Here is a 70,327-nt window from a genome sequence, read left to right on the forward strand (position 1 = left end):
TGCAGCTGGATGTTACAGCTCCTTTGCACCAGCTCCCCCCTGCTTTCCTTAGAGACCTGGCTGCACACAAGTGCAGAAAAGTTTTTCCTGTTTCCAAACAAACAACAGGAAAACATGCAGGAATTTAAAATAAAAAAATAAAAATAAAAAAAAAACCAAGTTCCTCAATCTTGTATGCCTCCTGTGAGGTTTACCTTCCCAAAAAGATAACTGTTCAAGAAGTATTTTATACTGATACATAGGAAATTAAAAATAATAATGTAAGTATTGATCCATACCATATGAATTCCATGAGAAATTATGAGGTTCTTGCTAAGGAAAAAATTAGGCAGACTACTGACAGACGGGCAAGATGGGCTGCTTCTAACTCAAAGCTCAAAGCAGCAACTGGGTTGGGTGAGAGACATCTGAATGATCAAAGAATAAGGGGAGGGCAAACCAGGAGAACCATGGGAAGTGCGTAGGTCCAGACAGGCAGCTGGAAAAGGGAGATTCAGCATTTTCTGTTTAATCAAAACTCGTGGATGTACCTGGAAGATGAGGAAGCACATCACGATAGACAAAGCAATGAAAACTCAAGTACAGGTGAACACCAGTATTTCTTCTCCTGCACTGAATTTACATCCTGAAAATTCACATTTCTTCATGGTAGAAACTACACTGTCTGACATTTTATGGAAGGGATTGAATCTTTTGAAGTGATGAGTAGTTGCTCTATTAGTTAAGTACTCATGAAATTACTGGGTATTGAGGGAGAGCTTTGCTGTCTGACCATAAGCAATCAGGGACAACCACCAGAGACCCCGTTGTATTTGAGGTACTTCCCTGGATTTGCAGTTGTCAGAAAGGACCTGCAGGATTGTGGTGGTTTTACTCAGGTCGCCGACAGAGGTCCACCACAACCGCTCTCTCACTTCCCCTCCTCAAAGAGGAACGGGGAGAAAATACAATGAAAAGGGCTCAAGGGTTGAGATAAGGACAGGGAGATTGTGCAGTAATTATCGTGATGGGTAAAACAGACTCAGCATAGGGAGACAGTAAGATTTATTACCTATTACTAACAAGCTAGAGAAGCGGGAAACAAAGGAAAAACAAAAAACAAGAGCACCTTCCCCCCCATCCACCCTCTTCCACCTCCTCCCCCCGAGCAGCGCGGGGAAGGGGGGAATAGGGGTTATGGTCAGTCTATAGCGCTTCTTCTCCACCGCTCCTTCTCCGTCACTCTTGTTCCCTGTGCTGTGGGGTCCCTCCCATGGGATGCAGTCCTTGGTGAACTGATCCAGCGTGGGCTTCCCGCAGGCAGCAGCTCTTCAAGAACTGCTCCAGATATGGGTCCGTACCACGGGGCCCATCCCTCAGGAGCAAACTGCTCCAACCTGGGTCCCCCACAGGCAGCAGCTCCTGCCAGGTCACCTGCTCCTGCATGGGCTCCTCTCCACAGACAACAGGTCCGGCCCGGAATCTGCTCCAGCAGGGGTCTTCCACGGGCCGCAGCCTACGTCGGTGCAGGTCCACCTGCTCCACCATGGTCTTCTCCCTAGGGTGCAGTGTGGAACCCTGCTCCACCGTGGTACTCCATGGGCTGCAGGGGGACAGCCTGCTTCACCATGGTCCTTACCACAGGCCGCAGGGGACTTCTACTCCGGTGCCTGGAGCACCTCTCCCCTTCCTTCTTCACTGACCTTGGCGCCTGCAAAGCTGTTCCTCACTCCTCTTACTCACCCAGCTGCTGTGTGGTGCAGCGTTTATTTTTTTTTCCCTGTCTTTATGCTCTCACAGAAGCACAAAACATCACTTATTGGCTCGGCTCTGGTCAGCAGTGGGGCCCTTACATAACATGGGGCAGCTTCTAGATTCTTCTCAAAGAAGCCACCCCTATGGCCCGCTGCTACCAAAACCTTGCCATGTAAAGCCACTACAAGGAGACCAGAGCCCCTTGGGGGATTCAGGTGGAGATAGATGGAGTTCCCAGGGAAACTCCACTGCCAGCAGTGCTCTTTATCCCTGCAACTACAGTCCAGCCCAGCACACAAACCCCTTCAAAGACACACCTCTTCTTCAGTGAATTCCTGAGACTGACCCAAAGTTGAAATGGCCATTGGGAACCCAAGATACTCTCCTTTGTTCCTACTAGACAGCTGAACATCCATTTATCATCCTGGGTCATCTGTGGCAAATTCAGGCTGCAAGACTCAAGAACAGGACAGGTCAAATGGTTGAGACAGAACCCATCAGCTTGTCCCCACTTTGGGAAATCGTCCCCTTCCAACTATGGGTATGAATGTGAAAAATGTGAAGTGACCCATCAGGTCAATGCACAGAGTAAGGGAGAGTCATACATATTGTGCTGTAGTGGTAGAAGGCAAAAGGCATTGCATTGTGCCTCAGACTAATCAGGGAGACCTAATCCAGTTCATCCACAAGATACAGAAAAAAAACTTGAAGCTCAGTGAAGGATGTTGAGTTGTGGCCTAAAATGAAGAAGGATGTTGATTACTGGTGAAGGAACTGTCTTTTTGTGCCATCACCAATGCCAAGTACGCAATAACTATATCAAATAAAGGTAACACGTCCCACCCTGGCTCTGTCACCACATGAAGCAGAGGAGAGGGAGGTGACAGCCAAGGGACGCATTTGGGTATGGAAGGTGGGGCCCAGCAGAGACAAGGAGTCAAGGCAGTGGGGTGGGAGGGGCCAGGAGAAGCAGCCCAAGGGGTGGTGCTGCTTGTGAGGACATGTTTGTGCCAGCAGCCTGAGCGGGCAGCAGCTGTGCAGAGGTGAGGTGAGGCCAGGAAGCACATGCCAAGAGTGCTCCTGCCAGCAGAGACAAGACCAGGGCCGAGGGCAAGGGGAGAGGCAGGCCCAGGGCAGGGGTCTGCAAGGGCCATGCTGAGCTCCCTGCCCCTGCAGCAGCCGCACTGGCCCTCAGAAGATGTGCTGGCTGGTATGCATTGGGAGGTCGTGGTGTGCATCAGAGAGCAGCAAGGAGGGCGCTGGAGTGGGCCAGGGTGAGGCAGGTGGCAGAGCCTCATGCAAGGGCTGGCTGGAGTGTGTCTACATGCACAAAGGGCAGGCAAGTTCTGCACTAAGTGCAGGTTGTGGGATTTCAAAAAAGGTTGTCCTGAATCACAATAGACTCTTGTGTTTCCTTTGCGTGCTCTTTCCTCACAATCCCTCTGGGCACTGAAGAGCCCTTCTTAGCCCATGGGCTCCTCACATTCACTTTGTTCTTTAGATTACATTTTCAACGGTCATTCACTAGATGAGGAACCACTCACTGAAAAGCCTGACTCTCACACTGTCCCCAGAGTTCCCCTGACACCTCCTGTCAGCTCCTGATTCCTCTCTAGGATGCCATTTGCCATCAACCCCAGGACCAGTGGAACACTCCCAGGCAGAAAAAACAAAGTAAGTTACTGTTTGCTGGGCCATGTGTGCAAAAAAGAAGACAGCTCCCAGCCCAGCCCCTTGTCCTCTGCTGATCACCCTGGGACACTAATCCATGGTGAAGTACAGAAAAGTAAAAGACCTGTTCATGCAACAGCCCCTTGGTTGTATTCCTGACACCAGTTTTGGAAGAGGTGTGCAGAGACATGGCAGAGATGCCACTGTAGAGACAACAGGACTGTCACCAAGGTACACGAGATCTGAGAGCTAACACAAATACAAGTGCACAAGGGGAGAGCGTGGATATGAGCAGAGAGCAGCACAGAAAAGACCAGGTCCTGCTGCTGGCCATGGCCATGGCTCCAGGGAAACAGCAGCCCTGACCTGAAGGGAGCAGAGAGGCAGAGCCCTGCGGGCAGTGAGGGGCAGCCCCAAGGGCCACTGGGGCTGCTCCTCCATGTGGCAGCTGGGCTCTTGGCCCTGAGCCCCTCCCGTGTGCTGGGGCTGCTCCCCCAGCTGCAGAGGAGATGGGAAGAGATGGCAGCTGAGACCAGTGAATTTCTGATGGCTTTTTTATTGTCTTTTTCAATACAGGAAGCCTAGTTCTGTAGGTAGATTAGGTGACTTTGTGAAAGTAAATAAAATGATTAACATACAGGACACCACAAATAGAATGAAATCAAAATCACAGGTTTTAGGAAAGGAAGAAGAAGAGGAAGAAGAGGAAGAAGAGGAAGAAGAGGAAGAAGAGGAAGAAGAAGAAGAAGAAGAAGAAGAAGAAGAAGAAGAAGAAGAAGAAGAAGAAGAAGAAGAAGAAGAAGAAGAAGAAGAAGAAGAAGAAGAAGAAGAGGAAGAATTAAAATCTATTTTATTAAGAGTCTTTTCAGATAAACTGTGTATCACGTTAGTGTTAAAAGCACATTATGGATGCTGAAGAAGCAGGTGTCCAAAGAGTTTCCACAAGGCATCCTTAAGCTCCTTTTTTCTCATGCTGTAGATGAGGGGGTTCACTTTTGGAGGCAACACCGAGTATAAAAATGACACCATCAAGTCCAGGGAAAGGGAGAAGATGGAGGGGGGCTTCAGGTAGGCAACCATGGCAGTGCTGACAGTCAGAGAGATGACAGCCAGGTGAGGGAGGCACATGGAAAAAGCTTTGTGCTGGCCCTGCTCAGAGGGCATTCTCAGCACAGCCCTGAAGATCTGCACATAAGAAAATGCAATGAAAACAAAACACGCAAATGCTAAACAGAGACTAACTATAAGAAGAAAAACCACCCTTAGGTAGGCATGTGAGCAAGAGAGCTTGAGGATGTGGGGGATTTCACAGAAGAACTGGTCCACAGCATTGCCTTGGCAGAGGGGCACTGAAAATGTATTGGCCGTGTGCAGGACAGCAGTGAGAAAGCCACTGCCCCAGGCAGCTGCTGCCATCTTGGCACAAGCTCTGCTGCTCAGGAGGCTCCCGTAGTGCAGGGGTTTGCAGATGGCAACGTAGCGGTCGTAGGCCATGACGGTGAGAAGGCAATACTCCACTCCAACCAAGAAGACTAAAAAGAGGACTTGGGCAGCACACCCTTGATAGGAAATGGCCCTGGTGTCCCAGGGGGAATTGGCCATGGCTTTGGGCAGAGTGGTGGAGATGGAGCCCAGGTCGAGGAGAGCGAGGTTGAGGAGGAAGAAGTACATGGGGGTGTGGAGGCGGTGGTCACAGGCTACGGCGGTGAGGATGATGCCATTGCCCAGGAGGGCAGCCAGGTAGATGCCCAGGAAGAGCCCGAAGTGCAGGAGCTGCAGTTCCCGTGTCTCTGTGAATGCCAGCAGGAGGAACTCGCTCACAGAGCTGCTGTTGGGCATTTGCTGACTTTGGACACAGTTGTCTGTTGAAGAGGAGAAGGCAGAACAAAGTAAGAACAAACTTCTCCAAGGAAAACCTATTGCAAGACTTAGAGCACCTACCAACCTGAGAATCTCTCTTTGCAGGAGGACCTTTCTGCAGCTCTCTTGCTTAAGCTGTGGCTGCTGCTGGCTGAGAGTGGCACTGGGAGCAGTGGCTGCTGTGGGCTCCAGAGGAGTCTTTCCTGCTGTGCAGCAGTCAGGAAGCAGGAACTTGGGGGAAACTCAAGTTCAGTCCACTTGTCAGGTCAATGAGCTTTGCAGTGTTGTTTCAAAACACTCATCTGAATGCAGAGTTGCACAGGCCACTGCCCACCAGTCCTTTTCTAAGCTGCCCTGTATCTCCCGTCTTTGAGCTGCAGGACCATCCCATTCAGGTGTTTTCCTGAGAAGAAACTGGAGACAGCTGAGAGCAGAGAAGCCCCAGTCCAAGTGCAGCTGGACAGAAACCTCACCTTGTCTTCAGGTGCCTGATCAGGATCTCAGCTCTTCCTTCCTAGACAGGGCTGCAGAAGCCTCACTCCAGCTGCCCACAGACAGCCATCCAGCAGCACGAACATGGCATTAGCATGGAGCCGTCTTCTCCTTGGGGCACCTGGACAACACAAGGATTCCATGACACAGCTGCATTCTGCTGGAGAGCAGCCTGCAGTCCAGGAGGATGCCCCAAAAACTGAGCTGGATATCTGCAAGCTGGGGTGTCCCAGCATTCATCTGCACTCCCTGCAGTGTCTGGAGGAGGCTTGGCCACTCTGTTCTTGGCTAACCAGGGGTACCTGGGTTATGGCACTCCAAGGGGCTTCTGTCAGACTTCCTCACCTCACAGTGCAATCCAGCAGGAGCCTCAAAGCCTACTCCATTGCCCACTGCCCTCCCAGAAACAAGACCCAGGAGGAGACCCTTCCAGGACCTGCAGCTTCATGGCCCTGCAGCCAGAGACTTACCTTGTCAAGGGCTGTGCAGATTTCTCTTGCAGTTAGCCCTCAGCATCCTCCCACTCTCAACTGCCTCCAATCCCTCTCTCCTCTCCTCTCTGTGTGTCTCCTGTGGTCAGAGCCCCCAGCCCTGCTGTGCTTTGCAGAGGAGCTGCTCCTGGGCAGAGCTGTCTCTCTGCACCAGGGCCCTCTTGCCAGGAGCTCTCTCTGTCCCACGAGCCCGGCCCAGCTCAGCACCAGAGGCCCAACCCAAGGCATTGTAATCACCCCTCTGGTGGCTTTGGTGATGAGCTCACGAACCTCAGGCAATGAGGGGCAATTGAAGAAATCTCTCAAGAAGTCCAAGTGTGATGCAAGTTTCCTGCAGTGTCCTCCTGAGGGCCAGCACTGAAATAGCCTCCCTTGGAGCTCGCTAGAGCAGAACATTGGAGGCAGTGAGGAAAAGTAGACCAAGGCAGTGTGAAGGTGGCACTGGTATGTAGAATATCTGGATGTGTTCCACCAAGCCCAAGAACCAAGCCTTGACCCTTGGTCCCTGGGAAGGGAGATCCTTTCCTTTCACACCTTGCTCAGGGCTCTTCCTGGTGCAGTAGGAGATGGCGATGTGCATTGCCAAGTGCAGGAGAACAGTACGACCCCTGCCTAGTTCATGGGTGGGGGTGAGGAGGTCTTGGTACTTTAGCAATAAGCTGTCTCCTCGTAGGCCTCAGTGACAGAGACAACTGTCATAGGCATGGACCCAAAGATCTCAGTTTGCTGACTCAGATCTCAGTTTGTTGGGACTTGCAGCCTTGCCTATGTTCTTGCTCCTCTGAAGACCAGAGTATCCTAGCGTCTCCCAGACCTGCACCTCTTTCCCTGCTGGCTGTAGGCCCTTGTCCGTGTGGTGTCACACTGGGTCTTAGCTGAGTAGCTCATATGAGATCCCTCATGGTGCCCAGGCCCTCCTCCTCCTGGGCACTGCTCACTCAGCAGGGTCCCAGTCTGTCCTGATGTGTGGGGTTCCTCTTCCTCTGGTGTAGGACTAGGCTCTTTTCCTTGTAAATGTCAAGAGGTTTCTGTAGGCAAAATCCTGCAGTTTCTCAAGGTTCCCCCACACTGACACTGTCAGCTGTTAATGTCTGCAGGCAGACAATTCAACTTTTGTGTGATTGTGTTATCTCTGACAAGATAGCAGCATCAGGAGTTGCAGGAAAGTTTGGATAATACAGGAGTAGCCAGTTGAATGGAATTGCAGCACAGAGTCACAGAAGGGTAGGGGAGGGAAGGCTGCCAGGTTCCACCTCTTCTGTGCTTCCTTGTCATGCATGCTGTCAGTTTGTCTGGAGCTGTGTCCTAAATGTTATGGGGCTGTGCAGGTCAAAGTTAGAAGGGCCAGAGCCCAACTGGAGCTCTATCCATCCATTACTTGAAAGACAATAAAAACTGTTTATATAAATACTTTAATAAAGGAGGATTAAGAGAATCATCATCCTTTACTGGATGTGGGGGGAAACCTGTTGACAAGAGATGAGGTAAAGGCAGAGGCACTTAATGCGTTCTTTGCCTCAGTCTCTAGCAGCAAGACCAGATGTTCCCCTGGACATTTCTTCCTCCTCATGGCCAGTGCCACCCTTCCAAGGGTGCCTTTGTGGCAGTTTTTTCTCTCTTGCTCTTTTCTACAACAAAACAAAGCTCCATAAGGGTGGAAACCACCCCTAAAGTAGGCATCCCAAACCATCAGCCTTCTTGAGGCCTCTCAGCCAACCAGACACAAGTCACCTCACCAGCATCTTCCAAGTCATGGGCCTGCTGCTGGCCTTGCAGGTTCTTGGCTAGACACACCCAAGCCTTGTGCCTCCTGCCGTCCAGTCCTGGACTCAAGCAGAAGGGACAGGACAACCCATATGCGGGCCTTCTTTCTGTCTGGGTCCTCCTGGGTATCTACACAGAGGGGATCCCACAGTCGGCATGCCAACCAGGTGCCTTCTGCTGGCCTAGCAGGGCCACTGGCAGATGTCAGCCAGAAAGTACAGATCCCAGGTCTAAGTCAAGGATAACCTGCCAGCTACAGACAGAAGTGACCTCACAGTTCTTTTCTGTGACACTTTCCTGCTGCTGCCCTATCAACTGCAGAGACAGAAGTGACCTCACTGTCACTTCCACAGTCACTGGTGTCCTGCTGGGTCAGGACATCCTGAGGTAAGGCTGACCTCTCTCTAGTCCTTTAGGGACTAGGACTCACCATTCTAGGTTAGAGGATAAACATAGGTTTAATGGGAAGCTTTGGTGTTCTTCTGTGGGTATCAGGTCTGTCATAAGGATATGGGCAAGCTCTGTGGTTTAGGGTATTTTTAGGTCTGCCAAGAACTTCTCTAGAGCTAAATAGTTCATTTTAATGTTAGTGTTTAGGGAAGGGATTAGGGTAAGCAGGAGAGTAAAGGTAAGGGAAAGGGGCTATGGCCTGAGTTATGCTTCAAGGGATACTTTGTGTTCAAGCATTAGAGTAGTGGAGTCCTCTCAGAGTGGTGGAGTAGCATTTAGGTGTAAGGATTAAAATTACTGGTTCAAATAAGGTAAGGGCAATACATGACTGTTTTAAATCAGTGTTACTGTAGCATCTACCTTAAACGACCCCTCTTACCTCTACAGAATCATAAATTTCTGCTAGCCATGCTTCTCTTCCCACCCCAAAACCTCACATCTCTCTTGTCCAGGCTACTTCTGACCTCCCCGTATCTTATTGGGATCAGCCTTCTGATGACATTTAACATCTCAGTGTATCTGTCTCACCTCTGTTGGCTACTCCATTCCTGAGAAGGAAGTGGCATTTAGTCAGGAATGAAAAGGACCCAAAGGTCTTTAGGAACATCCTGCACAATGTGCCCATCAGCTCTGCACCTCCACAAAATCGCGCTTCCTACCTACAAGTTTTGTTTCCCAAATGGCTTCTGTAGATCCAGGGTTACATTTCCCAGGCCCTCACACGTGTTTCAGTTTTGGAAGTGCAGGGATGGGAGAAGGAAAGCAATGTAGGGATGGAACTGAGCTTGGCAAGGGATGCAAAGAATAACAGGAAGGGATTCTATAGATACATTGCTCAGAAAAGAAAGGCCAAGGACAGCGTACCCCTCTGATGGATGAGAAGGGTGAACTGGTAATGACAGATATGGAGAAGGATGAAGTACTCAGCAAGTTTTTTGCCTTCCCAAGTCTTTCATTTCCCTGAACCCATAGATGGAGGCTGGGGGGCAAAGTCCCACCAGCTGTAAGTAAAAAGCAGGTTTGAGACCTCCTGATGAAACTAAACGTGTACAAGTCTATGGGGCATAAAGACATGCATCCCAGGGTCCTGAGGGAACTGGCTGATGTAGTTGCCAAGCCTCTCTCCATCATATTTGAAGAGCCCTGGCTATGATGTGTAGTCCCTAGTGACTGGAAAAAGGAAAACATCACTCCCATTTTTAAAAAGGGTAGAAAGGAGGACCTGGGGAGCTACAGACCTGTGAGCCTCACCTCCGTGCCTGTCAAGATCATGGAAAAGATCCTCCTGGGATCAATGTCAAGGCACATGCAAGACAAAGAGGTGATTAGAGACAGCCAGCATGGCTTCACCAAAGGGTAAATTGTGCCGGCCCAAACTGATGGCTTTCTACAATGAAGTGACCACATCAGACAACAAGGGAAGACTGAACGATGTCATCCACTTGAACTTCTGTTTTACTTTGACATGGCCCCACAAGACATCCTGGTCTCCAAATTGGAGAGATATCCTTTTGATAGGTGGACCATTGAGAGGATAAGGAGTTCGCTTGAAGATCACACCCAGAGAGCAGTGGTCAATGGCTCTATGTCCAAGAGGAGGCCAGTGATGAGTGGTGTACCTCAGGGCTCTGTCCTGGGACCAGTGCTGTTTAATATCTTTATCAATGACATAGACAGTGGGATCAAATGCACCCTCAGGAAGACTGCAGATGACACCAAGCTGAGTGGTGTAGTTGATACAACAGAGGAAGGGATGCCATCCAAAGGGTCCTGGACAAGCTTGAAATTTGGGCCCCTGTGAACCTAAGGAGGTTCAACAAGTCCAAGTGCAAGGTGCTGCTCCTGTGCTGGGGAAATCCCAGACAGGAGGATCGGCTGGGAGAAGAACTCATTGAGAGCAGCCCTGCAGAGAAGGACTTGGGGGTTCTGCTGGACGAAAAGCTCGACATGAGCCAGCAGTGTGCACTTGTAGGCCAGAAGACCAACTGCATCCTGGATTGCATCAAAAGAGGAGTGGCCAGCAGGTGGAGGCAGGTAATTGTCCTCCTCTGCTCTGCCTTTGTGAGGCCCCACTTGGAGTCCTGCATCCAGGTCTGGAGCCCCCAGCACAAGAAGGATGTGGATCTGTTAAAACGGGTCCAGAGGAAGGCCAAGAAGATGATCAAGGGGCTGGAGCGCGTCCACTATGAAGAAAGGCTGAGAGAGATGGGACTGTTCAGCCTGGAGAAGAGAAAGCCCCTGGGTGATCTCTTTGCGGCCTTTCAGTACTTAAAGGGGGCTTCTAAAAAAGATAGAGAGTGACTCTTTGTTCAGTCAGATAATGACAGGACAAGGGAGAATGGTTTTAAGCTAAAAGAGGTGAGATTTAGATTAGAGGTTAGGAGAAAATTCTTCACTTAAAGGGAGGTGAGGCACCGGAACATGTTGCCAAGAGACCTTAGAGATTCCCCATCCCTGGAGTTGATCAAGAGCAGGTTAGATGAGGCCCTGGGCAACCTGATCTCATGGGGGGCATCCCTGTCTATGGCCGGGCGGTTGGAACTAGATGACCTTTAAGGTCCTTTCCTACATGAGCCATTCTATGATTCTATGGTCTCACAAACTATGCCTCAAGAGTGACTCCCCTCCCATCAGCCTTCCTGTGGTCTGTCACCTGACCAGAACAGAAGTTGCCTCGCCATCATCTTCAATGTCATGTGCATGCTTCTGCCCTTTACGGTCCCTCTCTGTGCCACATTCCTCCTGCTGCTCCATCAGCTCCAGAGACAGAAGTGGCCTCCCAGCCTCCTTCACAGCCATGTGCCTCCTGCAGGCCCAGCAGATCCTGAGGCACACCTGACCTCATCACAGCATTCCCAGCCAGCTCCTCCATGTGGCCTTTGATCAGATCACATACCTGTCACCTCACGTGCCTCTTCCAATGCCATGTGACTGCTCCAGGACCTCACAATCCCTGGCCTGCTCCAAGGGGACAAACAGCTGAAGTTAGGGGTAGGAGTGGGGTTGAAGATCAGATGTGCTGTGTGCATGATGGAGGTCTTTGGGGAGTGGATAATGAGGTTAATGTTTAGGAATTAGAGGTCACCCTCTGGGGTTAAGGGAATGGCAAGGGCTTCAAGGGAGGGATTGGTGTTCTGCTCAAGGTGCCTGCTCAAGGTTTAGGATAGGTTTTGAGGCTTGTAGTTTTGGTTTGGTTAGAGGGCTAGGTTTAAGGCTGGCATTTTAATCCTTGGTTAGGCTTAATCATCCTTCTGTTTACCCTTCTTGTAGAAGATGCCTTTCACATCTGTCTTTTCGAAATCCTGAGGAACGTCTCTCAGTTATCTGGCCTTTCCAAGATCTTTGAGAGAGGTCTTATGGTGACATCTGCAGCTCCACCAGCACCTCTCTCACCATTTCCACACCACCTCTAAGCAACCTGAGGACTGACTGGGAAGATGATGATGGTGTGGGAAAGGGCTTGGTTAAAATATCTGAGGAGGAAGACCAAAAGTTCTTCTCTCTACAAGAGAAACTTTGAAGCATGCTTATGAGTATGTCCTGTTCCTGACTGGAAAGACTAATGTTATGATTGCTGCAAACACAATGCTGTATCAAAAGCCTAAAGGGAATAAGATACTGATTTCTTTTTTTGACTCGATGATTGTATTAGTAGCTTCTGTTATGTGCTGTTATGCACTTCACAGGGAGAGTGATGATGGTGTCACAGAAAAGTGACGCTCATGAGGACAGAAGAGCAGGTGGGTAAGGCCTTGGGCAACAACACAGGACACATACACATGAATACTGCATGAGAAGGAAGAGGAAGATTGGATCCAAAATGTAGATTATGAAAGCAAAGACCATGAGTATCACTGTGCCACTGCAGGAGAGCTCCAGCAACGGGGCAAAACCACAGAAGAGGTTCATGACACTGGGGCCACAGCACTGTAACTGGGAGGAGAAGAAATAATTACTATACGTGAGAGAAATTCCTCTGATTCAGGTACAGCCGCCTTCTGGAGTCAGACCTTCCACTTCTCGAGCCTTGCAGAGAACAGGGATGGCATACAGCCCAGGACTGACCGTAGGATATGGCCCCCAGCAAGAAGCACTCCGGTCATGCAGAAGGTGCAGCTGATAGTGCTCCCACCTCTGTGAGCAAAGGGGGTGTTTTCCCCAGTCAGGAAGCTGGCCAGCATCTGGCGCAGTGTGGTGGAGCTGTACAAGGTGTGCAAGCGGGACAAATCCCCAAGGAAGAAGCCCATGGGCATCTGCAGGTGTTTGCTTGCAGCCACCATCACAATGATGAGGGTGTTCCACATCCCAGTCACCGTGCTGGTCATGTGAAAGGGAAGGAAGGGATTTGTCTATGGGTAGAGGACCTTCCAGATGGACAGCTGGGGAAACTCAGAGAATGGTGTCTTAGTGTCCCATTCCCTTCATGGAAACCATTTTAGAGCATCCTTGGTCCCCCCCCCCCCCCCCCCCCCCGCCCCCCCTTCCCATTTTGTTAGGACACCAATGAGCAAGATGTTTCTTTCTCAGTTCCTAAAAGAAATGGAGAAGGGTATTCAGTGGGGTGAAATGATCCCAAGCAGTCATGGCTGAGGTGTCCTGCCAGACAGTGGGAACACAATAGGGGTTAAGGGTGGGCATCATTTCTTCTCATGTTTGATAACCAAACTTTAATAGCACAAATCACACTTCTAAAATCAGTCTCTCCCACATTAAGCGAGGATTAGTTGGTGACGAATTCAGTCTGCTTCAAACACCACACCCAGGAGAAACCCTGGTGCCTTCAGGAGCTGTCAGCCCTGAGGCCTTGGGGACACCTCAAGGGAGCCCGGTGGCACAGAGCAAGTGATGCCATGGTCGGGTGCTGTGCTGCTGAGCTGGGCCAGGCTTCAGGGCCCAAGGGGAGCTCCTGGCAAGTGGGCAGCACTGCAGAGAGACAGCTCTGCCCAGGAGCAGCTCCTCTGCACAGCACATCAGGGCTGGGGGCTCTGACCGCAGGTGGCATGGGGAGAGGAGAGAAGGAGAGAGGACTTGGAGGCAGTGAGGAGTGCAACAAGAGAGGGCAGTGTGTGGCAGGACAGATCTGCAGACTGTTGACACCGTGAGTCTCTGGCAGCAGGGCAGTGCAGATGGGATTGCCAATGGGGTCTTTTACAGATGTCTCATCCGATGGCTGATAGCATCTGTCAGGATGTGTCTCTCTGTTTCTCCAGCAAAGTGTATAAGATACGTTAGAGAATGGCATTTATACAAGGGCATTTCCAGAGGAAGACTGAGGCTTGGTTTACCTGAAGAGGAAGGCTTTTTTTGGATTCTGTGCTTTCAGACTCTTGCAGTGGAGGGGAATCTCAGTGAGTCTGAGTACACAGCTTGTGGGATGGGGTCTGTGAGTATGGACAGGGAGGAGAGGTGGGGACAGAGAACCAGCTCCCAGCAGAGACATGGGCAGGCAGCAGGGACACGGACGAGCGGTGGGAGGGAGCTGCTGCCACAAATGCTGTGCGAGGGAGGGCTCAGCACCTCCCTGCCATCCCCTGCAGGGCAGGTGCCTTCCCTCTTCTCCCACCAGCAGAGCCTCTGCCCTCAAGCCCCCGGTGTCCCCAGCAGGAGCTGCCTCCTCTGCAGGCAGAGCAGCAGCAGAGGAGGGTCTGCTGAGTGTCCGTCTGTCCCTCCCTGGCCTTGCCTCCCCTGGCAGCAGCACGCTGCCATTCCTGCTGGCTTCTCCAGCTGGCCGTGCTGCTGCTGTTCTTGTTTCCAGGCTGGCTGGGGATGGGGGTTTCACATACACATGGAGTGAGCCCTCAGTGTGCTTGGATGGAAGTGGGGTACGGGGACAGGGCGAGCGGTCTGGAGATGTGCACTTTGAGACCAGATTCTTCTGCTCCCAGCGGTGTCCTGATTCTTTTCGGGTAAACCTCTTAGTGCAATTGACCTGCAGCTCAAATTGACACCAGCACAGGGCAGCTGAGACCCATATTGATGGACAGATTGGCTGTGCACTCTAAAGGGCATTCAGCGTTAAAAGGACCATCCCTTTGCCTCTGAGAATCATCAAGGTTTCACTTGGAATGCACCAGAAATGCCCAGGATTTATGCCTTTAAAAATTCCTCAGGAGAGTGATAGGCAGAAGACAAATATTACAGAAATTAATCCCCACAGTCCTGCTCTGCTGTTGGGTGAAGTGTGAGCAACACTATGGAAAAGCTCTTTATTATCAGGTGATTGAATCGGAGATTACCCCATGTTCTTCTTTACCTCTAGCTGTAGTGCAGGACTGACTCTTCCGTTGCTCATAGCAAAGTCCACTCGTCCCAGGGACACCCTCAGGCACTGTCAAGCAGAAGCATTAAAGGGACCTGCCAAGTCTCTGCTTGAAACGGGAGAATCATTTTGGGGGGTTAAGAGAGAAATGGAAGAGAGAAGTCTATTTTTAATTCTTTAGCAGATCGGTTTTTCTCAGATAAGTCGTCTGTAACTTATGAATGTTTTTTCATCCTTTGGCAGAACCCGTGCCCAAAAATTGCAAATGCCCAACAGCAGCTCTGTGAGCGTGTTCTTCCTGCTGGGATTTGCAGACACGCGGGAGCTGCAGCTCTTGCACTTCGGGCTCTTCCTAGGCATCTACCTGGCTGCCCTCCTGGGCAACGGCCTCATCCTCACCGCCGTAGCCTGCGACCACCGCCTCCACACCCCCATGTACTTCTTCCTCCTCAACCTCGCCCTCCTGGACCTTGGATCCATCTCCACCACTCTCCCCAAAGCCATGGCCAATTCCCTGTGGGACACAAGGGCCATCACTTATGAAGGGTGTGCTGCCCAGGTCTTTCTGTTTGTTTCCTTGTCTGGAGCAGAGTTTTCTCTTCTCACAGTCATGGCCTACGACCGCTACATTGCCATCTGCAAGCCTCTGCACTACGGGAGCCTCCTGGGCAGAAGAGCTTGTGCCAAGATGGCAGCAGCTGCCTGGGCCAGTGGGGTTCTTGATGCTGTCCTGCACACTGCCAATACATTTTCCCTGCCCCTCTGCCAAGGCAATGCTCTGGATCAGTTCTTCTGTGAAATCCCCCAGATCCTCAAGCTCTCCTGCTCAGATTCCTACCTCAGGGAAGTTGGGGCTCTTGTGTTTAGTATTTCTTTAGTGTTTTCTTGTTTTGTTTTCATTGTGGTGTCCTACATGCAGATCTTCAGGGTGGTCCTGAGGATGCCCTCTGAGCAGGGCCGGCACAAAGCCTTTGCAACTTGTCTCCCTCACCTGACCGTGGTCTCCCTTTTTGTCAGCACCGGTATGTTTGCCTACCTGAAGCCACCCTCCATCTCCTCCCTGTCCCTGGACCTGGTGGTGGCAGTTCTCTACTCGGTGGTGCCTCCAGCAGTTAACCCCCTCATCTACAGCATGAGGAACCAGGAGCTCAAGGATGCAGTGAAGAAGCTGTTTTTATTTTTGCCTCTTAAGCATGAATATTGATAACATTATTGTGATTCATATCATATTGTTTTTATCGTCATTATTATCATAATGAATTTATTAATAATAACCCTATCAAGACTACCAGGCTATTTCAGAAACTGACGTGACAATTTTTCCTATTATTTTTCTTTATTATTTTCATAAACTTTGATACTGATTTAAATAGTATTATTCTTTACAGGTATACTTCCTGTTCATTAATATACTTACTTTGACTAAATCTTCTAATCTACTTGTAGAATTAGGCTTCCAGTGTAGATATCGACCTTAAAGAAGCCATCAGAAATTCACTGGTCTCAGCTGACATCTCTTCCCATCTCCTCTGGTGCTGGGGGAGCAGCGCCAGTACGCAGGAGGGTCTTAAAGCTAGGAGCCCAGCTGCCACATGAAGGAGCAACCCTGGTGGCCTTTGGGGTTACCCCTCACTGCTGGCTGGTCTCTACCTCTCTTCTGTGTGGGACAGTGGGCTGGACTTGGAGCTGCCTTCTTGATTGCCTATGGCCCAGTAAACAATAACTGGCCTTTGACTTATCTGTCTGGCAGTGTCCCACTGGTGCTGGGGCTGATGGCAAATGGCATCCTGGAGCGGAATCTGGAGCTGCTCTGTGCCAGGCCTCTTGTGCTGGCCTGGGAAGCAAGGCTGGCCATGCGGGCACACACACTCTGTGTTGGGGATCTCCCAGACAAGAGACCAGGGCTCCTGCAGCTTCACGGAACTCCATTTCCTGAGCCGTGGCTGGCCCCAGCCCAGGGTCAGCTGGGGAGGCCCAGACCCACCTTTGTCCCAGCAGCTGCGGTGCCTTGCAAGGGGCTGGGGCGGCAGTGGCTGTGCCCACAGGCCTGCAGTAGCCTGCGGTGGGCACTGCCCTGGGGCCAGCCCAGCCTGGAGAGGGCAGGGAGACGGGGAGAGGTGGGCAGGGGCTGGGCTGGGCTGGGCAGTGCCCGGCAGAGGGCAACAGCAGCATCAGGGAGCGGTGGGAGCATGCAGGGGAGGGCTCCCAGCAGGGCTTGGTGCTGCAGGGCCAGGGCTGCGTGAAGGGAGCCCAGAGCTGCAGGGGCAGGGGAGAGGAGGCCTGGTCTCCTGCAGGTCCTTTCTGATAGCTGCAAATCCAGGGAAGTACCTCAGATACAACGGGGTCTCTGGTGGTTTTCCCTGATTGCTTATGGTCAGAGAGCAAAACTCTGCCACAATACCCAGTCATTTCATTAGTACTTAACTAATAAAGCAACTACTCATCATTTCAAATGATTCAATCCCTTCCATAAAATGTCACACAATGTAGTTTCTACCATGAAGAAGTATGAACTTTCAGGATGTATGTTCATTGCAGGAGAAGAAATACTGATCTTCACCTGTACTTGCATTGTCATCACTATTCTATCATGGTGTGCTCCCTCATCTTCCAGGCACAAAACCCATCTTGATTACACAGAACATGCTGAATCTCCCCTTTCCAGCTGCCTGTCTGGACCCATGCACTTCCCATGGTTCTCCTGGTTTGCCCTCCCCTTACTCCTTGATCATTCAGACCACTCTCACCGACCCAGTTGCTGCTTTGAGCTTCAGGTAGAAGCAGCCCAGCTTGCCCATCTATCAGCAGTCTGTCTAATTGTTTCCTTAGCAAGAACCTCATTATTTATTATTGAATTCATATGATGTGTATTAATACTTACACTATAATTTTGTAAGTGGAAACCTGTTGGTTTCCCTTCTGCTTAGGGTTTCAGGTCTCTAGTTAGGGTATGGGAAAGCTTCGTGGTTTAGGGTTGCATTTAGGTCTGCCAATAAGTCTAGGATTAAATATAGCATTTAAATGCTAGTGTTAAGGGCAGGGATTAGGGTGAGCAAGAGAGTAAAGGTAAGGGAAAGGGGCTATGGGCTGAGTTTTCCTTCAAGGGATACTTTGAGTTCTGCATTACCGTAGTGGATTCCTATCAGGGTGTTGGACTGTTTATGTTGAGGGATTAATGTTACTGTTGAAAATAGTGTAAAGGCCATACATAACTTTTTAAAGTCAGTGTTACAGCAGCATCAACATCACATGAACCCACTTACCTCTACAAATGTAAGTTTCCAAGCTCCTCTTCCCTTCCTCTTCCCTACCCCAAATCTCACATCTCTCCTGGCCAGGCTACTCCTGACCTCCCCATAGCAGTCATCTAACTGGCATCAGCTTTCTGATGGCTTTCGTTATATCAGAGTACCTGTCTCACCTCTGTTGGCTACTCTATTCCATAGTATTAGAGTATATACTCTGTTGGCTATTCTATTCTTTTACTATGAAAGCCTCCCACAGGAATTGTTAGGGCAGATAATTGGAGGCCATGATTACAGACAGGCAAAGGTACTGTGCTGAGAAAATCTCGTTTTGTTTTGGTGAAGCAGAAGGTCCAAGGCCTGATCCCAGCCACTGGAGGAGAGATCCTGCAGCCCCATGTCTCACTCAGAGATCTTCCTGGGGTCTGTGGAGTAGGGGGCGATGCCCACAATACCATGTGAAGGACAATGGTATGACACCTCCCAGCATTTGCACAGGTTGAAAGGAGAATACATGGTCCCAGTGCCATGAGTATAACATATCTCCTCATAAGCCATGGCTGTGGGGACATAGATGTTGGTGCTGCGGAAGCCTTCCATTCTTGTCAGAGCCCTCTGCCTTCTCCTCTGCAGGCTTTCCTATACTGTCCCACACTTCTCTGAAGGCTGCAGACAGCCACTTCTCTTCCCCACCTTGCTCTCACTCTGGTATTCCCATGATTTCACTGAAGCCTCTCCACTCTCACCAGCTGTTCCTTCAAACACAAGGGCATGGGCTGATCCAAACTCCCTCTGGGTGACCTCTGGACCCACAGCACCAGTTCCAGTGCCTCCCCTCGAAATCTAGAATTTCATCTGAATATCTAATCTAAATGTACCCTCTCTAAGTTTAAAACTATTCCCTTTGTCCTATCACTGCACACCCTGAGAAAAAGTCTCTCCCCAGCTTTCCTGTTGGCCCCCTTTAAGTAGCGGATGGACGCTATAAGGTCTCTTCAGAGCCTTCTCTTCTCCAGGCTGAACAACCCCAACTCCCTCAGCCTGTTTTAATAGGAGAGGTGCTCCAGCCCCTTGATCATCCTTGTAGTCCTTGTCTGGACTCGCTCTTACAGCTTCATGTCATTCTTATATTGGGAGCCCCAGAGCTAAATGCAGTACTCCAGGTGGGGACTCAGGAGAGCAGAGAAGAGGGGGAGAATCACCTCATCCATTCTCCACCCAGCCTGTATCTGTGCTTGGGATTGCCCTGACCCAGGTGCAGGACCAGATGGTGGTTGGACCAGATCTTGAAGGTCTTTCCCAGCCTTAATGATTCTCTGATTCTGTGACCTTGCGCTTGCCCATGTTGAACTTCATGAGATTCCCACAAGCAACCTCTCAAGTCTGTCTGGGTCCTTACCTCCAAGAAGGAACATAACAAACTGTATACAGGCCTTCTTCGTGTAAGGGTCTTACTGGGAATGTAGGCAGAGGGGAATCTCACAATCAGCATGCCAACCAGGTGTCTGCTTGTACTGGGTCTGTTTGGGATGGAGTTAACTTTCCCTGCAGTGGCCCACATTGTGTTGTGCTCTGCGCAAGGTGAAGTTGGTCAAGGACTCAACCTAGTTGGCATCAGCCACAAATGAGCTGAAAATGTGCTCCACGCCGTCATAAAGGGAGATAGTAAACAGGATCAAGAGTGTTGGCCCAAGTGCCCATCACTAAGGGATGCTGCTGGTAACTGGCTGCCAAGAGGACTTTCTACCATTAATGTCCAGCCACCTTCCCCTCCCCATCATCATCCCCTTCTTTGGTCCAAATATCACCAGTCTGGCTAAAGGGAGACTCCAGGAGACCATTTAAAGACTTTGATAATGTCCAGGTTCACCACATTCCTTTCTTTCCCCTCCCCAACTGCTTCAGCAATCCCTTGGTTTTCCTCCATGTACCTGAAGATGGCTGTGGCAAGACTTTCCCCATTATGTCCGCTAGGGCAGAGGTGACAATTGCAATTATCCTCACCTTTTTTTTTATTTTTTTATTTTTTGTCATTCCTTAAGATGCGTTTGATGCCTGCCTTTTCTAAGTCCCCAAAAATCTTGCTGATCCAAACGCCTGATGGACCAGTCCAGAAAGGCAGGGTAGTGTGACATAGCAGAGAGGGGCATCTGCAATGAACCTGTGCAAGGGGGGTGACAGGAATCTCACCAGGACAGTGTTTTTTTTGGTTTTTTTTTTTGTTTGTTTGTTTGTTTTTGTTTTTTTCTGGAGCCACAGAGGGCAATGCCAGGCTCTGTGAGGTGTCCACATCTCAGCTGGCCTCCTGTGCTCCTCAGACACACGGGACTGTTGAGAGACATGAGTCCCTGCCTTGCACACACAGAGGCAGTGCACTGAAGTGCCTGCAGTGTCCCTCTGGCTCCTTCAGCCACTGCCAGAGGCTGGGAGACACCTCAGACCTGCAGTGCCTCACCCTGCTCTGCCCTCCTCTGAGACACCCCAGGGCATGAGAAAGGGGCACAGGGATCTTGGTTCAAGGAAGCACATCCCAGAGCTGCCTTCAGGTGGCTTCCCAGGGGATGTTACTTGGCCTCGTGACACTGTCTGCTGTCTGGACTTCATGAGACTTGTAGGAATAGATGATGGCCTTTGTGCTCGTGTTCATCTCTCCATGTGCACATGATGTTGCTGCTGGCACCAGCAGCAAAGGGTTTCTCTTCCCATGTCTCCCCTGCACACACAGGGGGCTCTGCTCTTCTCCTGTAACATCCCATCTCCCATGGAGCATTTCCCAGGTAAGCACGTCTGCGCTGGCCTGGACAGCCACTGTGGAACCCCTTCTCCATGCAACCCACTTTCTACACAGCCTCAAGCTGCTGGCACTACCCTGCAGAGTATTTAAAATGACCACAAAACCAAAAGAATAACTCTTGTGTCTGTAACGTGTTCCATTATCAGTCATATGCAGAAGATGAAGGGCAATTTCTTGATTTTGAAAAACATCAAGGCATCAGTTTCCTTAAAGCATCCTTCAGCTCCTGATTCCTCATGCTGTAGATGAGGGGGTTAACTGCTGGAGGCACCACCGAGTAGAGAACTGCCACCACCAGGTCCAGGGATGGTGAAGAGACGGAGGGGGGCTTCAAGTGGGCAAACACGACAGTGCTGAGAAACAGGGAGACCACGACCAGGTGAGGGAGGCATGTGGAAAAGGCTTTGTGCCGGCCCTGCACTGAAGGCATCCTCAGAACCACCCTGAAAATCTGCACATAGGACATCACAATGAAAACAAAACATCCAAAGCCTAAATAAACACTAAACACAAGTGCCCCAACTTCCCTGAGGTAGGCATCTGAGCAGGAGAGCTTGAGGATGTGGGGGATTTCACAGAAGAACTGGTCCACAGCATTGCCTTGGCAGAGGGGCAGGGAAAATGTAGTGGCCGTGTGCAGGACAGCAGTGAGAAAGCCACTGCCCCAGGCAGCTGCTGCCATCTTGGCACAAGCTCTGCTGCCCAGGAGGCTCCCGTAGTGCAGGGGCTTGCAGATGGCAACGTAGCGGTCGTAGGCCATGACGGTGAGAAAAGAGTATTCTGCTCCAAACAAGAAGACAAAAAAGAAGACCTGGGCAGCACACCCTTGATAGGAGATGGCCCTTGTGTCCCACAGGGAATTGGCCATGGCTTTGGGGAGAGTGGTGGAGGTGCATCCCAGGTCAATGAGGGCAAGGTTGAGGAGGAAGAAGTACATGGGGGTGTGGAGGCGGTGGTCGCAGGCTACGGCGGTGAGGATGAGGCCGTTGCCCAGGAGGGCAGCCAGGTAGATGCCCAGGAAGAGTCCAAAGTGCAGGAGCTGCAGTTCCCGCGTGTCTGCAAATCCCAGGAGGAGGAACTCGCTCACAGAGCTGCTGTTGGACATTTCATAAAATTCATCAGGGAGACTGACCAATGAGAAAAAATATAGAATGTTAGGAGAAAATTCTCTGAGCAAGACTCAGTTAAGTCCCTATTACAGCCTTTACATTTCCTTTTTTCCAAGAGGATATTTTTGCACATCCCTGGCTGGAGCCACTGGAGCTTTGCACTGGCTAATTTCCTTCACACAGCAGCTGCCCCTGCCCAGCAGCTCCTGATGGGTCACCTCTGTTCCACAGCAGTGGTACACGGAGGGTCCACCAGGGCCATGGGCTCCCTTTGTGGAGTGAGGGGTGTTTGGTTGTGTGATTCCATGTGTGTCTTCCATGTTCACCACCCTGAGAGATGAAATGAGTACGTGGACCACTTGTGTCTGGCAGGAGAGAACAGGGAGTTTTATTTAAACATTCTGCTTTAACCTCCTTGCACAGCACTCCCTGTCAGAATCAGACACCACCAGCTGCCATGCTGGGCAAGGGAGAGAAGCAGGCATGTGCAGGCAGGGCGGACCCAAGCCAGTGCAGAGGCTGAGCTGTCGGTGAGGTAGAGCATGTCCTTACACCCCTGTGCCACCTGCCCTGCAGAGACAGCAGAGGGTAAAGAGCTCTGGAGGATGCCTTCTGCCACAGAGGAAGGTGGCAGGAGCGGGTGCAGCAAATGTGTCTCCTTACACAGAGTTTAAGGATTCAGACACCCCATCCCATTTGGAAGATGTTGGCAATGTTAATTGGCAATTGTCCTCTGCAGGAGCTCTGGCTGCACAAGATGTAGCTCCTGCCCTGGACAATACGGCCTTAAAGGAAGAGGAGAGGGAGATTCTCCATGCCATGACAGAAGTTGTGCTGGGTAGGGGAGGAGACCAGCAGCTGCTGCAAGGAAGGCGCCTGCAGTGCAGGAATGGAAGGGAGGGATCAACTCCCTCTCACTGCCTGCCCATGTCCCTGCTGCCTGCAGCTGTCCCTGCCAACAGCTGCTTCTCTGTCCCCACCTCTCCTCCTGTCCATGCTCACAGACCCCATCCCAGCCGCTGTGTGCCCAGCTCTGCCCTGCAGATAAATCCCGGGGACAGGGACAGGTATAGAGACCTCTCCCTGTCTACCGGTCCTGAAGAACAGCTCAGAAGAACCCTGGTGCGGTCTATAAGAAGAGAGAAGGGAAGGGATATTCTCAGGTTCATAACTAATTTGTTTACTTCTCAGTTCAGTGCAATAGGAAGCTCAGTCACCTGTGCAAATTCCGCCACTCTGTTAACATAGAGCCTGCCCAAAAATCAGAGCAGGAAAATGCAGGCAGAGACTGCAGAAAGTGCCTTCTCTTTGCAGGCAGCCCCTGCCATGCCCTTTCTCTGTCAAAACTTTCTGGGCAATGCCCCAGGAGTGCTGTGGGGCTGTGAGCAGCCTGCCCCAGGCAGCAGGCTCTGGGCAGCAGCAGGACCCTGCCCTGCCCTGCTGTGCCATGCCGTGCCATGTCGGGGGGGCTCCTTCCAGCCGCAGCTTCTCCCCGCAGCCCCTGGGCAGCTCCCCGGGCAGGCTGAGTGCTGAGCCTGGCAGGCGGCAGAGGCCCTGCCCCGCCACACAGCCCCTGGGGCACAGCAGGGACCCTGCTCTGCACCACAGCCCTGGGCACCCCTGCAGGTGCCCTGCAGCACCTTCTCCTCCACACTGCACAAGCCATGAGAGACATCCTGGAAGGTCGTGGCCAGGCAGAGACATCCTGGATCCAGGAGCCCTTTCCAGGAACCTCCCCTGCACTGTCCTTCAGCCGGAGACTTACCATGTGCAGAGCTGTGAAGATTTCTCCTGCACTGAGCTCTCCTCTGCCCGCACCCTCCACGCTGCCCGAAATCCCTTTCTGCCTGGGTCTGCTGTGGTCAGAGCCCCCAGCCCTACTGTGCTTTGCAGAGGAGCTGCTCCTGGGCAGAGCTGTCTCTCTGCACCAGGGCCCTCTTGCCAGGAGCTCTCTCTGTCCCACGAGCCCAGCCTAGCTCAGCAGCAGAGGCCCAGCCCAAGGCATTGTAATCACCCCTCTGGTGGCTTTGGTGATGAGCCCAAAAAATCTCAGGCACTGAGAGACAATTGAAGACATCTCTCAAGAAGTCCAAGTGTGATGCAAGTTTCCTGCAGTGTCCCCCCCAGGGCCAGCACTGGCACAGCCTCCCTTGGAGCTTGTTAGAGCAGAACACTGGAGGAAGTGAGGACAAGTAGACCAAGGCAGTGCGAACGTGACACTGATGTGTAGGAAAACTGGATGTTTTTCACCAAGCACAAGGGCCAGGCCTTGACCCCCCTGACCCTGGGAAGGGAGATCCTTTCCCTTCACACCTTGCTCAGGGCTCTTCCTGGGGCAGTAGGAGATGGGGATGTGCATTGCCAAATGCAAGAGAATGGTACGACCCCTGCCTGGTTCATGGGTGGTGGCAAGGAGGTAATGAACCCCTGGTGCTTTAACGATAAGCTGTCTCTTCATAGGCCTCAGTGGCAGAGACAACAGCCAGAGCCATGGACACAAAGCCCTCGGTCCTGTTATGACTTTGAGCCTTGCTATAGCCCTTGCTCCTCTCCAAACCAGGATATCCTAGGGATCGAGTGCACCCTCAGTAAGTTTGCAGACGACACCAAGTTAGGACTGAATGTTGATCTACTCAAGGGTAGGAGGACTCTGCAGAGGGACCCAGATAGGCTGCACCCATGGGCTCAGGCCAACTGTATGAAGTTCAGCAAAGCTAAGTGCAAGGTCCTGCACTTGGGGCACAACAGCCCCATGCAATGCTGGGGGAAGGATGTCTGGACAGCTGCCCATGGGAAAAGGAACTTGGGATATTGGTGGATAGTCTGCTGAATATGAGCCAGCAGTGTGCTCAGGTAGCCAAGAAGGCCAACAGCATCCTGGCTTGCACCAGGAATACTGTGGTCAGCAGGAGTAGGGAAGTGATTGTCTCTCTGTACTCAGCCCTGGTGAGGGCACACCTTGAATACTGCATTCAAGCTCATGGGCCCCCAGCACAAGAAGGACATGGATCTATTAGAACGAGTCCAGAGGAGGGCCATGAGGATGATCAATGGGCTGGAGCATCTGTCCTATGAAGACAGGCTGAGGGAGTTGGGGTTGTTCAGCCTGGAGATGAGCAGGCTCTGGGGAGAGCTTACAGTGGCCTTCTACTACGCTTTCCTGGGCACTCCCCAGGAAAGCTGGGGAGGGACTCTTCATCAAAGAGTGTAGTGATAGGACTAGGGGTAATGGTTTTAAACTGAAAGAAGGTAGATTGAAATTAGACCTTAGGAAGAAGTTCTCTACTCAGAGGGTGATTAGGCACTGGAACAGGCTGCCCAGAGAAGTTGTGGATGCCCCAGCCCTTAATGCATTCAAGGCCAGGTTGCATGGGGCTTTCAGCGACCTGGTCTAGTTGAAGGTGTCTCTGCGCATGTCAGGGGACTTGGAATTATGTGATCTTTAAGGTCCTTTCATACCCAAACTGTTATGTGATTCTGTAAATATGAAGCACAGCACCATACCAGCTACTAGGAAGAAAAAATTACTCTATTGCAGCCAAAACTAGGACAATATCCACCCCTCATTCCATACCATGTTTGTCATGCTCAGGTCTGACACTTTCCAATTAATCACCATCACCTTTTCTGTCTTTTGATAAGCACACAAAAATATCCTAAGTCTATTGGTGTATATAGTAATAATAATAATAATAGTAATAATAATAATAATAATAATAACAACAACAATAAAATCTTATTCCGTTTCTCTTTCACCTCCCCCTTCTCCTCCAGGCTAATTACAATAGCTCTTCAAAGCTTTGAATATCCTTGGGTTGGTCAAACCGGCATGCTCCTATTGTTACATCTCCTGAATGTGTTTCAGGTTTTGTATAAGTTTAAAACAACTACTTAAACATGCCCTCCAGGGATCTGCCCCAAGGCAGGAGAGTTAGGAGTGGCAGGGAGTGTGGGAGGATATGGGCAGGCACCTAGAGCAGTGGGCACCTCTAGTGCTTTGGAACTTCACCCCAGAGCAAGTGCAGAATCCTGAAAATCTGGTTAAATGCTTGACAAAGGTGTGTCATCACCCTGGCAATTCCAAAGAGACACAAATCACTGCAATGTGCTGGGCCTTGACCTATGCTTAACAAGCCACAATCAACTCCTCCCCAGTCCCTACGACTTTTCCTGCAGGCACACACCAGTCCCTCTGACAGGCCCAGGAGCCACTACCACCCTTGTGAAGGGCCCAGCAGCCACTCCAAACCCTGCAACAGGCCCTGCAGGTGCTCCAGCTCCTGAGATGGGCCTAAATTTAAACCGACCCCTGTGACAGAACCTATAGCCACTCCAAAAGCTGAGATAGGCCCTGCAGCCACTCCAACTCCTCTGAAAGGCCCTGCAACCAGAGCAACTCCTGTGTTGGGCCCTGCAGCCACTCCAGTCCCTATCATGGGCCCCATGGCTGGGCCAGAGAACCAACCTGTGTCAGTATCGGTTGCCTCTACATGCAAGAGAAAACAATGGGTCTGAAAGTCAGTTTTTCTTTAGAAATGAAAGAAACTTCTACCCGGACAAGAAAGGAGGAAGAAGATGAGGCAGGTTTCTCCAAAGCTGGGCCATCATGGAAGCAGGAGGACAAAGAAGAAGAGATCTTATAAACATCAGAAACCAAGTGATCCCTTTCCCAGTGTAAGCTATGAGATATGGGAAATTATTTCAGCCACCATCTTGGTGAGTATGTTGTCAGCTGGCTGCTCCATTGCTGGGAGAACAGTGCCAATAGCCTGGAATTAGAGGACAGGGGAGCCAAGCAGCCGGAATCACCCTCTACCGAAGGAGTAATTGGCAAAGCCATTGGAAAAGGACACAAGGAACTTAATCCTGTCATGCTTGAAGGAAAGGTATCCCTTCAAGAAAGATCTTGTATGTCAACCAGGGAAGTGGACCAACATGCAGAGGGGTGTCCGGTACCTGAGGGAATTAGCCATGCTGAAGGCGATTAGTAGAAACTTAGACAACAAACAGCTATCCAAAGATCTAGATGAAGTCAAATACACATGACCCATGTGGCAGAAGTTTGTACAGAGCACACCATCATCATATGCCAATTCATTGGCAGAAATGAGCTAGAAAGACCAAGAGGAACCCACAGTGGATGAATTGGCTAGGCTACTATGGCATCACAAAGAAAGTCTCTCTTCTTCCCTATGGGCCTGCATCTCATTCAGAGAGAAACTTTCTCACGAGATGCAAGAACTACAAGAGAATACATCTTCCTCCACACCTGCACGAACCAATACCTCAACTATCAGGTGTAAGCATCTCTCTGCTCAAGCAAGTTGATATAGTGGGGGCATACTATGTGCCACCCTGTGGTTTGAACTGTGTGACCATGGAAAGGCCATGAGAAAATGGGATGCAAAAATATACCTCGACCCTAGAGGCATGGATACATGAAACGCAAGGAAAAACATTGGCAAAAAGGAGTTCTGAGAAAATTGCTGCTCCAGTTTCTAGTGGGCAGTCCTCCAAACAGAGTAATGAATACTATGAGCAGGACTAGAGGGGCCCAGCCTCCATCCAGGGGGAGGAAGGGGACAATCGGGTGTCTTGGACTTTGAGGATTATTGGCCTGGCACATCAAACCCAAGAGTTAACTGTATTGGAGTCTGAAGTGAGTCTCACTGGGAAGGAGTGGCAAAAGCAACCCATTGAGACTGACCTGGAGGATCTGTGCAACCTTGACTTAGACTGCTTCAGGAGAGGGTACTTCAGAGATCCACAAGGATATTGGTGGGCTTTTGGCATAGCTGCCTTGGAGACGGAGGACAGGGAACAGTTGTCTACCTGGCCCACTCTTTCACAGGACCCTTCTGCTGTGGAGGTGCTGATGGCCAATGAACAGCAGGTGCCAATCGCTACCGCAACAGTGCACCTGAGGCAATATTGCATTAACAGAGACTCCCTGATTCCTATGCATGAGCTGGTTCATTGACTGGAGAGCCAAGGAATGATCAGCAACACTTGCTCAACCTTTAATAGTCCCATATGGATAGTGCAAAATTCTGATGGTGAGTGAAAAATATCGGTGGACTTCTGTGGCCTGAATGAAGTCACAACACCGCTGAGCGCTGCTGTGCCGGGCATGCTAGAACTTCATTCAGTACGAACTGGAGTCAAAGGCAGCCAAGTGTTATGCCACAATTAATATTGCTAATGCATTTTTCTACATCCCTTTGGCAGCAATGTGAAGGCCACACTTTGCTTTCACATGGAGGGCCGTCCTGTCCACCTGGAATTGACTGCCACAGGGCTGGATGCACAGCCCTACCATTTGCCGTGGGTTGATCCAGACTGCTCTAGAATAGGGGGAAGCTCCTGAACACCTGCAATACCTTGATGACATCACTACTTGGGGTAGCACAGCAGAAGAAGTATTTGAGAAAGGGAAGCAAATGTTCCAGATCCTTCTGAAAGCTTGTATTGTCCTAAACCAAAGTAAGCTCAAGGGACCTGCACAGGAGATCCTAATGCAGGCTGTCCAGATTCAGGGGGACCCCTGCTTGGGGAAAGGTTGGGCATGGGTCAGTGTGTGATGAGCAATTGCATTGTGCATCACTTGCTTTATACATATAATAATAATAAAAATAAAATTTATTATTTATTATTAGTATTGTTACTGTTATTACTATCTCTTCATTTTCTGTCCTTTTAAACTATCGTTATTTCAACCCATTGTCTTTTGGGACGTGGGTGTGAGCTAAAATCTATGTGGTGCTGAGGTGCCTGACAGGTTAAAGCACAACATGTTTGACAACCACAGTCCAACAGCACAAATCAAATTTTAAAAAATAAGTCTCTGACATCTACAGAGAGAAGCAGTCGGTGATGACTTGAGTCTGCTTGAAACACCACACCCCAGGAGAGACTTAAGGAGCTGTCAGCTCTGAGGTCTTGGGGACACCCCGAGGGAGCCTAATGGCACAGAGCAAGTGAGCAGGAGTTGGACTCGACGATCCTTATGGGTCCCATCCAACTGAGGATATTCTATGATTCTATGATGCCAGTGTCGGGTGCTGTGCTGCTGAGATGGCCGGGATCCTGGGCTCAAGGGGAGCTCCTGGCAAGAGGGCCCTGGTGCAGAGAGACAGCTCTGCCCAGGAGCAGCTCCTCTGCACAGCGCAGCAGGGCTGGGGGCTCTGACCGCAGGTGGCACGGGGAGAGGAGAAAAGGAGAGAGAGCTTGGAGGCAGTGAGGAGTGCAAAAAGAGAGGGCAGTGTGTGGCAGGACAGATCTGCAGACTCTAGACACTGTGAGTCTCTGGCAGCAGGGCAACGCAGGTGCAGTTGCGAAAGGGCTCTTCTACAGCTGGCACATCTGATGGCTGACAGCATCTGTCAGGATAGGTCTCTCTGTTTATGCTGTGCTTTAGAGAATGGCATTTATGAGGGGGCATTTGAAGAGGAAGATCGAGGCTTGATTTATCTGAAGGGTAAGGATTTTTCTGCAGTCTGTGCTTTCAGATTCCTGCAGTGGAGGGGAGGCAGGTTTCATGGTAATGTGTTGTCAGGATTGTACAGGAAACTGAGACTCCTGGAGCATTGCACTGAGAAATCAATATGTCAGTGATGAAATTTGTAAAGTACCTTCCCAAACCTCATCTCACAGACTGCACCAACATCATATTGTGGTCCTCTCAGGTTTGATCCAAGCTGATCTTTAGGAGCTACAAACCCCCTGTCTTTGGGAGGTGTCTGCAGGCCAAAGAAGAGCAAAAAGCATTTGCAGTGAGCATAAGCTGTGTTCTCTGCAGGCAGAGCTGCAGCAGAGGAGGGTCTGCTGAGTGTCCGTCTGTCCCTCCCTGGCCTTGCCTCCCCTGACAGCAGCACACTGGCATTCTTCTTGTCTTCTCCAGCTGGCCGTGCTGCTGCTATTCTTGTTTCCAGGCTGGCTGGGGATGGGGGTTTCACATGCAAATGGAGTGAGCCCTCGGTGTGCTTGGATGGAAGTGGGGTACGGGGACAGGGTGAGGGGTCTGGAGATGGGCACTTTGAGCCCTGATTCAGCAGTGTCCTGGTTCTTTTCAGGTGAACATGTAGTTATCCTGCAGCTCATACACATGCTAGCAGAAGAGACCAGCCTTTTTTGACAGACTGGCTGTCCCCTCTGAAGGGCACTCTGCACTAAAGGGACAGTCCCTTTGTATCTCAGGGTCCACAAGGTTTCACGTGGAGTGCAGAAGGAATGAAAATATACAAAGATGAATTTCTCACAGCCCTGCTCTGCAGTTGGGTGAATTCGGAACAGCAATGCGGATAATCACAACATATCAGGAGTGAATTTAATCAAGGATTCCCACATGTTCCCCTTTCCTTATTGTTCTAGATGAGGACTGACTACTACATTGACCACCGCAAAGTCCCCTTCTTCCAGGGACACCCTCAGTCAGTGTCTTATAACTCATGAAAGGGACCTGACCAATGTCTGCTTGTGAGGCCGAAAATGAGTTAGTTATAATCAGATAAATCTGTACTACCTTTTACGCCTTGAGCAGGACCCCATGCCCAGAACCAGGAAATGCCCAACAGCAGCTCTGTGAGTGAGTTCCTCTTGCTGGCATTTGCAGACGCGCGCGAGCTGCAGCTCCTGCACTTCGGGCTCTTCCTGGGCATCTACCTGGCTGCCCTCCTGGGCAACGGCCTCATCCTCACCGCCATAGCCTGCGACCACCGTCTCCACACCCCCATGTACTTCTTCCTGCTCAACCTTGCCCTCCTCGACCTTGGATCCATCTCCACCACTCTCCCCAAAGCCATGGCCAATTCCCTGTGGGACACAAGGGCCATCTCCTATCAAGGATGTGCTGCACAAGTCTTATTTTCTGTCTTCTTGGTTGGAGCAGAATACTCTTTTCTCACCGTCATGGCCTACGACCGCTACGTTGCCATCTGCAAGCCCCTGCACTACGGGAGCCTCCTGAGCAGCAGAGCTTGTGCCAAGATGGCAGCAGCTGCCTGGGGCAGTGGCTTTCTCACTGCTGTCCTGCACACGGCCAATACATTTTCAGTGCCCCTCTGCCAAGGCAATGCTGTGGACCAATTCTTCTGTGAAATCCCCCAGATCCTCAAGCTCTCCTGCTCAGATGCCTACCTCAGGGAAGTTGGGGCACTCGTGTGTAGCATTTCTTTAGTCCTTGGTTGTTTTGTTTTCATTGTGCTGTCCTATGTGCAGATCTTCAGGGCAGTGCTGACGATGCCCTCTGAGAAAGGCCGGCACAAAGCCTTTTCCACGTGCCTCCCTCACCTGGCCGTCGTCTCCATCTTTGTCAGCACTATCACGTTTGCCTCCCTGAAGCACCCTTCAAACTCACTCCCACCCCTGGACCTGGTGGTGTCATTTCTGTACTCGGTGGTGCCTCCAGCAGTGAACCCCCTCATCTACAGCATGAGGAACCAGGAACTGAAGGATGTTATAAACAAACAATTAACATGTTTCTTAAAGCATCAGTAAAGTTCTCGTCAATTTATCCATTCTGCTAGCATATCCAAAAAGAGTTCAGGGAATCTTTCATTATTAATATTCTTTACTATTATTTTAGCAAATATGTGATATTTTGAGTTAAATGTTAATCTTAGCAACCTGCCTGTTCATTTTTTTATTTACTATCGGGTCATCTAATCTACCTGTAGAACTAGGCTTCCTCTGTAGGTATAGACAATAAAAAATCCATGAGAACCTCAATGGTATCAGCTGCCATCTCTTCCCATCTCCTCTGGAGCTTGGAGAGCAGCCCCATGCACGACAGGCTCGGGGCCAAGAGCCCAGCTGCAACATGGGCGGGCAGCCCCGGTGGCCCTCGGGGCTGCCCCTCACTGCCTGCTGGTCTCTGCCTCTCTGCTGCCTTCGGGTCAGGGCTGCTGCATCCCTGAAGCCATGGCCATGGCCAGCAGCAGGACAAGACCTTTTCACTGCTGCTCTCTTTTGGCTTCTACATTGTTCTCTTGTGCTTCTTGTATTTGGGTTATCCCTGAGGTCTCGTGTACCTTGCTGACAGTCCTGTTGTCTCTGCAGTGGCATCCCTGTGGCTGCAGGCAGCAGCAGGCACTGTGCAGCCCTGTGTCACAGCTGGCCTTCCTGATACCACGGCAGTAACAAAAGGGGCTGCTCAGGGCAAACCTAGAACCCTGGATGCCTTTTCCAAAGCTGCTGCCAAGTATAGAGCCAAGGGGTTGCTCCCTGCTCTTCTGTTTTCTGGGATTCTTCATGAAGTGTAGGACACAGAATGAAAGTCCCAGGGTGGTGTGTGAGTAGCCAAGGACTGGACCAAGAGCTCTCTTTATGGCCTCACCTGTCTAATCTGACAACTGGTGTTGGACTCCTCTTCATGGGACTACGCACCCTGCAGTGGGGCGGATTGATGATGCCAGCCTGGAGGGGAATCTGGAGCTGCCAGGAGACATCAGGGAAACCCTAGGACAACGTGCTCATTAGGTAGTGATTAAAACCTCATAAAATTAGTGATCATCCAAAGAAGATTAGCAAAGGAAAAGGCGAATCAGAGGACTCTGTGGGCTAAGGAGGGCTCTGCAATGCCAGGGGAGGTGGTGAGGAGCCAGCAAGTGAAGGCACATAAGACTGCACTGTAATTGAGGAGACCCTCTTCGAAGCCTCGTGGGCCAGGTCTGGTGCAGCACTTGTCCAGCACCCTGAGCAGCACGGGCAGTGGGGAGTCCCCACAGTGTCCCAGGGCACCACAGCCCCCTGGCTCTGCACAGCAGCACTGCCAGCTCAGGGCCCTGCAGGGAGCACGGGGAGGGAAGCAGCAATGGCCAGCCAGGCCAGCACAGGCACACTGCCCTGGGCAAGGCTCTCTGGGAGCAGGGGTGGCCCTGGGAAAGAGCAGGGCAGCATTTCTGGGCCTGCACAGATGGGTAAAGGAGAAGAGAAAGCTCTTTGTGCAGGCACCTGCTCCGGGCAGGCTGCTCTGTGCCTGGGCCAGGCCTCTTGTGCTGGCCTGGGGAGTGGGGCTGGCCCTGCGGGGCACAGGCACTCTGTTCTGGGGATCTCCCAGGCAAGAGACCAGGGCTCCTGCGGCTTCACAGACCTCCATTTCTTTGCACCATAGCCAGCCTCCTCCTTGCTCACCCCAGACAGCAACATGCATTGGCTGCCTCCTTCCTCCTCCTCTAGAGGGCAGAGGGGACAGAACAGCATAAATAAGTAAAACCCACAAATTGAGAGAAAGACACATAAGGAAGGGAAAGGAAAAGAAAAAAGAAAGAAATCAAAATCAAACGCTAAACATGATGAACATTTTGTAACTCATCAGTTCCCACCAGCAGACCGTTGGGCAGGCAGTCTCTGAGAAACTGCCACCTTGTCTTGGAAAGATGACCCCAATATGTATTGCTGAGCACTATGTTATGTGCCATGGAATGTCCATTTGGTCAGGCTGGGTCAGCTGTCACAGCGGGTTCCCCTCCCAGCCTTTTGCCCACCCACAGCCGTGGGTGACCAACACTGCTCTGGTCATATATCAAAAACACAGCACCACAGGGGCTGATCTGCAGAGAGTAACTCTGTCCCATCCAGAGACAATAGAGGGCCCCACGCTGGACAAGAAGGATCCTTCTGAGATCTGGAAGGAGCCAGGAAGTCTTCATAAGGACCAGGACAATTGAGGAAGCCCAAAGGCCCTTCTGAAGGGTCACTGAGTGCCACCTGAGAGGCAGTGCTCTGCACTGGGGAGGGGAAGGAGAAAGACTTGAGTGGAGGCTGTGAGAAACGAGGAAATTCAGGGCTTTAGCAGATCCTTAAAGTACTGCCTGAGTCCCCAGATGGAAACCAGTGTATGTCTGTGGGTGGAGGAGGAGGAATTGGTGAGTCATGGGACTGGGGAAGAGCTGAAGGACCCTGCGTGAAGCTGGGCTGATGGAGAAGTGTCCACGTTGCATGTGTGCCTCAGCCTGGGACAAGGGGCCTGCCCGTGGTGCGGGATAGTTGGGCTGTGCTCGGCCATGCCCAAGGAGCTGACCTTGCTCTCTTCCTCCCCACCACTCCCCACACGGGGCAGGCCCTCAGGAAACACCCTTGAGCCTGGAGATGCACCAACATGCTGCGGTGAGGGCCCACTACTGCAGGGGAAGACGGGAGGGTTGGAGAGACATGTGGGACCTGCTGGCAAGAGTGGTGTGTGCAGAGCATGCGGGGACATCGTCAGGGGCAGCGTGAGCCTGAGAGAGTGCAGTGAATGGAGCCCGCAGAGTGTGAGCCTGTCCAAGGTGGACTGACCAGAGCTCAAGTGCTCAGTCTGGTGTGAGCAGGCAGAGGAGAGCTCTGCAGCCCCAGGCCACGCAGCAGCCCCACCAAAGGAGTCTGGCAAGTGATTTGTTGCAGCCCTGGGGCAATGGCAGTGACCCCATGAGCTGGGTCTGCCTCCCAGCCTGCCCAGCACAGCCCTGACGAGTGCCACCGTGCCCCAGGCACCACAGCCCCCTCTCTCTGCAGAGCAGCACCGCCAGCTGGGGCTGGGGATGGCGATGGGGATGGCGATGGGGATGGGGATGGGAGGGTGCTTCCCCTGTGTGTCTTCTAGGCCAGCTTCAGGCACATGGCTTCTGGACCTGAGCATGACCTTTGCTGTGCACAAGGAGTTTAGAGGCTACCAACAGGCACGGGGTTGGAACATTGCATGCAAGGTCCCTCCTGCCCTAGCACCTCACAAGACTGGTGCATAACTGGCTCCTGTGTGTCAGAGAGGCTGGGAGCCTAGCAGCAGTGCCATGGGCTGGAAGGATCACAACCAGCTCGCTTCTAGCTGGGCAGGTCCTGGGCCAAAAAGGGGGTATTTTGTAGGTGTGGTACTATAAGCTTAGTGATGCCTCAGAAATGCCTAATCCAGTCCTAAGTCAATGTCTATAAAGTGGATTGTGAGTTGAGCTCTTTCTGTAGTGGCTGACAGGTCATCCCTTGACTCCTGGCTGGGAACGGTGCATTTAGGCTCGCATCTGCCAGTGTCCGTGATAGGTCAGCGTATGAGCCTGCTTTGCACATAGTTTGTGAGATCCACTCTTCCTAAGTACGAGGTAGGCCCCATAGGGGAAGAGGTCTTGGACACAGGTTGTCATGTCAGAGGTATCAGCTTTTGCCTAAAGTCATCCTTCAGGACTGCTTTCTGTTTTCTACACAGAGGCAGCTACTGCCTGCAAGATGCCTGGGGGAAACTGAAGCATGCATGAGGACCTGGGAAAAGTTACTCTGGACCCATAGGAGCCATTGTGGAACCAAGACTTGTAGGCAGGACACACACGTTTGTGGTGGTGCAGAGCTGTTGGGCACATTATGCAGGGTGCTCCATGCTGGCTTAGGAGCTGCTTCTTTCTCAGGAACGCAGTGGCCAACAGCAGTGAGACACATACTCTGAGATCATGAGTGTCATGAGAATCCTGCTTCCAAAAAGATGACTGATATTGGAAGGTCAGGTGAAGGCTGGACAGGAGAGATGTGAGATTTGAGGTAGGGAAGAGGAGCTTGGCCAACAGAAATTAACGATTCCGAAAAGGTAAGAGGGTTCAGGTAATGCAGATCCTGCTATAAAACAGTCTTAAAACAGTCATGTGAAGCCTTTCCCCTATTTTAACATGTAATCTTTATCCCTAAACCTAAATGCTACTCCAAACCCTGACAGGAATCCACTACTGTAAAGCCTGACCTCAAAGTATCCCTTGAAGCAAAACTCAGCCCAAACCCCTCTCCCTTACCTTTACTCTCTTGCTCACCCTGATCCCTGCCCTTAACACTACCATTAAAATGCTCTATTTAACCCTAGACTTCATGGCAGAAAAACCCTAAACAAAACCCTAAAGCAAAGAGCTTTCACATAACCACAAAACCACAGACCTTACACCCCAAGCAGAACACCAAACCCTCCCATTACACACATGCTTAATCTCTAACCCAGAAAGGTGAGCCCTAATCCCATACATGAATAATGAACATCCTAAACCCCTGTTCGTGTGCATTAACCTCCTCACCTTCAGCCCCTCTCCTAACCCTCACCTTTATGCCCTTGACCCCTTGGGTCAGGGCAGGAACCGTGAGGTTGCCGTGCAGTCACATGGCATTCAAAGATGAATGTGGGGGGCCATGGATCTGATCAGCTTGTGGGCCACAAGGAGGAGATGGGTGGGAATGATCTGATGAGCTCAGCTCTGCCTCAAGATATCCTACACCAGCAGGAGGAATGTGACTGTGGCAGTGACTGTGAGGTCACTTCTGTCTCTGCAGTTGATAGGGCAGCAGCAGGAACATGCCACAGAAAGGGACTGTGAGGTCACTTCTCTCTGGACTAGCTGACGGGTCACCCTGGACTTAGACCTGGGATCTGTACTTTTTGGCCAGTGTGCCAGTAGCCCTGGTAGGTAAGCAGAAGGCACCTGGTTGGCATGCTGACTGTGGGATCCCCTCTGCGTAGATACCCAGGAACCCATACAGAAAGAAGGCCTGGATATGGATTGTCCTGTCCCTTCTGCTTGAGTACATGACCGGACAGCAGGAGGCACAAGGCTTGGGTGTGTCTACCTAAGAACCTGCAAGGCCAGCAGCAGGCCCATGGCTTGGAAGATGCTGGTTAGGTAACTTGTCTAGTCAGCTGACAGGCTGCAAGAAGGCTGATGGGTTGAAATGGCCTACTTTAGGAGTGGTTTCCACCCTGATGAGGCTTTCTTTGGTAGTAGGAAAGAGCAGGAAAGAAAGAACTGCCACAAAGTGCACCTTGGAAGGTTGGCACTGTCTACGAGGATGAAGAAATGTCCCTCAAGGTGTCATGCTGTGTTGCAAGAGGTCACCCACAGAGTATCTGTGATCAGACCATGGCTTTGTATTTTAAGGAACAGCTGGTGAGGGTTCATGAGACATTGGTGAAATGATGGAAATGCTGGGATGAGAGCAAGGTGGTGAACAGAGATGGGTGTCTGCAGACTTCAAGGAAATAGGGCAAAGTGTGGGACAGCATAGGAGAGCCTGCAGAGGAGAAGGCAGAGGGTGCTGGCAAGAATGGAAGGCCCCAACAGCCCTGAGGTTTTTGTCCCTTTGTCTAGAGCTTATGAGGAGATGAGATGTAGTTATTGCAATGGGGCCTCTTTGTTTCCTTGCAACCCTGTGCAGAGGCTGGGACGTGTCATACCAGTGTTCTTCTCTGGCATCACACTGCCCACCACATCCCACAGACCCTCAGGAAAAGGCCTGTGCCAGACATGGGGGTGCAGGGTCTCCCCTCCAGTAGCTGGTGATAGACTTTGGACCTCCTGCTTCATCAAAACAAACCAAGACCTTACTCAGCACACTGCCTTTGCCTGTCTGTAATCATGGCCTCCAATTAGCTGCTCTAACAAGTCCCTGGGGAGGCTGTCTTAGTAATAGCCATCAGTGGGGCCCATTAATACTCCAAGTCACTTCAGCTTTTCCTTCTGACTTTACCGGCTTACACAGTTGCATCACTCTCCTCTCAGTACCTGAGCTTCATAGACTCAGCACCAAAATACACCATGGAACTCATTAAAATGAAGAAACTCCTTACATCTCTTGCTTAGTTTTGTTCAAGACTTCAAGACTTGTAAAGCTAATTGGAGAGCTTTCATGGTATAGTTAAGGAGGAAGATTGCAAAAAACACCTAATAAAAATCCTTTCTCATCTTAAAGGATGCATTTAGTTGAATTTCGGTTTGAAGTACTATTCTTTAATTGATATTGATCCAAGGGACCTGCATAGGGAGGAAAAGCAGACTCTTGACATCTGACACTGCATGGAGAACCTTGCTCCTCACCATCCTAGCAGTGCCATTTGTCCCATTGCCCACTTGACACTTCCTTCTCCTTTCCTTACACCAGACTTCACTCAAGTCTGCAGCTGGATGTTACAGCTCCTTTGCACCAGCTCCCCCCTGATTTCCTTAGAGACCTGGCTGCACACAAGTGCAGATGGGTTTTTCCTGTTTCCAAACAAACAACAGGAAAACATGCTGCAATTTAAAAAAAAAAAAAAAAAAGCAATCTCCTCAATCTTCTCATCTTGTATGCCTCCTGTGAGGTTTACCTTCCCAAAAGGATGACCATACAAGAAGTATTTTATACTGATAGATAGGAAATTAAAAATAATAGTGTAAGTATTGATCCATGTCTTATGAATTCATTGAGAAATTATGAGGTTCTTGCTAAGGAAACAATTAGGCAGACTACTGACAGATGGGCAAGATGGGCTGCTTCTAACTCGAAGCTCAAAGCAGCAACTGGGTTGGGTGAGAGACATCTAAATGATCAAAGAGTAAGGGGAGGGCAAACCAGGAGAACCATGGGAAGTGCATAGGTCCAGACAGGAAGCTGGAAAAGGGAGATTCAGCATGTTCTGTTTAATCAAAACTCGTGGATGTACCTGGAAGATGAAGAAGCACATCACGATAGACAAAGTGATGACACTGCAAGTACAGGTGAACACCAGTATTTCTTCTCCTGCACTGAATTTACATCCTGAAAATCCACATTTCTTCATGGTAGAAACTACACTGTGTGACATTTTATGGAAAAGATTGGATATTTTGAAGTGATGAGTAGTTGCTCTATTAGTTAAGTACTCGTGAAATTACTGGGTATTGAGGGAGAGCTTTGCTGTCTGACCATAAGCAATCAGGAAAAACCACCAGAGACCACACTGTATTTGAGGTACTTCCCTGGATTTGCAGTTGTCAGAAAGGACCTGCAGGAGACCAGAGCCCCTTGGGGGATTCAGGTGGAGGTAGATGGAGTTCCCAGGGCACTTCCACTGCCAGCAGTGCTCTTTATCCCTGCAACTACAGTCCAGCCCAGCACACAAACCCCTTCAAGGACACACCTCTTCTTCAGTGAATTCCTGAGACTGACCCAAAGTTGAAAAGGCCATTGGGAACCCAAGATACTCTCCTTTGTTCCTACTAGACAGCTGAACATCCATTTACCATCCTGGGTCATCTGTGGCAAATTCAGGCTGCAAGACTCAAGAACAGGACAGGTCAAATGGTTGAGACAGAACCCATCAGCTTGTCCCCACTTTGGGAAATCGTCCCCTTCCAGCTAGGGATATGAATGTGAAAAAGAGGTGGGGCTCATGGCCACCTGGCTGGGGAAGAGCCCCGAGCTGGGGGACAAAGCTTTTCCTGCTCTGCAGGCCCAGCACCTCTTGCTTCACACCACACCCCGTGGCTTTGCCCTCTCCTTGCGCACCACAGGGCAGAGCCTGGCCCTGGACTCTCCATGACCGCCTTGCAGGTCCTGGCAGGCTGCGGTGAGGAGACGAATGCCCTGGGTCCCCTTCCTGCTCTGCCCAGGCCAGCAAGGGCCCAGAGCAGCCTCCTCTCCCCTGCCCCTGCAGATCTCGGCTCCCTTTGCACAGCCCTGGCTCTGTAGCACCAAGCCCTGCTGGGAGCCCTCCCCTGCATGCTCCCACCGCTCCCTGATGCTGCTGTTGCCCTCTGCCGGGCACTGCCCAGCCCAGCCCAGCCCTTGCTCACCGCTCCCCACCTCCCTGCCCTCTCCCAAGCCCAGCCTAGCTACACAAGAGATGGGAGGAGATGGGATATGAGACCAGTAAATTTCTGCTCTACTCTTTATTTTCTTTATCTGCATGAGAAGCCCCATTCTATAAGTACATTAGATGACTAGGTCAAAACTAAAAAAAAAACATTAAATATTGGATGGTAAGAATAACAATAAATCTAATTCACAAGCTTTAGGCAACACTAAGAAAGAAAGAAAATTAAAGAAAATTGTCCTAACAGTTTATTTCAAAAAAAACTCAGTGTCCTGATAGGATCATAGGCACATGATTAATGTTGAAGATGTGTGTGTGCACATACTTGCTTGAAGCATGTATCCAAAGAGTTTCCTCACTGCGTCCTTGAGCTCCTGGTTCCTCATGCTGTAAATGAGGTGGTTCACTGCCGGAGGCAACACGGAGTACAGAACTGCCACCACCATGTCCAGGGAGGGGGAAGAGATGGAGGGGGGCTTCAGGTAGGCAAACATGCCAGTGCTCAGAAACAGGGAGACCACGACCAGGTGAGGGAGGCAAGTGGAAAAGCCTTTGTACTAGCCCTGCTCAGAGGGCATCCTCAGCATGGCCCTGAAGATCTGCACATAGGACAGCACAATGAAAACAAAAAAAACCAAAGGCTAAAGAAACACTACACACAAGTGCCCCAACTTCCCTGAGGTACGCATCTGAGCAGGAGAGCTTGAGGATCTGGGGGATTTCACAGAAGAACTGGTCCACAGCATTGCCTTGGCAGAGGGGCAGAGAAAATGTATTGGCTGCGTGCAGGACAGCAGTGAGAAAGCCACTGCCCCAGGCAGCTGCTGCCATCTTGGCACAAGCTCTGCTGCCCACGAGGCTCCCATACTGCAGGGGCTTGCAGATGGCAACATAGCCGTCACAGGCCATGACGGTGAGAAAAGAGTATTCTGCTCCAACCAAGAAGACAAAAAAAGAAGACCTGGGCAGAACATCCTTGATAGGAGATGGCCCTGGTGTCCCACAGGGAATTGGCCATGGCTTTGGGGAGAGTGGTGGAGATGCATCCCAGGTTGAGGAGGGCGAGGTTGAGGAGGAAGAAGTACATGGGGGTGTGGAGGCGGTGGTCGCAGGCTACGGCAGTGAGGATGAGGCTGTTGCCCAGGAGGGCAGCCAGGTAGATGCCTAGGAAGAGTCCATCCCCTGTCGTCAGCTCTGGTGAGGCCACACCTGGAATACTGTGTTCAGTTTGAGGCCCCTCACTGCAAGAAGTACATCGAGGTGCTGCAGTGTGTACAAAGAAGGGCAACGGAGCTGGTGAAGGCTCAGCAGAAGTGCTGAGACACAAAGCTGGCCAAGCAAACCCAGACACAAGGACAAGACACAAACCAGGAGGATTCCTCTTAACAGAAGAGTAGGGAAAGTAGCTGGAAATAGAAGATCTCTTTATAAGAGAACATTCCAAGCTACAGAACCAGAAAAGCATATGTGTGGAACTTTATCAAGAAAAGGAAAACTTGCTAAACATGGACAAGAAAAAAAGAAAGAAATAAAAACACCAACACTTTTGATTAAAACTTCAAGAATTATTTGGTATTCATTACCTGTGAGGTTTATGGAAGATGCCAGAAATATTTTTCTTGGAGGTGAATCTGACCCATTTTGTGTCACTGACAAAGCTGTGAGTCCAAAGAAATAAATAGTGAGTGGTGTCCCAGTGGGCAGGGGGCAGTGGTGGCTGTGTCACCCAGTTGTAACAGTGGGCAGGGGGTCAGTGGTGGCTGTGTCACCCAGGTGTCCCAGTGGGGCCGTGACACGGCAGCCCAGCTGGGATAAAGCGCCAGGGGTGCGGGCAGGCCCCAGTCAGGATGGAAGCCCCTGGCAGCAGGCAGCAGAGGGTGGAGCAGGGCAGGACAGGGAGGTGAGTGCGCGATGGAGCAGGGGCTGAAGCACAGTGTGAGCCTGAATGGCCCAGAAAACTCAAGGGATGTGCTGGTGTGTGCAGAGGACATGCTTGTGTGCTCCCCTGAGATGCCTGGGTGCCTCAGGAGATGCTTTCTTTCTCCACGGAGGTTCTTCGCTGTCCCAAGAACATTCTGGGTGCTCCCCAGGCTTCTTAGCTGCTCTATCCAGATGCTCCCTGGGTGCACAGGGAGATGCTTGGTTTCTGCAAGAAGACACCTGGGTGATGCAGGGAGTTTCCTGGATGTCCCAGGAGGATGGACTGGTGATCCTGAAAGTTTCTTGGTGGCTGCAGACAAATGCTTGAGTGCTATCTGAGTATGCTTGTGTACCCTAGGAGATGTGTTTGTGTGCCCAAGGGAGAGGCTTGTTTGATCCAGGGCAAAGCTTTATTTCTCCAGGGAGGATTTTGGGTGCTCCAGGGAGACGGTTGTGTGACTTTGTGAGTAGTTTGCTTCCAAGGAAGATGCTGGAGGGCTGTGGGGAGATGCTTGGTTCCTGCACGGTGGTGTCTGTATCCCTTTGGGGATGCCTCCATGCCCACGGGGACATACTTGAATGACTGTGGCAGGTGCTTGTGCACCCCACGGAAGCAGTTGGGTGCCTAGGAAGGTGCTTCCCATGTCCAGTGAGATGTTTGTGTGCCCCAGGTGGTGTTTTGGAGCCCTGGGGAGATGGTTGAATTCTCCACTCAGATGTAGGATTGCAGAGGGGAGACCCTTGGGTACTCCAGTGAGGTGCTTGGGTGTTCCAGGGAGGTGTTTGGGTGCCCTGAGGAAATGCTTGGGTGCAAATAGCTAGGTGCTTGACTTCTCCAGGGAAATGCCCTAGGAGGTTTTAATATGCCTAAGGAAGATGCTTGGGTACTGCACAGAGATGCTTCCGTGCTCCAAGAGACACCAGGGTGGCTTGTTGGGACACTTGGGTGCTCCAGGGTGTTCTTGAGTGCCCCAGGAAGATGCTTGGGTGTCCTGGGGACATGCCTGACTGTCCCAGCAAATGGAACCAGCGAGATGCCTGGGTATCCTGGGAAGATGCTTGCTTGCCCCACAGAGAGACTTGGGTGAGCTCGGACATGCTATGGGACTTGGGGTGCTGTTGGGTGGTTCCCAGGAGGCGCTTGTTTCCTTGGGGAGAATTTTGGATATTCTTCTGAGATGCTTGGATGACCTTGGGAAATGTTTGAGTGTTTCAGTGCCCTGGGGAGATGCTCGGAGAACTTCCTTGGTAGCTCTGGGGATATATTAGAGTATTTCAGGAGGTTCTTGGGTGCCCTGAGGAGATGCTTTGGTGCTCCAGTGAGATGCCTGAGTGCTGTGAGGAGATCCATGGATCCTGCAGGAAGACATCGAGGTTTTCTCAGCATCAGGGCCACCTTTCCTGGGCCTTGGTCTCCCCATCATCACTGCCTGCACTTTTCTGCTCTAACAAGTCCATGGGGAGGCTTTGTCAGTAATGTCCCTCAGTGGCACCGTTAACACTGGGAGAGGCTTTGCAGTTTGCATCAGACTTGGACTACTTGAGAAGCTGCTTCAGCCACCCACGAGCAGCTCCTGTGCCAGGCACAGCAGGGCTGGGGACACTGCGTGCAGCTGGCAAGGGGAGAGGAGAGGAGGGGGAGAGAGGTTCAGGGCAGCCTGGCATAGAAAGGCAGGGGAGAGCTGGCAGAGGGAGAAATCCTCACAGCCACCTCCACACGGTAAGTGTCTGGGTGCAGGGCAATGCCGCTGCGCACCCTGCCAGGCTCTCCTGGAGCTGGCACAGCCCTCAGGCTATGGCAGCTGTCAGGAGGACGCTCGGTGTTGGAGTTGAAGGGCACACAGGGCTTGTGTGCTGCAGGGCCAGCGTGCAGGGCCCGAGGGCTCTGTTCTCTTGGGGCCAGCTGCAGGCTGTGCAGCCGGGGGTGCAGGCAGGGGTGCCCAGGGCTGTGGTGCAGAGCAGGGTCCCTGCTGTGCCCCAGGGGTTGTGTGGCGGGGCAGGGCCTCTGCCGCCTGCCAGGCTCAGCACTCAGCCTGCCCGGGGAGCTGCCCAGGGGCTGCGGGGAGAAGCTGCGGCTGGAAGGAGCCCCCCCAGACAGCACAGCACGGCAGGGCAGGGTCCTGCTGCTGCCCAGAGCCTGCTGCCTGGGGCAGGCTGCTCACAGCCCCACACCTCCCCAGGGCACTGCACAGCAGAACTGCTCAGCAACAGGTACCTGAAGGCAGTGCACTTTTTAGAATCTGCTTCATTTTCCTGCCCATGTGCTGAGGCAGAAGGGTGGTAATGGAGTAGGAACATCTGTACTAGAGACTAAGGCTCCTTGAGCATTGCTGCTGCTCTGAGGCACCTCACACACCTCAGCATACAGACGGTACCGACATCACCTTTGTTGTTTCTTAGGGAAGTATTTGACCTTCTCCTCATGTCCTGCAGCAGGGACATGTCCCTGGCCTGTGGACTTCTCAGATCACTCCGGGTTCCCTTTTACCCGTTGCTGCAGACCAGGACTGACTGCTGCACAGCCCACAGCACAGCCCCCTGCTTCTTGTGGCACCCTCAGAGCACCAACCAGAGAAAAGACAAGCAGCTGCAGAAAGCTCTTCCTGTGAAAGGAATGCGAAAGAATGTGTTGTGTGTGGCTGCTCTTTGAGATATGCAAAGTATTTTGGTAAGAGAAGTCTTTGAATTTTACAATGTCATTTCTTCTTTTGGACATACTACCTTGTCCAGGGGCAAGAAATGAGTAACAGCAGCTCCATCACCGAGTTCCTCCTCCTGGCATTCGCAGACACGCGGGAGCTGCAGCTCCTGCACTTCGCGCTCTTCCTGGGCATCTACCTGGCTGCCTTCCTGGGCAACGGGGTCATCATCACTGCCATAGCTTGCGACCACCGCCTCCACACCCCCATGTACTTCTTCCTCCTCAACCTTGCCATACTCGACCTGGGCTCCGTCTCCACCACTCTCCCCAAAGCCATGGCCAATTTCCTCTGGGACACCAGGGCCATTTCCTATGTGGGATGTGTTGCACAGATCTTTCTGATAATCTTTTTCAATTTAGCAGAACTTTCTCTTCTCACTGTCATGTCTTATGACCGCTACGTTGCCATCTGCCAGCCCCTGCACTATGAGACCCTCCTGGGCACCAGAGCCTGTGCCACCATGGCAGCAGCTGCCTGGGGCAGTGGCTTTCTCCACGCTGTGCTGCACACTGCCAATACATTTTCACTGCCTCTCTGCTGTGGCAATTCCCTCAACCAGTTCTTCTGTGAAATCCCCCAGACCCTCAAGCTCTCCTGCTCAGACTCCTACCTAAGGGACGTTCAAGTTCTTGCGGTTACTGGTTCTCTGTTTGGGGGGTGCTTTGTCTTCGTTTTACTGTCCTATGTACAGATCTTCAGGGCTGGTGCTGAGGATTCCCTCGCAGCAGGGACGGCACAAAGCCTTTTCCACGTGCCTCCCTCACCTGGCTGTGGTCTCCCTCTTTATGAGCACAGTCATTTTTGCCCACCTGAAGCCCCCCTCCATTTCCTCCCCTTCCCTGGATCTTGTTCTGGCACTTCTGTACTTGGTGGTGCCTCCAGTAGTGAACCCCTTCATCTACAGCATGAGGAACCAGGAGATCAAGGTTGCCATGTGGAAAGTGATGTCTGGGTGTTTTTCTTGAGCAATAGATTGCCCGCCTTCTTCTGTAAATCACTCGTAATGTTACTCATGATAGGCGAAGCCCCTGGGTCTTATGTTCTTGTGTTGTTGTTTTTTTTTTTACAATTTTATTTTCTCAAATGTTATCCACAAACAAATATAATTCTTCGTTTTGCTTATGTATTTAAACCAATTCAAGTGCCTTTTTTTCTTATGCCCTTCCTCTGGGTCCTTTCCAGTGCCTGCAGGTACAGTGCCTGTGTGCAGAGTTGGAGGGGAAAAGAGTCGTGGCCCAGCAGTCCAGCCCGGGAGTACCAGCGCTGGGTCCATGCAGAGCTGCTCTCCTGCCACTGCCACCCTCTCCTGCTGAGCCCTGCTGGCGGTGTAAGGCCTGGCTGCTCCTGCAGCTTGGTGCCAGTGCTGCTGTGTGGCCGTGCTGGGACCGCGGGCAGGGACAGGCAGTGGGCACTTGAGTGACACAGCTGGCTTCCAGAACAGCATTTCCCTCCTAAAAGGGCCGTGCCTGAAGGCTCACGTCATCTTTTGGAGTTGCCATCACATCAGAACTTGCTCAAAGAGAGTCCCAAAGGCTCCCTGAGGCATAGAATCATAGAATCATAGAATCATAGAGTATCCCGAGTTGGAAGGGACCCATAAGGATCACCAAGTCCAACTCCTGGCACTGCACAGCTCTACCCAAAATTTTAGACCATGTGACTAAGTGTACAGTCCAAACGCTTCTTAAATTCAGACAGGCTTGGCGCAGTGACTACTTCCCTGGGGAGCCTGTTCCAGTGTGCGACCACCCTCTCGGTGAAGAACCTCTTCCTGATGTCCAGCCTAAACTTCCCCTGCCTCAGCTTAACACCGTTCCCGCGGGTCCTGTCTCTGATGATTACGGAGAATAGGTCCCCTGCCCCTCCACACCGCCTTGCGAGGAAGTTGTAGACTGCCATGAGGTCCCCCCTCAGCCTCCTCTTCTCCAGGCTGAACAGGCCCAGTGCCCTCAGGCGCTCCTCATATGTCTTCCCCTCTAGGCCCTTCACCATCTTCGTCGCCCTCCTCTGGACACTCTCCAACAGTTTAATGTCCTTTTGGACTGCGGTGCCCAGAACTGCACACAGTACTCGAGGTGAGGCCGCACCAGCGCAGAGCAGAGCGGGACAATCACTTCCCCCGACCGACTCGCAATGCCATGCTTGATGCATCCCAGGTACGGTTGGCCCTCCTGGCTGCCAGGGCACACTGCTGGCTCATATGCATGCTCCAGGAGAAACCAGGGTGGCTTGGTGGGACAGTTGGATGCTCCAGGAAGGTTCCTCAATGCCCCAGTCAGGTGTTTGGGTGTCCTGGGGACATGCATAGCTGTCCCAGCAAATGGAACCAGCGAGATGCCTGGGTGCCCTGGGAAGATGCTTGCTTGCCCCACAGAAAGACTTGGGTGAGCTAGGACGTGCTATGGGACTTGGGGTGCTCTGGGTGGCTCCAAGGAGGGGCTTGTTTCCTTGGGGAGAATTTTGGATATTCTTATGAGATGCTTGGATGACCTTGGGAAATGTTTGAATGTTTCAATGCCCTGGGGAGTTGCTCAGATGCTCAAAGAACTTCCTTGGGAGCTCTGGGGATACGTTAGCGTATTTTGGGAGGTGCTTGGGTGCTCCTGGGAGATGCTTTGGTGCTGTGGAGGGTGCTCCAGGAAGATGCTTGTGCTCCCAGCGAAGATTTTGGCTTTCAATAGGGAGGTGCTTGTCTTCTCCAGGGAGGTGCCTGAATGCTCCTTGAGAAAGATCATGTGCTTTGGGGAGGTGCTTGGGTCCTGCGAGGAAGACAGGTTGGTGGTGTGGGGAGACTGTTGGGTGCTCCAGGGAGATGCCTGTGTGCTGCATGGAGCAACCTGGGTACCCTCGGGACGTGCTTGTGTGCCTAAGGGAGATGTTGGTGTGAACCAGGGCAATGCTTTGCTTCTCCAGGGAGGAGCTTGTTGCACCTCCCTGGGACACCCTCACATGTCTCCTGGGAACCTCAACATCTCTTGGACAATTCAGGGATGTACCCAAGACATCCAAGGCTCCCTAGAGTTCCCAAGCATCTCCCTGCAGTTCCAAGGCATTTCCACGGGAACACAGTTTGATCCCGGAGGTACCAGTCTTCTCCCCAGGGAACACAAGCATCTTCCAGAAGGACCCATGCACCTCCCCACAGCACTCAAGCATCTCACTGGGGCGCTGAAAACTTTCCACTGTGAACCCCTCACCTCCTGACTCACTAAGACATCAACCAGAAGCAAACAAACCTTACTTTGAAGGGTAATGAAACCATCCATCTCTGGGGGACAGCCAAACATCTCTCTGGGGAACCCAGGAACCTCCCTTGAAGACCAAGGATCTCCCTGGGGTACCCAAGCATTTTCCCAGGGCATGCTGGCATCTCCGCAGGGCATCCAAGCACCTTCCAGGAGCACACAGTCTTCTCCTGGAGGCACAAAAGAACATTCCCAGAGCACCCAACCATCAATTTCGAGCAAGAAAGCACAACACGGGGGCACCCAGGCATGTCTCTGGAGACCCTCCCTGGAGGAGACAAACTGCTTTCTGCAGTACTCGAGCACCTCCTGGGGCACCCAAGTATCTCCTAGGGGAATAGGAGCATCTTCCTAGAGAGCCCAAGGACATGCCCAGGGCACACAAGCACCTCCCTCCCCAGAGCACAGAAGCATAACCCTGCTGCATCCAAGGTTCTGCCCTGGTCACTCAGGCATCTCCCTGCAGGTCCTAAAGCATCTTGGCATAACACGCAAGCACCTCCCTGGGCACACCACCCATCTTGGTGGAACTGCCAAGCATCTCCCCAAGGAATCCAACACCTTCCTGAGGCACCCAACTGTCTCGCTCAGGGCAAGCAAGCACCTCCCTTCACACCAAGACATAACCCTGCAGCACCCATGCCTCTTCCCGGAGCACCCGAGGATCTCCCCAACAAAGCCAGTCTGCTGAGCTCCAGCCCCTGCTCAGGCTGCAGCAGGACTCTGGCCCTGCTCAGCCTCGCACACCGCTTCAGCCCCTGCTCCATCATGCACTCACCTCCCTGTCCTGCCCTGCTCTGCCCTCTGCTGCCTGCTGCCAGAGGCTTCCATCCCGACTGGGGCCTGCCTGCATCCCTGGCCCTTTATCCCAGCTGGGCTGCCATGTCACGGCCCCACTGTGACACCTGGGTGACACAGCCACTGCTGCCTCCTGCCCACTGGGACACCTCGATCACACAGCCACCGCTGCCCCCTGCCCACTGTGACACCTGGGTGACACAGCCACCGCTGCCTCCTGCCCACTGGGACACCTCGATCACACAGCCACCGCTGCCCTCCTGCTCACCAAGGTTTCTCCTTTCAATACCCAACCACCTCTGTGGGACACCAAAGAATCTACAGGGCTACTGCCTCATCCCCTGGGGACACCCAAAAACATCCTGGGAGCACCCAACTCTCTCCACAGCACACACTACCATACTCCCAGGGAAGCCAAGCGCCTCCAAGAATGCCCCACGACATCCAAGTACCATTCTGGAGAACCCAAGCAACTTCCTGGGGCACTCAGGCATCTCCCCAGAGAAAGCAAGCAGCTTTACGGAGCACACAGCACTTGCTGGAGCTCTCCAGTATCTGTCCAGGGCACCCCAGCACCTCCAGAGAAAAGAAGGCACCAACCGGGAGCACCCAAGCAGCTCCCTGCAGCACCTGACTGTCTCCCTGGACACACAAGGATCTCTCTGGAGCACGCAATCTTTAAGATCTTTCTGCATCTTAATGGTTCAAAAAGCACCTCTCTGAAGCATGCCAAGACCTCTCTGGAGTACCCTATCTTCTCCCTGGGGCACCACGTAGATCCTCAGGACACCCAAGCATCACCCTGTGTCACCCATCACATCCTTGGTACAAACAAGCACCTTCCTTGACACCAAAACATAGCCCTGGAGCACCCGTGCCTCATCGCGGAGCACCCAAGGATCTCCCCAAGACATCCAAGCATCTTCCCAGGACACCCAAAATCCTTCCTGTCACCGCTGGGGCTGAACGTCTGCAACACCGTTTGTGCAGCAGACACTTGGTTCCCGTTGTGCTGTGGGACTGCTCAAAGCCAGCCCCTGCTCGAGCAGCTGCTGAGCTCCAGCCCCTGCTCAGGCTGCAGCAGGACTCTGGCCCTGCTCAGCCTCGCACACCGCTTCAGCCCCTGCTCCATCGCGCACTCACCTCCCTGTCCTGCCCTGCTCTGCCCTCTGCTGCCTGCTGCCAGGGGCTTCCATCCCAACTGGGGCCTGCCTGCATCCCTGGCGCTTTATCCCAGCTGGGCTGCCGTGTCACGGCCCCACTGGGACACCTGGGTGACACAGCCACCGCTGCCCCCTGCCCACTGTGACACCTGGGTGACACAGCCACCGCTGCCCCCCTGCCCACTGGGACACCACTCAGCATTTATTTCTTTGGACTCACAGCTTTGTCAGTGACACAAAATGGGTCAGATTCACCTCCAAGAAAAATATTTCTGGCATCTTCCATAAACTTCAAACGTAATGAATACCAAATAATTCTTGAAGTTTTAATCAAAAGTATTGGTGTTCTTATTTCTTTCTTTGCTTCCTGTCCACGTTTAGCAAGTTTTCCTTTTTTGTTAAAGGTCCACACATACGCTTTTCTCCTTCTCTAGTTTGGAAAGTTCTCTTATAAAGAGATCTTCCATTTCCAGCTGCTTGCTCTACTCTTCTGTTAAGAGGAATCCTCCTGCTTTGTGTCTTGTCCTTGTGTCTGGGTTTGCTTGGCCAGCTTTGTGTCTCAGCACTTCTGCTGAGCATTCACAAGCTCCGTTGCCCTTCTTTTGCACAAGGCAAAGCAGAGGACTTGAGGTGAGCAGCCTTGGGCCTGCTGAGGGACCTGCTTGGAGGATTCCTTTGGGATATGGTCCCCCTCCCTGCAGAGAGGAGGGGTGCAGGGAGATGGTTGATGTTTGAGCATCGACTGATAGAATGGACTGGCTTGGAAGGGACCTTCAAGGTCATCTAATTCCACCCCTCCTGCCACGGGCACGGACACCTTCCACCAGACCAGCTTCCTCAAAGCCCCATCCAACCTGCCCTTGAACACTTTCTGGGATGGGGCATCCACAGTTTCTCTGGGCAACCTGTTCCTAGGACTCACCACCCAGATAAGAAAAGAATTTCTTCCTCATATCTAATCTAAATCTACCCTTCTTTGGAATTCAAACCATTGCTCCTCGTGCTGAAGGGATCCATATTCCACGTGTGTCTGTGTAGGTGTAGGTTTTCCCAGAAAATATCCTAGCATACAAAGAGCCCAACACACATTCCCTCTGGTCCTGGCTTTGCTTGCTTTGTAGTGTCATTGGGTGTTTCAGGGATGGTTCTCATGGTAATTCTTGCCTTGGTCAGAAATTCCACTAAACAAGTACCTCCCTTAGTGCCTGTAGAGTCCTGACACTCCTCACGCTGTTATCGTGTGAGAGTCACCACCATCAGGGTGAGCCATCGGCACCCAACCATGAACAGGAGACAAAAGGGAGCTTCAGGGCAGGGGGACCTTGGGAATGTCCAGCCTTCAGCCAACAGAAACCCCCTGGAGGTGGCAAGGAGACGTGGCCAGTGCTGCACGTGGGGCAGAATACCTGCATCCATCAGGGCAGGGCTGGACGTGAGCAGCTGCGGGGGGACCCTGAGGAGAAGGTGTGGGTGCTACGAGGACACCATAGGAGCCAGTGGGACATGCTGAGAGGGAGCAAGGCCAGCTCCTTACGGGGCTGCACTAGCAGCAGTGGGGGCCACCCAGACCACTTGGGTTATTGTCCCCCTCGACTCAGTGCTGCTGTGGCTACCTCTGGAGCAGGGTGGCCCAGGCTGAGGGACCTGGGCTTCTTTGGCCCTGTGTCTTGCAGGCTCTGGGCAGTAGAGAAGTAGGCTGAGACTGCTCGAGGGGTGCTTGCAGTGATGGTGGAGTTTTTCCTCTTTGTCCGAAAGAACATGGGAAAGAAAGGACATCACAAAATTCAGACTGGGTGTGGGTGGTGAGATGGGGGCTGAGGTGAAATGCTTCTTGAAGAGCAGAGCTATGGTGCAAGACGTCACGCAGAGGGTGTCAGGATTAGCCCCTGGCTTTGTGTTTCATGGATTACTGAGGGCAGATGGAGAGACATCAGTCAAGGCAGGGAGGTGCTCAGGTGAGAGCAAGGTGGGGAAGCAAGGTGGGTATCTAAGTCCTGCAGGGTAACAGGTGCAGACATGAGACAGCATAGGACGGCCTGTGATGGTTATTGTTAAGGATCCTTTGGAAGATGAAAGCCCCCGACAGAGCCAACAGCTTTGTCTGCTGGGCTCTGGCTCTTGTCAGTGAGGCCTATGAGGAGACACCTCATCCTTACAGCATTAGGGTCTCAATGCCTCCTCCTCCCCCTCCAGGAGCCTAGGAGATGTCCTCCTGTAGCCTTGTACTTGGCACTGCCCTTACCCACTGCGCACTGACCCAGAAAGAGCCCTAAACCCTGCTGGAGGGTCAGGATCTCCCTTCCCAGAGGCTGGGGTCAGGGCCCGACTGTTGGACTTCATGGGCACATCAAGGTTTCCTCAGCACCAGGGCCACCTTTCCTGGGCCTTGGTCTCCCCATCATTACTGCCTGCACTTTTCTGCTCTAACAAGTCCATGGGGAGGCTTTGTCAGTAATGTCCCTCAGTGGCACCGTTAACACTGGGAGAGGCTTTGCAGTTTGCATCAGACTTGGACTACTTGAGAAGCTGCTTCAGCCACCCACGAGCAGCTCCTGTGCCAGGCACAGCAGGGCTGGGGACACTGCATGCAGCTGGCATGGGGAGAGGAGAGGAGGGGGAGAGAGGTTCAGGGCAGCCTGGCATAGAAAGGCAGGGGAGAGCTGGCAGAGGGAGAAATACTCACAGCCACCTCCCCACGGTAAGTGTCTGGGTGCAGGGCAATGCCGCTGCGCACCCTGCCAGGCTCTCCTGGAGCTGGCACAGCCCTCAGGCAATGGCAGCTGTCAGGAGGACGCTCGGTGTTGGAGCTGAAGGACACAGGGCTTGTGTGCTGCAGGGTGAGCGTGCAGGGCCCGAGGGCTCTGTTCTCTTGGGGCCGGCTGCAGGCTGTGCAGCCGGGGGTGCAGGCAGGGGTGCCCAGGGCTGTGGTGCAGAGCAGGGTCCCTGCTGTGCCCCAGGGGCTGTGTGGCGGGGCAGGGCCTCTGCCGCCTGCCAGGCTCAGCACTCAGCCTGCCCGGGGAGCTGCCCAGGGGCTGCGGGGAGAAGCTGCGGCTGGAAGGAGCCCCCCCGGCAGGGCACAGCACGGCAGGGCAGGGTCCTGCTGCTGCCCAGAGCCTGCTGCCTGGGGCAGGCTGCTCACAGCCCCACACCTCCCCAGGGCACTGCACAGCAGAACTGCTCAGCAACAGGTACCTGAAGGCAGTGCACTTTTTAGAATCTGCTTCATTTTCCTGCCCATGTGCTGAGGCAGAAGGGTGGTAATGGAGTAGGAACATCTGTACTAGAGACTAAGGCTCCTTGAGCATTGCTGCTGCTCTGAGGCACCTCACACACCTCAGCATACAGACGGTACCGACATCACCTTTGTTGTTTCTTAGGGAAGTATTTGACCTTCTCCTCATGTCCTGCAGCAGGGACATGTCCCTGGCCTGTGGACTTCTCAGATCACTCCGGGTTCCCTTTTACCTGTTGCTGCAGACCAGGACTGGCTGCTGCACAGTGAGGCAGTGTTTTAGTTTGTGTGGTGTTTGTTGAGTCATTCAATGGATTGCAGTCAAAGAAGTCCTTAAATTTTGCACAGTCTTTGCTTCTTTTGGACAGGCTCCTTTGCTCCGAGGCAAGAAATGTGTAACAGCAGCTCCATCACCGAGTTCCTCCTCCTGGCATTCGTAGACACGCGGGAGCTGCAGCTCCTGCACTTCGCGCTCTTCCTGGGCATCTACCTGGCTGCCCTCCTAGGCAATGGGGTCATCATCACAGTCGTAGCCTGCGACCACCGTCTCCACACCCCCATGTACTTCTTTCTCCTCAACCTCGCCCTCCTCGACCTGGGCTGCATCTCCGCTTCTGTCCCCAAAGCCATGGCCAATTTCCTCTGGGACACCAGGGACATTTCCTACCCAGGATGTGCTGTACAGGTCTTTTTGCTAGTCTTTTTGATTTCAGCAGAATTATCTCTTCTCACCATCATGGCCTACGACCGCTACATCGCCATCTGCCAGCCCCTGCACTATGAGACCCTCCTGGGCACCAGAGCCTGTGCCACCATGGCAGCAGCTGCCTGGGGCAGTGGCTTTCTCCACGCTGTGCTGCACACTGCCAATACATTTTCACTGCCTCTCTGCTGTGGCAATTCCCTCAACCAGTTCTTCTGTGAAATCCACCAGATTCTCAAGCTCTCCTGCTCAGACTCCTACCTAAGGGAAGTTCAAGTTCTTGTGGTTAGTGCTTTTCTATTTGGGAGTTGTTTCGTTTTCATTGCTCTGTCCTATGTGCAGATCTTCAGGGCCGTGCTGAAGATCCCGTCCCAGCAGGGATGGCACAAAGCCTTTTCCACGTGCCTCCCTCACCTGGCTGTGGTCTCCCTCTTTATGAGCACCATCATGTTTGCCCAACTGAAGCCCCCCTCCATATCCTCCCCATCCCTGGACATGGTGCTGGCAGTCCTGTATGCAGTGGTGCCTCCAGCAGTGAACCCCCTCATCTACAGCATGAGGAACCAGGAGCTCAAGAATGCCATATGGACACTGATGACCAGGTGTTTTTCATAACCAAAAAACATTCTTGCCTCTCTTCTTCTGAGAACACCTGAAAACGTTACTCACGATAGGCCATGCCTGCCCTTTTTTCTGCTGTTGCTGGTACTTTCCACTAATATTCTGAGTAATTTTGTTCACTTAGAAATAATATTCTTCATTTTGGTTTTCCATTTAAACCAAATAAAGTAACATTTTTTTCTTATATCGTTCCTCCAGGGCCTTTTGTGTAGCTGCAGGGACAGTTCCTGTGTGCAGAGGTGGAGGGGAAAAGAGTCGTGGCCCAGCAGTCCAGCCCGGGAGCACCAGCGCTGGGTCCATGCAGAGCTGCTCTCCTGCCACTGCCACCCTCTCCTGCTGAGCCCTGCTGGCGGTGTAAGGCCTGGCTGCTCCTGCAGCTTGGTGCCAGTGCTGCTGTGTGGCCATGCTGGGACCGCAGGCAGGGACAGGCATTGGGCACTTGGGTGACACAGCTGGACTCCCCCAAGGGAGACATGGGAACAGAAACCCTTTGCTGCTGCTGCTACCTGCAGGCACATCGTACGCACATGGAGAGAGGAACAAGAGCGAGCACAAAGGCCATCAGCTATCCCTAGGGGTGTCATGAAGACCAGTGGGGCAGAGTGTCTTCAGGTCCCTTCATCCTGAGAGTAACAACCACGGGGCATCTGCCTGAATAGCACAGAACAGGCCCGGTGGAATGCACCTTCAGAGATCATCTAGTCCAAAGTGCAAGACCTGAACGCAGCTCTGAGATGTGCTTCCTTGCACCTCCGAGGTCCCTGTGCCCATTCCTCGTGCCTTGGGGCATCTCAGAGGAGGGCAGAGCAGGGCGATGCACCGCAGGGCTGAGGTGCCTTCCAGCCTCTGGCAGCGGCTGCAGGAGCCAGAGGGACCCTGCAAGTGTGCAGTGCACTGCCTGTGTGTGTGCAAGGCAGGGACCCGTGTCTCTGAAGAGCCCAGTGTGTATGAGCAGTACGTGAGGCCAGCTCAGATGTGGGCACCTCACAGAGCCCTGACATTTCTCTGTGCAGAACTCCAGTAATTACCCCCAGTGTTCCCATGAGATTTCTGTCACCCTCCTTGCACACGTTCATTGCAAATGCCTCTCTCTGACATATCACGCTACCCTGCCTTCTGGACTGGTGGCGACAGCAAACTGGTAGCTCTTGGTGACAGCCAACATGGCTTCACTAGATCGTGCCTGACAAATCTGGTAGCCTTCTACGATGGGCTTACAGCATTGGTGGAGAGGGGAAGAGCAACTCACGTCATGAACCTTGACTTGTGCAAATCATTTGACACTGTCCCACACCATATCCTTGTCTCTCAATTGGAGAGACATGCATGTGATGGATGGATCACCTGGTGGGTAAGGAAGTGGCTGGATGGTCACCCTCAAGGAGCTGGAGTCTACAGCTCAATGTCCAAGTGGAGGTCAGTAAAGAGTGGTGTTCCTCAGGGGCCAGTATTGGGACCAGCACTGTTTTAACACTTTGTCAGTGACACGGACAGTGTGATTGAGTGCAATCTCAGCGAGTATGCTGATGGCACCAAGCTGGGTGGTGCAGTCGATACACTGGAGGGAGGGGATGATATGCAGGTGGACCTGGACAGGCTTGAGAGATTTTCCTGTGAGAACCTCATGAGGTTCCCAAAGGCCAAGTGCAAGGTCCTGCAGCTGGATTGGGGCAATCGCAAGCACAACTACCGGCTGGCTGGAGAATGGCTAGAGAGCAGCTCTGAGGAGAAGGACCTGGGGTGTTGGTGGATGAGAAGCTCAACCTGTGCCGGCAATGTGAGTTTGCAGCCCAGAAAGCCAACTGTATTCTGGGCTGCATCAAAGAAGTTTGGCCCAAAGCTTGAGAGAGGTGATTCTGTCCTTCCACTCCGCTCTCGGGAGACCCCTCCTGGATTACTGCATTCAGCTCTGGGGCCCCGAACTCAAGAAGGACATGGAAGTATTCAAAGGAGTCTAGAAGAGGCCCAAAACATGACAGAGGGGCTGGGGCACCTTTTCAATGAAGACTGGCTGAGAAAGCTGGTTCTCTTCAGCCTGGAGAGACCCTATAGCAGCCTTCCAGTACCTAAAGGGGCCTTTAGGTAATGTTTTAAAACTAGAAGAGGGTACTTTAAAATTAGGTATAAGGATGACATTCTTTCCTTTGGGGGTGGTGGTCAACGGAACAGGTTGCCCAGAGAAGTTGTGGCTGACCCATCCATTGCCCCTTTGTGGCCAGAAGCCTCCCGTGCCAAACCAAGCTGGAGACCCCCCCTGCAAAGTTGCTGTTTAAGCTCATCTTTTCTGCATGGGGCATCCTCTGCACCACAGAGCCCAATCTCAGCTCCCACTTTGCCACAAGCGTTCTGCATGGGCGCTACAGGGCCTAACTCTCCCATGTCCTGCCCTGGCTCTGCCATCCTGCTGGGCAGGGGAGAGGGTGGTGAGAGCAAAAGGATGAATTTGGGTGTGGAAGGGGGGCCTGGCAGAGACAAGGAGTCGAGGGAGAGGACAGGGTAAGGAGGCAAAGGCAGCACGAGCGGTGGTGTTGGTGCGGGGCCACGTTTGTGCCAGGAGCATGAGTGGGCAGCAGCTGGCAGGAGGCGAGGGTGATACTGTAAAAGCCAGTCAAAGGAACTCTCTAAGACTCAATTTGGAGTTTTAGAAAGCAGGCGTTCTTTCATTGAGGTGCTGGACTTAGTGGGGATCACTCCACCTAGTGTGCTTACAGAACTGTTTGAGCTATAGGGGTTATATACAATCAAAACATACATGTTAATCAGATTTCCCCAAAACATATTCATACTATTTCCTGTAACTCATTAAAATCAGTAAATGTCTCTGACCCATGCACATTTGTTTCCACTGGTGGTCTTTCAGGGGTCTCTGGTGGTCATCGGTAATCTTCCTCACTATGTTCGTTAGTTGAATCCAGTTCTTCTCCATGCTCAAGCCATCTAAATCTTTCTTCTCTTCTTCTTTCATCTTAGGCATGCATACAAAGCTTAGTTGCTTACACATCCAAGGATATACGCATAGCATGAGTTCCTCGCCTAATCTTCTGACACATCCTCTAGGCCTGGGTCGGCTTGCCCTCATTCTGAGATACAAGTCTGGAGGCTCTTATAGATAAAGCTGACTAATTAGTGAGTAAGCTAACATCAGGGATGAAAGTTTCTAAACTTCCTTCTGTCTAACAAAACCTAGTAAAGGTTTCACCTACCTGCTAATGAAGCTTTTCAAATTTGATGCCATTGTTCTGTCAAGGAAGAGACCATTTTTCCTTTCAGCTCGCTATCGAGAGGAGGCCAGGAAGCGCCTCCCAAGGCCGCTCCTGCCAGCAGAGACAAGGCCGTGGCCGAGGGGAGGGGAGGAGGCTGGAAGGGCGGTGGTGAGGTCCCTGCCGCTGTGCGGCCTGGTTGCCCCGCAGGAGATGTGCTGGCCGGCAGGCCTTGTGAGGTCACCCAGCGCGTCACAGAGCACCCCAAGGCAGCAGGGATGGCACTGGAGAGGCGGGTGGCAGAGCGCAGCCAGGGGCTGGCTGTGGGTCCCCTCTGCTGCAGCCGCCTGACGGAGCGTGGCAGGAGGAGGGCAGGCAGGGCTCGTGGCAACCACGCTCACGGTTGCCTTGCCACAGGCTGCTGCAGAGCTCGGGCATGGCCACCACAGCCCCAGCCCCTTGCAAGGCACTGCAGCTGCTGGGACAAAGGCAGATCCTGATATAGAGCCAAAAGAAAAGGAGGTCATTGGTGAATAAGCTGAACAAGACTGGACCCAGTAATTACCCCTGGGGGACAGGACTTTCTGAAATCAAGGAACACCACATTCACTGCTTCCCCCTCATCTGCCCAGCTAGTCGACTCATCATAGAAGGCTATCAGGTTGGTTAAGCGTGATTTCTCCTTGGGGAATCCATGCTGACTACTCCTGATCAACATATCCTCTACATGCTTGAAGATGACTTCCATGACCAGGTTCCGTTGCGGTACATTTCAGAATGGGCAGTTTCTTGTGAAACTCTTGGATTTGGTGAATAAATCTCATTGCATTTTCCAAGGAGAAGAGAGCCTCTCTTTCCCACCTTGTGATGCTCTGCATCAGGGGCAGAACAGCTCCATACATGACAGCAGGCTTGGACCGGACTGCAGGAAGAGCAACCAGGAGGAAAAGAGCCTGGGCACAACCAGGGATGCCATATGAGCCGGCAGTGCTAAACACGGATATGGTCATGTCCACACTGGGCTGCACTAGGAGGATTGTGTCCACCCAGGCAAGGCACTTCTCATCTTCCATGACTCCACACTGGTGTGGCCCTAACTGGAAGAGTCTTTCCCAGTATGAGGCTCCTTTTCTGAAGGAATAGTGAGGAATGGAGAGGGTTCACAGGAGGTGTGCCAAGACAGGGCTAGGGGTCATGCGTGTGGAGGCTGAGAGCCCTGCGCTTCCTAGGCCTGGTGAAGCTCAGGCTCAGGGCACTCTTGTAGGAGCTCCTGAGAGCTGGAAATCTGCTTTCAGAGATGGTGGCCCATTTTGGGTAGGGAGAAAGAACGTGAGAAAGGAAAGCCACCACAATCTCCGTTTTGGAGGTCCAGCATGGTGATGAGCAGAAAGAAATGGCACTCCAAGGGCAGTGCTGTGGTGACTCAGAGGGAGTCTGGATCAGCCGATGGCTTTGCGTTTCAAGTCAAAGACAGTGAGCACAAGCAGTTCCTAGTATGGGTAGGGAGATGCTGCGGTGGGGAAGCAGGTTGGATGTCCCCAGGCTGCAGGGAAAATGGTTCAGGCATGGGGCAGGATAGGACAACCTGTGGGGAGACGTCCAAGGGCACTGACAGGGCTGGAAGGCCCTGACAGAGCAGAGGTCTTTGTCCCCTTGGCTCTGACTGCTGTCTCTGTCACTGGGACCCAGGAGACGACACATTGTGCTCCTGGCACTGAAACCATGTGGCCTCCCTGCAGCCCTGTGCACTGGTGTTGTACTGTTGTCCTTTAGCTGCCATCACACAGCCCAGATCCCACTGCCCCTTGAAGAGCAGCATGAGGGACAGAAGCTCTCTTCCCAGAGCTGGGTGTCAGGCCTTGGTGTTTGCTTTGATAAAACACATGAAGGTTTTGCTCGGCATCAGGGCCACCTTTACTTTGCCTTTGCCTGCCTGTCGTCACTGCCTCCCATTTCCTTCTCTAACAGGTCCGTGGGGGAGCTGTGGTGGTAATGGCCCCCAGTGGGACCAATTAACACTCCCAGAAACTTCAGCATTTCTTCTGGCCTTACCTTCTTGTGCGCCCGGCGCTATCTCCTCTCAGGACCAGAGGTCCACGGACTCAGCACCAAATACACCCTGGGGCTCAGTACAATGCAGAGAGCCCTCCTGTGCCCTCTTTCTGCCCAGCAGTTCCTTCAAGGCTTCAGGGCTTGTACATCTAAGTGGGGAGATTTCGGGACGGTAGCGAATGAGGCAGATTTCAATGAACAGTTGATAACAAGAGAGTTTTCCCTTCAGGTTGGATTCTTTCTTGATGTATTTCGATTCCCTGCCCTCTCCCTTTGCTATTGATCCAGAGGGTCTCCTAAAGAGGCCTGGTCAGCTTGGAAGAGCAGTCCCTTGAGGCCAGACAGTCTGTGGGCAACCTTGCTCCTCACCTCCCCAGCCCCACCATTTCTCTCAGGAGCCACCTGGGACTTGCAGCACTTCTCCTCCCATCAGACTTCTCCAGTCGGGGCTGCAGCTGCATGTTACAGCTCCTTTGCACCAACTCCCAGACCTTTTCCCCACAGAACTGCCTGCACGCAGGCACAGAAGGATTGCTCCCCATTGAAAACCAACCAAAGGTAAGTGTGATGCAGTTCAGTAAACAGTAAAACACTCTCCTCAGCTGTGTGCCCAGTGCAAGCTGCAGCTAATGACGGTCACCTTCCACAAGGGATGGCCATACAAGAACTGTTTTAGACAGAGTGTTTGAGGTGATGAACGTGTGCTCTTTTTTAAATTTTATTTATTTATTTTTATTTTCTTTCCTATGTTGGAATAGTTTGTTCACCCTTCCAGGCAGACCTTGCTAGGTTCAGAGGCCCCTCTGTACTGGGGCTGGGAGCTGTCAAGAGGACCTGTGGGAGACCGGAGGCCCTCAGGAGCTGCAGGTGGAGGCTGGGCAGTGTGTCTCAGATCATCAACATTGGCCATTATTAACTATTAAAACAAAGGAAAACAAAATCACAAAAATTGTAAAAGCGGAAATGTGCATCAATCGTAAACTATCAATGCTTTAGAAGTTTGCCTTTATTTCTGTTTAGTTTTGTTTTCTTTTTTTTTTTTAATTTTTATTGACATTTCAAAACATTTCTAGTATTGTTAGGCCAACACCATTAAATAAGATCATTCTGCATCTTGTACAAAGCCCTGTGACCCGCCCCCCCCTTGCCCCCCAAATCTTATCTGCCCATGCAAGGTCCATGACAATTCACAGTCTTTGCAGAAAAGTAAATAACACTGAGATTTTGACCTCGCTGCACAGATGGAGGAAATCAGGGCCATGAACCTGCATGCAATATTCATTTTTCCAGGTGAAAGGAAAGTGTGGCAAAAGTAGAAACGATGCTCAGCTGTCCTTTAGGGCCAGGACAGAGTATGCATTCCCTTCAGACAGGTGAAGAGACGGAGTTCACCTGCCTGGCTTTAGATGGTCCCCTACAGCACAGGAGGATTCAGGCCCCACAGCATCTCCTCTGTCGCCAGCAGAAATCGGGCCTGAGGTCAAAGGACCACAAGGCATGTTGGCAGGGACCTCAGGAGGCCTGCAGCCCAAGTTGTCACAAGCACAGCCAGAACAGGCTGTTCAAGGCATGATCCTGTTGCATTTTGCAAAACCAGCAAAGATGGAGACTGCACAGCCTCCAGGTGACGCCTGGCTGAGCTCATGGTGAAAAGGCTTTTTGCCTTCTCTCCAGCCTGAAGCTCTCCTCTTTCACCTTCACAGCTGTTGTCTTTTGCCCTCCCACCCTGAACCCAGCTGAAGATCCTGGCTCTGCATCCTCCACAACCCCCTCAGAGCTACAGCCAGAGGAGGTCCCCCTCGTCCTGCCCTTCTCCAGGCTGGACAAGCCCAGCACCCTCAGCCTCTCCTCACAGGCAGAGTGCTCCAGAGCATCTTGGGGGCCCTGTGCCAAACCCGCTGCAGCTTGCTGACATCCCTCCTGTCCTGGGGACCCAAAATCTGGATGCCGTCTTCCGGATCGTCCCTTCCCTGTATCCCCTGGCCATTCCCGGCTCACACAGCCCAGGATGCTGCTGGCTGTCCTTGCTTGGTACAATTCCGTTGTTATTATTCTCCCTTCCTTTTCTGTCCCCTTCAACAATTTTCACCTCAACCGACAATTTCTTTCCATTTTCTGGTTCTCTCCCATATCCCTGAGCTCAGAGGAGAGGGAGCTTTTTGGCAAAGACTAAGGCAAGAAGAACGCACTGAGTCCCTCAGCCCCATCTGTGCCCGCTGCTATGAAATGACCTCTGGCACTGAGGAGACGCGGGGGGGTGCCTCCCATGACTGGCGTGTTGGAATGGAAGGTACACGGACTCTTTAGGAAGGACAGGCTAAGGACACGAGGAGGGGCATCGCCCTCCCTGTCAATGAGCAGCTTAGGCTGCTATCTTAGAATCATAGAATATCCTGAGTTGGAAGGGACCCTTAAGGATCATCAAGTCCAACTCTTGATACCGCACAGGTCTACCCAAAAGTTCAGACCATGTGACTAAGTGCCCAGTCCAAACTCTTCTTAAATTCAGACAGGCTCGGTGCAGTGACCACTTCCCTGGGGAGCCTGTTCCAGTGTGCAACCACCCTCTCTGTGAAGAACCCCCTCCTGATGTCAAGCCTAAATTTCCCCTGCCTCAGCTTAACCCCGTTCCCGCGGGTCCTGTCACTGGTGTTAATGGAGAAAAGGTCTCCTGCCTCTCGACACCCCCTTATGAGGAAGTTGTAGACTGTGATGAGGTCTCCCCCCAGCCTCCTCTTCTCCAGGCTGAACAGGCCCAGTGACCTCATCCGTTCCTCGTACGTCTTCCCCTCCAGGCCTTTCACCATCTTCGTAGCCCCCTCTGTACACTCTCCAACAGTTTCATGTCCTTTTTATACTGTGGTGCCCAGAACTGCACACAGTACTCGAGGTGAGGCCGCACCAGTGCAGAGTAGAGCGGGACAATCACCTCCCTTGACCTACTAGCGATGCCGTGCTTGATGCACCCCAGGACACGGTTGGCCCTCCTGGCCGCCAGGGCACACTGCTGGCTCATATTCAACTTGCTGTCTACCACGACCCCCAGATCCCTCTCTTCTAGGCTGCTCTCCAGCGTCTCATCGCCCAGTCTGTACGTGCAGCCAGGATTTCCCCGTCCCAGGTGCAGGACCCGGCACTTGCTCTTATTGAACTTCATGCGGTTGGTGATCGCCCAGCTCTCCAACCTATCCAGATCCCTCTGCAAGGCCTTTTCACCCTCATTCGAGTCCACAACTCCTCCAAGTTTGGTGTCATCAGCAAACTTGCTCAAAATACCTTCTATTCCTACATCCAGATCGTTTATAAAAATATTGAAAAGTACCGGCCCTAAAATGGAGCCTTGAGGGACCCCACTGGTGACCGCCCGCCAGCCTGACGCAGCCCCATTTACCATAACCCTTTGGGCCCTGCCCGTTAGCCAATTGCTCACCCATCGTATGATGTTTTTATTTAGCTGTATGGTGGACATTTTGTCCAGTAGGATCCTATGGGAAACCGTGTCAAAAGCCTTGCTGAAGTCCAAAAAAATCACATCAGCTGGTTTCCCTTGGTCCATCATACGGGTGATCTTATCATAAAAGGAAATCAGGTTAGTTAGGCAGGACCTACCCTTCACAAACCCATGCTGGCTGGGACCAATGACTGCTTTGTCCCCCAGGTGCGCCTCAATAAGTTCGAGAACCATCTTCTCCATGATTTTACCAGGCACTGACATGAGACTGACAGGCCTGTAATTGCTAGGGTCTTCTTTCTGACCCTTCTTGTAAATCGGCACAACATTTGCCAGCTTCCAGTCTACCGGGACCTCTCCAAGTTCCCAGGATCGTTGAAAAATAATTGAGAGAGGTTCCGCGATGACGTCCGCCAGCTCTTTCAGCACCCGGGGATGAATCCCATCCGGACCCATGGACTTGTAGGGATCCAGGTGGAGTAGCAAATCCCGCACACGTTCAGGGTCGGTTGGGAGTTTGTCATCCCCACCGTCCCGGTCCTCTAGCTCAGGGCACCCTGGGTCCCGAAGCCCATCATCGGCATTGAAGACAGAGGCAAAGAAGGCGTTAAGCGTCTCTGCTTTGCCTATGTCATTGTCTGTGAGGAGACCTTCCCTATCAAGGAGCGGCCCTATGTATTCTTTAGTTCTCCTTTTTCCATTCACATATCTGAAAAAGCCCTTTTTATTTTCTCTCACAGACACAGCCAGCTTCAACTCTAGGTGTGCTTCGGCCACACGAATTTTCTGCCTACAAACACGAACAGCATCCCTGTATTCTTTCCATGACACCTGGCCCTCCTTCCAGTAGCGAAACACTCTCTGTTTCCGCCTAATCTCCATTAGAATGTTCCTGGTCAGCCACGCCGGCCTCCTGCCCCGCCTGCCTGACTTGCGATATTTAGGAATTGCTTGATCTTGTGCTTCTAGGAGGCATCGTTTAAAGAATGACCAGCACTGGTGGACATCAAGGCCTTCAAGAGCAGTTTCCCAGGGGACCTTGCTGACTAGTTCCCTGAGCAGCCTGAAGTCCGCTTTCCCCATATCTAGGGATGAGGTTTTGGTGGCACTTTTCCTTCTGTCACCGTAAATTTTGAACTCAACCACTTCATGGTCGCTTTGACCAAGGCGGCCACCAATCACCACATCTCCCACCAGACCCTCTCTGTTTTCTAGCAACAGGTCTAGGAGGGCACCTTTCCTAGTTGGCTCCGTTAGCACCTGCACCAAGAAGTTATCATCTAGGTGCTTCATGAACCTCCTGGACTTGCTCGTGTCAGCCGTGTGGCACTCCCAGTTAACGTCTGGCAAGTTGAAGTCCCCCATAAGGACAAGGGGAGTTAATCTCGAGGCCTCTCTTAGTTCTGTAAAGAATAATTTATCGGCGCTGTTGTCCTGGCCAGGCGGTCTGTAATAGACTCCCACAACGACATCCCCTTTATTCGTTCGTCCCTTGATCCTTACCCAGAGGCTCTCAACTTTGCCATCGCCGACCTGAAGTTCCACACAGTCCAGCCCCTGCTTCACATACATCGCCACCCCACCACCTCGCCTACCCTGCCTGTCCCTCCTGAAGAGCCTGTAACCATCTATCGCAACACCCCAGTCACAGGACTCATCCCACCAGGTTTCACTTATGCCGATGATGTCGTAGTTGCGGGACTGGGCCAGGACTTCTAGCTCATCCATTTTATTCCTCATACTGCGTGCATTCGTGTAGAAGCACTTCAGGTGCGTCTCCTTACACTCAGCACCTTGTGGATCTACCCGAAGGACCTCACTGGCACCCAGCCCCTCTGATTCTAGCGTACCTTCCCTTAGGTTTTCACCGGCGTGCCTGGTTTTAGCCCCTTCCCCCTTCGACTCTAGTTTAAAGCCCTATCTATCAGCCCTGCCAACTCCTGACCAAAGATCCTTACCCCTCTCCGAGAGAGGCACATCCCATCCGGTGCCATCAGGCCCTGTGTAGCATAGACCTTCCCGTGATCAAAGAACCCAAAGTTCTGCCGGTCACACCAGTCTCGAAGCCACGAGTTTATGTGAACAGCACGCCTTTCAGCTTCGATCCCCCCTATCGGAAGGACAGAGGCAAACACAACCTGCGCCCCTGATCCTCTAAGTAGTCGCCCCAAATCCCTAAAGTCTCTTTTGATCGCCTTCGGACTTCTCGTTGCTACTTCATCACTACCAGCCTGAAAGACCAGTAGCGGGTAGTAGTCAGTGGGCCGTACCAGGCGCTTGACTTTCTTGGCGAAGTCTCTCACCCGAGCCACAGGGAGGCAACAGACTTCTCTGCGGGTTGGGTCCGGTCGGCATATCGGTCCCTCTGTCCCTTTCAGAAGGGAGTCCCCCATAACAATAGCCCTTCTTTCTTTTTTGAAGGATGATGTGGCAATGCGATGTGTAGGTCGCCTTGTCTTAGGCGCCCCCTCCAACTGGGACAGGTTTTTATCTACTTTGTCATTCAGATTGTCTTGTTCTAGTCCTTCATATCGATTATTTAAGGATAGATGAGAAGGTGAGGTGGGCAGAGAGAGGGCTTGCCTACCACCCCGAATAGGCACCTGCCTCCATTCCCCCCCTTGATCTAGGTCTCCTCCCGCTGCCTGGCAGGAGGAGGGAACCTCCGTCTTCTGCATAACAGGAGACGCCTGTGCTGTGGCAGGTTCGTGAGCCTGCCTCAGAGAGGGTAGAGTGCACCTCCACCAGTCAATTTCCATCTCCGATTCCCTGATGCTCCTGAGCCTGTTCACCTCCTCCCGGAGCACCGCTACCTGGCTGAGCAGTTCTTCAACCTGGGCACACCTCCCACAGGCATACCCACCACTGCTGTTGGAGACCGACAGAAGGCTGGGGCACACTCTGCAGCCCAGGACCTGGACGGCTGCGTGTTTCCTGGAGCCCTCCGTCTGAGTAGCCACCCTGGTGACCGTGACTGGAGATGCCGCACGAGATGCGGAGGCCACGGTTTTCTGCCTGGTTGATACCATGGTCAGGTTCTACGCAAGCAGGTTACAAGCACCGAAGGGAGAGGCAGCTGCAACAGAGCGACGATGGGTCCCCGCCCGCCCTGCCCGCGTAACTGCCTCGCTAACTGCCGCGTCACTCCCTGTTTGCCGGCCCTGTTCGCCGTGCTCCTGGTCGCTCGCGCTCCCTAAGGGCTGCCTTTGAACGGCCGGGGGGAGGAGCTGTCGCTGACGCTGCTGGCTCCACCTACGCCTCGTCAGCCTCCCTCACGAGGGCTGCCGGTGCCTGGCGGCTCCCTCACGTAGGCTCGATGCCCGAAAAATAGCCCTGCCTGTCCCGATCCCGCGCTCCGCTGCAGCAGCTGGAGTGTCTGGAGCTCTGCCTGGGGGCAGATGTGCCTTAGGGAGGTTCTTGGGTGCCCCTGTAATGCTTTTATACCCCAGGGAGGTTCCTAGTGCTCCAGAGAAAGCCTTGGATGCTCTGTGGAGATGCTTTCGGTTCCCAGAGACATATCTGTGTACCCCAGGGAGGTTTTAGTGAACCATGGGGAGGGGCTGGAGGTCCCCATGGGGGATCTCGGCTATCCCTTGAGGTGCTTGTGTACCCTGGGGAGACGGTTCTGAGTTCCGTGTCAAGACTTGGGTGTCCAGGGCAATCTTTGTTTGTACCAGGAGGTGCTTGTGTGCCCTGGGGAGATGTTACAATGCTCAAAGGAGATGCCTGGGTGCCCCGGGGGCATGTCTGGGTGCTCCAGGGACACGCCTGGGTGCCACAGTGAGTGCGTTATTGCTCCAAATAGATGCTTGGGTGTTCTCAGAATGTACTTGGATGCCTCTGGGAGATGCTTGTGCGATCTGGGAATTTCTTGGGTTCATAAGGGATTGCTTGCACACCCCAGGGACAGGCTTTGTCATCAATGGGAGGAACCTGGGTGTCCCACAAAAGTGCATGGATGCTTTGTGGAGATGCTTGGGTGCTCCAGAGAGTTTCTCATGCGCTCAAGGAAGGTTGTCTGGGTCAAGCAAGGAGATGCTAGTGTGCCCTGGAAAAATGCTTGGGGATTCCAGGGGGATCCTTGGGTCCTCCAGGAAAGTGTTTGTGTTCCCCAGGGAGATGTTTGTCAGGTTTCTCCAAGGAGGTACTTCATTGCTGTGTGGAGATGCTTGGGTCCTGCAAGGATTTTCTTGGGTGCCCCATGGAGACGTTTGGGTGCCCACGGTTGATGCTACTCTTCCACAGAGAGGTGCTTGGGTCTTCCAAGAAGGTATTAGATAGAAGTATGGAGATGCTGGGGTGCTTGAAGGATATTCTTCTTATTTAGGGTAGGTTCTTGAATGCTCTACGTAGGTGCCTGATATCTCCAAGGAGGTGCTTATGTGCCCTGTCACGATGCGTGGGTGCCCACGGGGACATATTATGACCCTTCTAGGTGCTTGTGCACCACATGGTAGCTCTTGGGTGCCAAGGGAGGTGCTTCCCATCTCCAGTGAGATATTTGTGTGCCCCAGGTGGTGTTATGGAGCCCTGGGGAGATGCTTTGGTTCTCCACTCAGATGTAGGAGTGCAGTGGGGAGACCCTTGGGTACTGCCATGAGGTGCTTGAGTGTTCCAGGGAGGTGCTTGTGTGCTGCAGGGAGATGCTTGGGTGACCTGGGGAGAATTTGGATGCTCCAGAGAGGTGTTTGTGTGCCTCAGGGATATGTTTATGTGCTCTGGGGAGAAGCTTGTTTGACCTGAGAATATTCTTGGGCTCTCTAGGAAGCTGTTCAGTTCCTCTGAGAGGACACTCGGAAGCCCCAGGAGGTGGTTGGGTACTGCAGAGAGCAGTTTGTGTGGTGCAGGGAGGTGCTGGAGTGCTCCACTTGTGCTGCTGAGTCCCTTAGAGAGCTGCTTGGTTGCCCCTGTGAGATTCTAGGGTGACTCTGGATGAAATTCTGACTCACAAGCAGGTGATTCCGGTCCCCAGCAAGGTGCTTGGTTGTCCCAGGAGGTGCTTGTGTACCATGAGAAAAAGCTTACAGACCCCGAGGAACTCCTTGGGTGCTCCAGGAAGGTGTTTGGATTCTCCAGGGAGATGCTTGTGTACCCAGGGAGATGTTTGGCTTACCCAGGGCGATGTGTGGTTTCTCCAGAGAGGTGCTTCATTGCTGGAGGGAGATTCTTGGCTGCTTGAAAGATATTCTTGGGTGGCCTTTGCAGGTCCTTGGGCACCTACAGGTGTTGATCTGGTTGCCCAGGGAGGTGTTTGGTATATGAAGGAGATGCTCTCAAGCATATCCTTAGGGCACCTAAACACCTCACTGGAACACCAAAGCCTCTCTTTGTATTATCCAAAAATCTCCCCAGGGAAGCCAAGCACCTCCCTGGAACACTCAAGCACCTCATGGCAGTACCCAGGAATCTCAAACCCACACTCCTACATCTGAGTGGAGAACCCAAGCATCTCCACAGGGCTCCATACCACCACCTGGGGCACACAGACATCTCACTGGAGATGGGAAGCACCTCCCTTGGCACCCAACAGCTTCCATGGGGTGCACAAGACTCTCCTTAGGTCATTCAAGTATGTCCCCGTGGGCACCCCAGGGAACATCAGCATTTTCCTTGTGGACCCAGGCATCTCCTTCTAGTACTCAAGCATCTCACTGCGGATGCACTGAAAAATTGTCCCAGACCACTAAAGGGTTGTTTAGAAAAGTCAAGAAAATACCAAGAGTGCTTAAGCATCTCCCCAGGGAACCAAGGTACATCCTTCAAGCACCCGAATACCTCTCAAGCATCTCCCCAGAGAAAGCAAGCAGATTTACTGAGGAACAAATGCACTCACTGGAGCACTCCAAGATCAGTCCAGCGCACCCCAGCACCTCTGGGGAAAAGAAGGCACCAACCAGGAGCACCCAAGCAGCTCCCTGCAGCACCTGACTGTCTCCCTGGACACACAAGGATCTCCCTGGAGCATGCAATCTTTAAGAGCCAGGCTCCTGCCCTGGAGCACCCAAGCACCTCTCGGGGAACACAAGCACCTCTTTGGGCACCTGAGCATATCCCCAGGAAAACCAAGCACCTTCTGATCATCTCCCCACGGTTTGTCCAGGGAAGACCTTGGATGGACCTCCCTGGAGGACCCTCAAATACACCCTGGGAACAACAGCGTCTTTCTGAACCACTGAAGCAACTTGGAAAAAAAAATTCCAGGAAGCCAAGCATTCCATTGGAGCTCCAAAGAATGCCCCCGGGGTAAACTCCCTGGATCAGCCCTGAAGAACCTTGGAGGAGACAAGGATTCCCCTGGGCACGTCAGGCCCTTCCCAGGTTACTCAGGAACCTCCCTGGAGCACCCTGGAATCTTCCTGGGGCAACCAAGGAGATCCTTTGAGAATCCAAGCATTTTCCTGTGTCACCCCGGCATCTCCACTGAGTACCCATTGAGTCCATCTTTCAGGGAACACAGAGATCTTCCTCGGTAACGCAGGCATCTCTGGTGTATCCTCGGAGAACAAAAGCATCTCAGTATTTCAGTAGCCAAAAAGCACACTTTCCATCAAAGCACCTCTCTTGGGAAAACAAGCATCTCCCTAGGGAACAGAAGCATCCTTCTGGAGGAACCAAGCATCTCTGCACAGCACTCAAGCCTCTCCCTGGAGCTACACAGTTCCTCCCCAGGCACATTGCTTTGGAACACCAATGGAAACATTTGGAGCTCCCTGCAGCCATTTCTTTAAGCATCATTGCAGGGCACACAAGCATGAACATTTTAGGGACCCAAGCATTCCATAGGAGGAGCGAAGTGTATCCTCAGGCACCCAGGGATATTCCTGAGGAACCAAGCACCACCCCAGAGAACCCAGGCATCTTCCTGAGTCACTCCAGCAGCACCAACGAGCATCCACTGAGTACCACCTCTCAGGAAACGCCAAGATCTTCCTGGGCAGCCCAAGCACCTCCCTTGGAAACACAAGCACGTCCATGGGGATCACAAGCATCTCATGCCAGTAGCCAAGCATCACACTCACCATCAAAGCATCTCTCTGTGGAGAGCGGGCATCTCCCAAGGGAACAGAAGCATCCTGCGGGACAAACCAAGCATCTTACTGGACACGGAAGGAACTCCCTGGCCCCTGGGAACTCCAACATTGTTCAGGACATGCCAAGGATTTCCCCAAGAAACCCAAGGGTCACCCTGGAGCACCCAAGCCTTTCCCTGGAGCTCCAAAGAAACTCCCAAGAACACAGCTCTGTCCCTGAGGCAACAAACATTCTCCCCAGGGAACCCAAGCTTCTTTTTGGAGGACACAGGCACCTCCCCACGGCTCTCATGCACCTCACTGGAGCACAGAGAATTTGCACTGTCTAAACCTCTGTTGTGGTTTAACCCGGCTGGCAGCTAAACACCACACAGCCGTTCGCTCACCCTCCCCCCTCCCTCTCTGGGATGGGGGAGAGAAACGGGAAAGTGAAGCCTGTGAGTTGAGATAAAGACAGTTTATTAAGACAGGAAAATAATAATAACAATAATAATAATAATAGTGATAATGGTAATAGTATTAACAATAATAATGTGTAAGAAAACAAGTGATGCACAATGCAATTGCTCACCACCCGCTGACCGATGCCCAGCCTATTCCCGAGCAGCCGGCCCCCCCCCCCGGCCAGCCACCCCTATATATTGTTTAGCATGACGTCAGATGGTATGGAATACCCCTTTGGCCAGTTTGGGTCAGCTGTCCTGGGTCTGTCCCCTCCCAGCTCCTGCTGCACCCCCAGCCTGCTCGCTGGCAGGACAGAGCAAGAAGCCGAAAAGTCCTTGGCCTGGTGTAAAC

General features: G+C 52.3%; 4 protein-coding genes and 1 pseudogene across 5 annotated transcripts; 4 read left to right on the forward strand and 1 right to left on the reverse strand.

The window, feature by feature from the left end:
* Positions 1-14,986: 14,986 nt before the first annotated feature.
* On the forward strand, positions 14,987-15,925 carry LOC310891608 (olfactory receptor 14J1-like; the record flags this gene model as incomplete). The annotated part of the gene is made up of 1 exon (XM_083853856.1): positions 14,987-15,925. One exon carries the CDS (start codon positions 14,987-14,989, stop codon positions 15,923-15,925), a length of 939 nt encoding a protein of 312 aa, XP_083709982.1.
* A 5,025-nt stretch (positions 15,926-20,950) lies between these two features.
* Positions 20,951-21,865, reverse strand: LOC310891610 (olfactory receptor 14C36-like; the record flags this gene model as incomplete). The annotated part of the gene is made up of 1 exon (XM_083853857.1): positions 20,951-21,865. One exon carries the CDS (start codon positions 21,863-21,865, stop codon positions 20,951-20,953), a length of 915 nt encoding a protein of 304 aa, XP_083709983.1.
* Positions 21,866-30,431: 8,566 nt separating this feature from the next.
* Positions 30,432-31,364, forward strand: LOC310891611 (olfactory receptor 14C36-like; the record flags this gene model as incomplete). Its single annotated transcript, XM_083853858.1, has 1 exon — positions 30,432-31,364. The coding sequence occupies one exon, from the start codon at positions 30,432-30,434 to the stop codon at positions 31,362-31,364; it is 933 nt and encodes a 310-aa protein (XP_083709984.1).
* Positions 31,365-43,968: 12,604 nt separating this feature from the next.
* LOC310891612 (olfactory receptor 14C36-like) lies at positions 43,969-45,891 on the forward strand (annotated as a pseudogene). The gene has a single exon. The product of its transcript is annotated as an olfactory receptor 14C36-like (transcript).
* A 6,974-nt stretch (positions 45,892-52,865) lies between these two features.
* On the forward strand, positions 52,866-53,877 carry LOC310891613 (olfactory receptor 14C36-like; the record flags this gene model as incomplete). The annotated part of the gene is made up of 1 exon (XM_083853859.1): positions 52,866-53,877. One exon carries the CDS (start codon positions 52,866-52,868, stop codon positions 53,790-53,792), a length of 927 nt encoding a protein of 308 aa, XP_083709985.1. The 3' UTR covers positions 53,793-53,877.
* Positions 53,878-70,327: the final 16,450 nt, after the last annotated feature.

Source organism: Anser anser (genome assembly GCF_964211835.1).
Source record: "Anser anser genome assembly, contig: HAP1_SCAFFOLD_347, whole genome shotgun sequence".
Classification (NCBI taxonomy): domain Eukaryota; kingdom Metazoa; phylum Chordata; class Aves; order Anseriformes; family Anatidae; genus Anser; species Anser anser.